The sequence below is a fragment of the Astatotilapia calliptera genome, chromosome 8, assembly GCF_964374335.1.
Source record: "Astatotilapia calliptera chromosome 8, fAstCal68.1, whole genome shotgun sequence".
NCBI classification, from domain to species: Eukaryota; Metazoa; Chordata; class Actinopteri; order Cichliformes; family Cichlidae; genus Astatotilapia; species Astatotilapia calliptera.
Window position 1 is genome coordinate 9424954 of NC_137429.1, and position 71642 is coordinate 9496595.

At 39.3% G+C, this 71642-nt stretch overlaps 3 protein-coding genes and 1 long non-coding RNA gene across 8 annotated transcripts in view; all 4 read left to right on the forward strand.

The window, feature by feature from the left end:
- The first annotated feature begins 4133 nt into the window (after nucleotides 1–4133).
- Nucleotides 4134–37647, forward strand: LOC113028238 (melanopsin-A-like). Of its 2 annotated transcripts, XM_026178350.2 has the most exons (11): nucleotides 4137–4523; nucleotides 10915–11051; nucleotides 11189–11322; nucleotides 16786–16989; nucleotides 19022–19193; nucleotides 19427–19588; nucleotides 20335–20442; nucleotides 23208–23379; nucleotides 23475–23663; nucleotides 28624–28695; nucleotides 34698–37647. In XM_026178350.2, exons 1-11 carry the CDS (start codon nucleotides 4401–4403, stop codon nucleotides 34896–34898), a joined length of 1674 nt encoding a protein of 557 aa, XP_026034135.1. In that variant the 5' UTR covers nucleotides 4137–4400; the 3' UTR covers nucleotides 34899–37647. The 2 variants fall into 2 exon arrangements, with proteins under 2 accessions (XP_080161546.1, XP_026034135.1); XM_080305420.1 differs by lacking the exon at nucleotides 28624–28695 and having other exon boundaries at nucleotides 4134–4523.
- A 2457-nt stretch (nucleotides 37648–40104) lies between these two features.
- On the forward strand, nucleotides 40105–55556 carry ldb3b (LIM domain binding 3b). 3 transcript variants are annotated; one of them, XM_080305421.1, is made up of 10 exons: nucleotides 40105–40201; nucleotides 40422–40744; nucleotides 43942–44093; nucleotides 44562–44637; nucleotides 48261–48283; nucleotides 50240–50437; nucleotides 51080–51103; nucleotides 53129–53295; nucleotides 53457–53493; nucleotides 54931–55556. In XM_080305421.1, the coding sequence occupies exons 2-10, from the start codon at nucleotides 40649–40651 to the stop codon at nucleotides 55025–55027; spliced, it is 870 nt and encodes a 289-aa protein (XP_080161547.1). In that variant the 5' UTR covers nucleotides 40105–40201; nucleotides 40422–40648; the 3' UTR covers nucleotides 55028–55556. The 3 variants fall into 3 exon arrangements, with proteins under 3 accessions (XP_080161547.1, XP_080161548.1, XP_026034136.2); XM_026178351.2 differs by having other exon boundaries at nucleotides 40173–40291; XM_080305422.1 differs by lacking the exon at nucleotides 51080–51103.
- Nucleotides 55557–58541: 2985 nt separating this feature from the next.
- Nucleotides 58542–68406, forward strand: sncgb (synuclein, gamma b (breast cancer-specific protein 1)). 2 transcript variants are annotated; one of them, XM_026178353.2, is made up of 6 exons: nucleotides 58542–58908; nucleotides 62534–62575; nucleotides 64453–64580; nucleotides 65425–65442; nucleotides 66232–66273; nucleotides 67514–68406. In XM_026178353.2, the coding sequence occupies exons 1-6, from the start codon at nucleotides 58788–58790 to the stop codon at nucleotides 67520–67522; spliced, it is 360 nt and encodes a 119-aa protein (XP_026034138.1). In that variant the 5' UTR covers nucleotides 58542–58787; the 3' UTR covers nucleotides 67523–68406. The 2 variants fall into 2 exon arrangements, with proteins under 2 accessions (XP_026034138.1, XP_026034139.1); XM_026178354.2 differs by lacking the exon at nucleotides 65425–65442 and having other exon boundaries at nucleotides 58575–58908.
- Nucleotides 68407–71489: 3083 nt separating this feature from the next.
- LOC113027801 (uncharacterized) overlaps nucleotides 71490–71642 on the forward strand; it is a 1674-nt gene continuing 1521 nt past the window's right edge. The window contains exon 1 of the long non-coding RNA XR_003273137.2: nucleotides 71490–71642. This exon is cut by the window's right edge and continues 125 nt beyond it. This is a non-coding gene — a long non-coding RNA (uncharacterized LOC113027801).

A 71642-nucleotide genomic window follows, 5' to 3' on the forward strand; every position in this document is an offset into this window, starting at 1 on the left:
ACACCTGTGTTTTTGCATCAGCCACTGCCAGACTTGCACTCTACTGGGAGCACCTGTCAGCAGCCACTGGAGTCTCACGGGCTAACCAACCCTAACAAGTCTCATTTTTTACCTCCAGTGTCTACTATCTGGTTCTAAGATTACCGCCACAAAAGGCACCACCAACCTTGAAGCCACAACTCTTGCAGCCATCTCAGCAATGGAGGTGGGGAACATGGCACACTCAGACTTAGTGTCCCCAGTCTCCATGGCGGTATCTGCCAGTGGTTCCCAGTGCACCATCACTATATGTGTGGGTACGCCAATGCTGTCCAGCAAATTGCTTTGATTTAGCATCACTCTTTGTCTTGCCCCCCACTCAGGACCAGTTTGCCTTGAAAGACCCTATAAAGGCCAAATAACAGCAGAGCTCCTTGGATTACTGGAATGCACAAACCCCTCTATCACGATAAGGTTGTAATTCATTGAGGGAGCTTATGTTTATACTTTAGCTTATTGTTGCACTAGCAGTTAAATTATTTGTGTTTGCTTATTTGCAATGTACTGAGTTAGGTTTACTTTCACTGGATGCTGCCTAATAGGATTTTGTGGTTGTCGAAACTGATATATTGTTTATTTACATGTAAAACAACAAGCAAATATGTAATATATGCAATATCCTGGATACAATGGGTTGCCTGATCTAAAACCAGGTCATTTTAATGTACCGGTAACCTAATTATTTTTGCATGTGAGGAGCCTAATGGATGACGTGGAGAAAGAATAACCTGTATAACCTGAGCAGGACTGAGCAAGAGAGGGAGGAAGGGCAAGGATCATGCCACACAGAGCGGTACTGTTTAGTCCTGTGTATTAAATGTGTTATTTGTATAATGCTACTGTTGTGTGAGTCCAGACCCACATTCTGATCCTCTTAATATCAGCCAGTACTCTGAATCATGGGACCAACGATTCTGTGGGTGTTACAGCAGCCAGAGGGCCTCAAATACACTCTCATAAATACACACGGTACACATAAAATCAAAATAAACAGCAAGTATGCAGGAAGGATGAGTTTATTTGTTAGAAAGTTCAGTGCAAAGTCTAGAAGACAGAAGTAAAATGTTTAAACATCTTGAAACCCTAAACTTGTATGTTGTATGAATGTGTGTGGACACTTGGTTGCAAAGAAAGATACAGAAATGTATAAAGCATGATGCCCTCAAGCCACAGACGTCCGACCCGAGAGAGGTGGTAGATACTCTTCACATACAAGATTGTGGTATAACAGAGGGGAGTTAACGTAAGTAGGGTTAAGACAGTTAAAAGGGCACTTATGGTGTATTATAGAGCATTAAAGGGCTTTAGTAAGTATTTTCAACATGTTATTGTTGAGAAGTAAAGACCGCAGCAAAGACAGTTATATAAATGTTAAAATGGGTTACAGGGGAAGGATTTAGTCTGCCTTAATGTGCTAAAAAAAAATTAAAAACAAGTCCAAAGGCAAAAAGGGCAGTTGAGGTAAAGAGAACAAAGGGAGGAAGGGTTTCACATGAAGAATCTCTTGACAAATTCAAAGAAACACTCGAGAGTTTCTACGAATTTGTCAACATTTTTCTTTTGCTGTATCAATGAGTGCCTCTTCCCTTTCCCTGTCCTGAGACTGTTTTCCCCTAAATGTCATCTTGGATCAGCAGAGATGCAATGAATGCTTTATTGTTCACCCCGGAGCTGGTGCAGACGAGACCAAACATGCTCCTGCATGGTAAATGTATCGGTCTTTACCACTGTAGTATCACTGCTAACCAACATTACCTTCCCAGGAGTCATAAGACAGACAAATCAGTGCACCCCTGACCTTTCTCAGAGCTTCATCTGTCTTCCCATTAGTACCACAACTGTTACATTTTGTTGTTGAGCAATCTAAATTTTGGCTTCCAGATTTATCAGCTATTATGAATATCTAAAAAGTGATCTTACAGATACGTTGGTTTATACAGTTTTTGTTCACTCTGTCCAGTGTGATAGCGCTCTGCCTTCACTGAGCCTGATCTATGCTTCCCCCGTTTGTCCTTAAATGCTGTCTTGCAGGTTCCTGATATGAAGAGTTAATTAGTGCAGCTAGTAATACTTCACAACACATGCTGAACATTCAAACACTCACTTAACTCATTTAGCACACTGCAACCCCAAAAAACACACTGCATGAAGTCATTGTGGCTTCTGCTTTTTTGCTGTTTTGGGTAATAAATTGGTAAATTTTGGTGATAGCTACATCTTTCCTACTATTTGTCATGACTCATAAGGCAGACACTGACACCACCAACAAATGGAAGACAAACCAAACATTGCAACAGTGGGAGAACACCAGATATCATAAAAACAGTTAGCATCACTTGTTGATTTCTAGATGCCGCATTTTAAAGCCTCAAAAGTGGCATTTGTCCACCACCATGTTGGTTCATACTGTGCATCTGAGGTGTGACTAGCATTACTGACCATGGTGGGAGTTGCACCAATCAGACATGGCTGGAGTCATCCCCACTCCATCATCAAAGCTTTCTTTCTTAACCTGGTAAAGGATTTATTAAAGCCTTTTTCATACTTTAATTCCTCTGCATGACACATGTTAGTAATAAGAAACGTATTTGTTAAGGTGATAAATTACAAAGCGCCTGTTTACTTGCAGAGTGAATATTCATCTTTGGTCACAATAATTTAATAGATGCCACAAACAGGCAATGAGAGAAGCATGTGGGAAAGAATGCTGTTTGACATGGAAGGACAGAGGTTGCTTTCACTTTGTTTTTAACTTCTTTTGATCTACTACTAGATGTCACTGGACAAGCACTGCTTGCTTTGCATGCCAAGTCAATAAATAAACTATATGGGTGCAGTGCACACACCAAAAATCACATATTGTCTCTATAATGTATAATAATTCCAGTAAAATGATCCCAAAAGCACAAGTAACTGCAGCTGAGTGGCACAGTTCATTGACTTGAATTAGCAGAAGCCAATAGTAGACAGCTAGGTGTTGCCACAGTGGCAGCCATGCACATGGCCACAATCCAAAGCTTAACAATTACACTCAGAGAGAAACTATTTACAGAGATCAAGACTGGTTTAAATGGTATTTAGGCATTTTAATGTTATACTTTGTGTGAATGCACCTACTTTTGGAGCTACCCTCAAATGGCCAATGGATAAACTTCAGCTTTTGGGGCTTCCGCACTGGCTTCATCTTTCAGCTCAAGACTTGAACAACAACTCTTTTAGTAACATTAGTAAAATAAAACAAAAAAATATAGCTTTATAGCAAAATAAAGCTAAAAGGCTTCAATGAAGAGACTTTGAAGCAACTGCAGAGCAAGCCTCCAATCGCTTTCTTTATAAAATTGCAATTTACAAATATTTCTTGAAACAATGATCTGTAAGTCATAGCTAAGTAGGCTAATGATAGCAATACACCTCCTTAGTTCACTATTTCCCAAGTGCACAGGAATGTGCTTACAGGAAACCAACCAGCCAGTAAATCCAAACAATTCCAAGTGTGATTCACAGTAGGATTGGACACAAAAATGAGAAGATTAAGAGGCAGTCCCAAAATCTCTTTAAGTCATCATATTTCTTTAATACTTCATTTTTGTGTGTTTTTTTTACTTCACTTCCTTTACAAGTACAACATTAGAATGAAAATCTAACAAGATCAACTCAAATACATTTTTCTTTTCCTCATCGATTAATGTATCCCTTCATTCTTTAGTGTTTGCAATTGGGTCATTCACAATGAATCATTTCTCAGCAACGCAATAAATACAGATTTTTACTTAATGTTACCTAAATGCATGTATTTTGCGAGCTGTAGCTAGCCAACATAAAACTTGGTTCTCCCCAACAAGAAAAGCAATAAATGACCATTCAACGCCATATGTGGAGGAGGCAGCTAACAATCTAGTGAATAATTCTTCTTTTTGTTTTTTCTTACTTTAACTCTTACCAGTAGGAACGACATATAATAATTCCAACCCAGGAGGGAGTAGGAAGAGAAGCTGTGCAAACAGGCAAATCTGGAGAAACACTACTTCACTCATTCCTCGAAGTTAAATAAACAAACAAAAACTAAAGCCCGCTTGTGTTCCTGTACATATGCAGACCCACTGACACACTCCGAGGCAATCCCGGGAAGGGATTGGGCGAGACACACGCACAGATAGAGAGAGAGCAGGTCTTTCCCACCCTATCAACAGCTGCTGTACTAACAGCACATTTCTGTTAGAGTGGGATATGAAAGCAGGGTAGGAATAATGACTGGCCACTTAGACTCTTAGACCACCTCATATATAGAATCAGCAGTTGACAATTCCACTTTATCACACACACACATCTTTATTTTTTCCATTAACCACCTTGGATCTTTAATGGATTCTAAGCTCCTAATTGGACCGGTGTTCCCGACACCGGACCCGACTTCCCGTACACCCTGGAATATCACCTCCATCAGCCCTCGCCGGCCCATGGAGCTTTCATCGATGGCTACAACTGTAAGTATCGCGCTACAACTCTTGATTTCTCCTTTCTTGTTTAAATGACTATCCCTCGACTGTACTGGAGAGCCCCTGCGCGTTGCATCGATGCGTAAAGGAGGCGAAAATGTGAACCAACCCACCCAAATGGGGGAAAAAACGGGCAAAGGAACTCGCTATTTTTTTCATTCAGAAAACGTGAGATGTTTGAGAGTGAGAGTGCGCGAGGTGTCACCTCTCTGTGAATGAATGAATCGCGGGATCCTCCCCATGCATGCGTATCTGCGCTCTGTTCATTCAGCGCGGGACCTGAATGAAAGCAGGAGCGCAGCGCAAATCCCGTCATCACCGGTGGTTCTCTGGCTTGCTCCGCTGAGGCTGTAAAGAGATGCTGTGGGTGTATTTAGGGTTTAACTTCTGTGGTGAGAGCGCGAATCAATTTTAACCTGCTCCTCGTGTAGTTTTCTTATAATAGTCCTCATATACCAGTTTGCAGGGACATCATCCACTTAATAATTAATAACAGTTCTTTAATATTCCAGGTGACTTAACGTAACTTTACTGGGGTTTTTTTGTTTTTTTTGTAAATTCTGTCCGCACAGAGGCACATGGAAACAAACCGATAAGTGATTTTAATTGTTTTCTTGTAATTGCTTTAGAAATTTGTTTTAAAGTCGTCCACACCTCTGTTACCTTATTTACAGTTATTTTCAAGCTGGAAAGCATTACCCAGCCTCAAGTATATATCAGATTCTATTTCTCTTTGTCTCCCTCTCTGATTCAGAGTAGGATTAGTTTACCCACCGCATCCAAAAAATCCCTTTAAACAGATCTGTAGCATCGTGATCGTCTAGACGATCTGTGTGTACTGAATATAGAACACAAGATACTGTTTAACTTTGCCCCACATGAGCCCATTTTGACCTTGACTAAGAATGATTTATAAAAGGAGATTTAAAGATGTACTGAGAAACACATGGGTGAAGTGATACACTGGATGTAGTTCAACAAGTGGGAATGGTATAGTTTGGATTCTGAATTTGAAGCTCAGACTTGCAGCCTTTAACCACTGTATTTATGTGGTCTGGTGTTCACGGGAGTGCTGGGAAAAGCTGATAACAGAGCCGTGCCTGGGGGTAGCTTCTGGAGAAACAGATGGGATCTTCTACTCCGGATAAAAACGTGGTTTTCATTTTGATCTTCCTCTCTAGGATTCTCTTTTCGTCTTTCCACTGTTTGTGGCATTTTGTTAATTATCTATCTAATCCGCAATCTCTACAAGGACATAAGCCAGTTTAAAATGTCCATGTGTGTTAGTGCGCATGGATGCACATACATTTGAGCACAGCTCGTGTGAGTGCTGATATGATACGTGCATGTGGCTTTGTGTCTTAAAAAGGAGACTATGATAGAGCATGAGTGAGTGGGTGGCCTTTTGTAATCGTGTTTTGATACCTGGTAAACACAAGAGTTTGCCTCTGAAGACAACCTTTTCTCTGCCAACATGCTGATAGGCTGATTAACAACTTGCTCTTGAGGTGTGGCAGATTCAGTGAGCAGATAATCAGCTGAGCAGTTACTGCAGCATTTATCAATCCCGTTAAGCCTCAGAACAACTGAAGGAAAAAAGGCTATTACCACTTAAAAGAGATAGAATAGGCTGCTGGATTGCTGTTACTGATTATTTGTTTATGTTTGCATTCAGTAGATATGGGAGTGACAGGACATGATTAAAGTTAAGTCAACTAAGCCCTAGAATAAATCCAGAATATGAGGTTTTAATTGTGCAAATATACAACCTTAACATATTTTTTAAAAACTGGATGGACGTTCCTTGCAGCAGCCTGTTGGTCAGTTGTGGTTGTGAATGTCCAACACACATCAGTGCACTAACATCAACACAAAACAAAATCCAATAACTAATTTTCTTAGATGATCTTTTATTAATTCCTGACAACCAGATTTCACCCAGATATTTTACTCACAGAAAAAATCTTTTAAGGGATTATGCCAATATTGTTTTTCTGAACTGCTAAACAAAAGCATCAAAGGCGCTTGATTAAAGATGAACTTATAGTATTGAACTGACTATAAGATCCTCTTTAAATATAAGAGATGGTTCCTATTTCCTAATATGTGTAGAAGTCTATAGCTCACTGATATCTGAGTGGCTACAGAATTGTTTTTAATAAAAACATAGAATCTCCTGCAGTTATGTTTATCATATATGGCTGCATCAGAAGGATGTTGATTTAATAATTTTTGCACACAGATTCATCAGTGCCTGTGCATGTGTGTGGGGAAGATACTGAGCTTGAAAACTCTTTATGTTTACAGATATTTAAGAGGGACCTACAGTGCTTTTTCTTATTTTCGTCAGTACTGACTGTTACAACTTCACATTTTCAAATTAAACAAATCTTCAAAATTGAGGTTAGCATTTGTAAGTAATCGGTGTGAGCCAAAAGCTCATGCTTCAGAGCTCAGTTTTTTCTACTCTTCGCTCATTGTCAAAGAGAGGGGATATCCCTAATATGGTCATCTGGAGCACACAGCTCTGTCTGTGAGCACAGCAGCTCCACCCACCTGCTGTTCAAACATTTTGTTTGTATGGAGCGCCCAATCAGAATAAAACAAATACTGATATAAATATGAGCATCTATGTTCTTCTTATTTTTATTATTATTAAAAACAAAAGAAATGTCTTAATTTCATTCAGATTCAACTCCTATAATTTTTCTTCTTCGTGTTCCTCTTCTTCGATGTCTCTCACAATCTCATATATCCCTTATCTTAATTTTATGCTTCACTTCATTTATTTTTCTTTGCCTGTCTTATCTCACTGTTCATTAAACAGTCACTAGACCACTACATTTGTATTAGCTGTTTTTCAGCGATGAGGAAAAACTCAGCGATGCTGGTGCGTCTGGCTTTAGTATGCGTTCACAGACATATTAACTATCAAGAGTATAAAGATAACATTTTAGTCTGTAAGTCTCGTAGGAAAATGCATAGAGGACGAGGAACCTTCCGTGCTATGCAGCTCGCTGTTTCCTTCCTTCCTCCTCGTCATGTGATCGGCATTAATCTGGTCCTAAGCTGCTCAAACTGGGAGAATGGTGACATCAGAGGACATCAGAGGGAAAGAAAGGAGTGATTGAGAGATTTGTAGGAAAAGTCAGGAAGGTGAGAAATTATGCAAATTGGGAATCATCAGTGGCCATGGAGGAGAAGCAGATCCAGCAGAGAAAAACTGAACTGTGTTATCCAACGCATCCCTCATGACAGCATCATGCATGCATGCAAACTTCATTTTCCACCACATTTTCACTCATTAGCCTCCATAACTGTGCCTCAATTTTCTCACTCTACTGTTCCTCCATTTAAAAACAAGAGCTTGTGACTCTGCAAAAAACCAAACAAAAAACAGCTGAAACAGATGTCAAATAAGCAGAAAAAAACAGATGCACACTTAAATGTGGCATCCAGGATTAATGAAAAAGATATGCGTGTTCCAGTTGACCGGTAGGGCAGCTGAGGAAGATTTAGTTCAGCAGAGCTAGTTCTGGGGACCGTGTGCATATGTGTGTGGGTGGGTGTGCATCTGTCTAAAAGAAACACAGGGAGAGTCAAAAGGGAAGTGTTCATGCAGGCGGGTGTGTAAGGATTTCTGATATGAATTCTGAAGTGGAGCTGTGTGCTCTCAGGTGAAACAGCGTCTCAGAAAAAATAAGGTGCTGTCAAATGAAAACCTTTCATTAACACGCAACTTCTTCTTCTGAGGTAAAAAAAACCAACAACAAAAACCCCCCAAAACCCAACCTTGGTTTATTTCAGTTCATTTAAAATGCCAAGTGGTTGAATATAACTAAGTGCATCTTTTAGGGATAAATTTGTGGCACTTTCTTTAAATTGATTCTTTGTATTTGACTTTAAACCTTAGGACTCAATGTAATGTATTTTAAAATAGATAAAAGGGCATCCAGTTTTGAAGATGCACTGACAAATTTTCCTGCTAATAAGTGCAAATGCAATGTTATCAGTTAAGGTACTTAGTACTGACCAAATCATAGCCAACCGTGGCATGAACTGAATCATGGATTTGACCAAAACCCCATAATTCTGCATGCACAGCACTGTGCAAAAGTCTTTAGTCTCTTTCATTTCTTTATATTTAGCTTCCAAAGAGCCCAAATTTTGGGTCATTTTATTTTTAAAGTGGTCTTGAGAAATAGTGTCAAGGCTTTCTGATGCTACGCTAAGTTTTTCTTTAGACACTGGCTGCTTTTCCACCCATTTTTAGTCTAGTCCACGTAGCTGACCATTTTCAGAGGAATACATTTTATTTTTTTAAAGTCATTTAGCACTGACCTATGGATTATTTAAGAAAGAAAGAAAGGCACTTAACTCACGTTTTGTACACACACACACACACACACACACACACACACACACAAAATCAGGTTGAATCTGTCATAAATAGCAAAGATATAGTAATTTGTGTCATGGCCTGTGATTCAGCCATTTTAGGTTCTTAGTTTCAGTTCTTGATTATATTAAAGTTCAATAAGGAGCGATCAATAGAAGAAACTGAACATGATTTATTGATATACAGAATTCAATTAAGGTATTTGTTGATTAAACTCTGATGGCCCATCATAGCAAAACAGAATCCCAACAGTCATATCAATTAGGGCAGGACCCCCGTGTCAAGTTTACCTTTGTGTCCAAGTTTTTTGATTTAATTGTTGTTACTCACTTCCTGTTTCACGTTGCTGTCTAGTTTTCTTGTGTATTGTATTCAGTCTCACATTTTCCCCTGAGACTGTGCTGATTGTGTGCACCTGTGTCTTCCCCTCAGCTGTGGTTCATTCCCTTGATTGGCTCTTTGTGTGTGACAACTACATCATCCTTTAGTCCTTTATTTAGTCCTTTGTTAAGTCATCTGTTTAGTCTCCCAGTGTGCTACTTTGGGTCACTTTTCTTGCTGGATTTATAGGAGTTTATGTGTTTATGGACTTCATTATTGAACTTTTATCCACCAATGAAGGTGTGCTTTTTGTTTATTCCACCTGTCTCCTATGTCTGCATTTGGTTCCTTAACCTGCAAACGGTAACAGTTCAACGGGCATAAAATTTTATTTTTGCACAAGAAAAGTAATTCCCTTTTGGTGCATATGTCAGCATGGTGTGCAGTGTGTCTTTAAAGAATGAAGGCAGCTAGAGAAGTGGAGTACAAAAGAACAAGAAGAAGAAGAAAAAACTATCTACAGCAGGTGAACAGCATCTAAAAGTCACGTTCTTAAGAAATAGGAAAAACATCTAGCAAGGACTTAACAGCGGATATCTGGCCCCTCAGCTGATCCATCTACTGTTCACTGAAGCCTCACCAGAAATGGTTTCAGTAAAAGAGACACTGTCAAGCAGTCCGTCTTTAAAAGAGATAAAGGGAGAAAAGATGGAGATATGCCAAACTACATAAGAACTGGACTGAAAAATAGTGGCAACACTGACTTTTTATCAATAAAAATCAACAATTTGAACAATGTTTAGTCCAAATTGTTGCCAATATGTACACTGAGTGTCTGCAGCCATATGTAAAACACGCTGGAAGCTCTGTCATGGTGAGTGGCTGCATTTCAATCAGTGGTGTTGGGGATCTTTGTCAAAATCTATGTAATTGTGAACAAAAAAAGGGTGCAGCAACATTTTGATCAACCATGCAATACGATTTGGAAAGACGTGTCGTGGCTTCATTTTTTTAACATGACAATGACTTTCTACCAATGCAGTAAAAGCATACCTGGATAAAGAAAAAGAAACACACATACACACACACACACAATAGAACACTATCAGTCAAGCATGGCCACCTCAGAGCCCGGACCTAAACATTTTTGAAGCATTGTGGGATCGTCTTGACAGAGAATGGAACAAAAGGCAGCCAACATCCAAAGAAGAGCTTTGTCCTTCAAGTAACCTTGGCAACTGTTCGTGAAGACTTCTTAAAGAAATGAAAAGAAAACTTTAAAGATTTCAGCCTGTGTTTAAAAATGTAGGTGGTCGTACCAAAAATGTATTTCGCACATTTTGTGCCCATTTCCTCCTTTCTAGCAATTTTTTTTTTTTTAAATGAGGGGTGGCTCAAGACCTACTGTATACATAGTTGTCTATATTAATTACAGCTGAATAACAGCTTAAGCCCATTTTTTACATGAGTATTTGTTTTGTTTTCCTTTCCACTGCAAGCTTCTATTCCTCTCCATTTAAGATTTAATGAGATTTAAATCATCCCAATTACTACAATAATTATTATTTTCCTTTTCTTTTTCAGTTTTTCTTTAGATTTTGAATTCTTCACTGTCCTTTCATGAATTAAAAGCAATTGCTTCCTGTTGTCCTGTTGCAGGGTTCCATGGTCAGAGACTACCCATTTCCAACCGTAGATGTTCCAGACCACGCTCACTACACTATTGGTGTTGTCATCCTTGCTGTAGGCATCACAGGCTTGCTGGGAAACTTCCTGGTCATATATGCTTTTTGCAGGTATTTCTTTTCTGCTTATGTGACTGATTTAAATGAATGTCCCACAGTTACTTTTACATATCTCTCTGATAATAGAATATGTTGTGACTTATTTATTCCCAGTTCATTAAGCATGACAGCTTTATGTTTGTATGCAGGAGCCGAAGCCTGAGGACACCATCCAACATTTTCATTATTAATCTGGCAGTCACAGACTTCCTCATGTGTCTCACGCAGACGCCCATCTTCTTCATCAACAGCATGCACAAACACTGGATCTTTGGGAAGAAAGGTGCAACACTGTGCACATACAAAGCTTAACATTTTTAACTCAATTACGTAACATGTTGCACTTACAGACTTTACAGACTTTAAACAGTCTTTTATATGTGCAGGCACGCACACTTTGAATTCCACCTGTAACTTTAACCTTTTCATTGTGACATACAGTTCAGTGAATGTTCTCACACAGATACACACACAGAAACACAGCTGTCACCCCGTATGATTGCTTTTCTGTCACAGTTTAAAATAAAAAACACTGTGCAGTAGGGTTACTCATAATCAGATGTGCAGGATGATAGCGTGTTTTACATGAATGCATTCGGAGGGAGGTATCATTCATTAGCAGATGTCGTATTGAGAGGTTTTTAAAGAGGCAACACACTCCACTGATCAAACACTGGTAGTCGAGGCGCCTTCAGGAGGTGTCCTGACCTTGATGAAGACAGCCAATGGCTGTCAGAGCTGGAGCTCAAGTCTCAGCGGTGGTTACTGCAGGGGGGCGTTTGCTTCCTTTTTTTTTAATTCTAGCCTTGGCCATCCTCCTACCCAGTTATCCTTTGTAAAAGACAGAACAAGATTCAGATTATGAAATGAAAAAATAAAGCAAGTAAACCGGGTGAGTCTTGCAATTTATGTGTGTTTTTTTTAAGGTGCAGTAAGTCATTTTTTAAGATAATTTCACGTGAATAGAATATCCATGTAAAATTAAACCTAATGTGTTCTAAAATAAAATAAAATGAATCCATTAAAAATACATATGAGTGAGCACCTGTTTGTTGAAGCCAAATCATTGCCCCATCATCTTAAATATAGTGAGGTGGACATTTTTTGGTAATAATGTTTTATGTATGTGGCTAGAGAATCGAGCACATACATTGAACACTTAATACGTTTATTTTATTTTAAAGATTACAGATAGCTCTGTTAAACTGTATATGAGTTTTTGACATTTTTACATGTATAGTTTCATCATCGCTTTCTCATCACGGTTATTTCCTCCCCCACCATTGCACTCTCTTCTTCCTCATCCTCTTTCTCGTCAGCTTAAGCCTCATCTCTTGAATTTAAATCAGGGTTTTAAGACATGACAATGTGCATGAACATGCTTATTTGTTCTCAATATTTTTGCAATTACATATTGTCAGCAGAAAGCTAACAACAAGCCAGCTAAACAACAACAGCTGGTTATAAGCTAAAGAAAATATAAAAGCTAATGTTAGGCTTGAGTGTCCCAAAGATTACATTTTCCATCTGATAAACACATAAATAATTTTATTACATTCTCACATCATTGAGAGTTTATTTGCTGCAAGCCAGAGTCCATCAATGTTAGATCCACTTCAAAGAAAGCTGGCTAACAGTGTCAAATATACTCAACAACTCATCTCAGGATTGGTGTCACTGGTCAGAAGTGAGCTTCACTGATACATCAGCTCATATCAGATTGCTTTCAAAAGGTTTTATAGTCTCCTCTGAAGTAAATATACCGGAACACATATTGATAGCTGAAGTAAACAGTGGCCCAAAAACCTACACTCACTGCAGATGAACAATGGCTAGAGGTGTTTGTCCCACAGCAGACACAGTAGCTAAGATTATGCATTTGACCTGGGAGAGGTAAGAAAGCTGTTTTTATTTTGGGTGCAATCTGTAATGTACTGACATCTAGTGGCAAGATGTTACACACTGTACCTTTAAACAAAATCTCAATACATTAATTAATAATGGGATTTTTCTGTTGTGCCTTAGGGCAGATGCATGACAGATGTAATTGGGAGAGGTTAAATTAATACATGGAGTACATTTATTAATAGCGTTAGGGTTAGCCCGAATTGTAATCTGTTTAGCTGTTAAAGAGCCATGGGTTGCCAACCTCTGCTCTAGGGATTCTGTGAGTGGCAGTTTTAGGAGGTTAGGTGGATGATCTGTCAGTCTGTCTATTGCAGGGACATTGATTTTCCTCAAAGAATAAACTTTAGTGACCATCTGGTTTCTTCAGTTCAGGCAACAATTATACACAATGAAATGATGCCATCTATTAATTCATTTTCTTAATCGCTTGTCAGGGTAGCAATGTGGTACCCTGCCCATCCTGGGCTGAGAGGCAGGGTACTCCCTGGACAGCTCACTAGTCTATCACTAAGAAAGATCTAAGATAGAGACACAGACACTGAGTAACCAATGTGTCTAACAAGCAGGAGGAACCCACACAGGCCCATGGATAATGTGACCCCAGCCAGCTGCTGGATTTAAATCCAGGACCTGCTTGCTGTGAGGCAAACACTGCCCCACTGATGAAATGATGTCACATAGATTTGATTTGATTTACTAGAAGACCACAGAGGTTGAAGTTACCCATATTATTCCAGTATGTTTATATTTGACACACATTTATTGACAAGCTTTCAAATGCAACATTCAAAATGTTAGAAACAATAGCACATTTAATTTCTTGCACACGATAACATGCTGAGTGTTTGCCACTAAGCAAACCACAAGTCTTCAATGTTGTTTGGACAGATGATACCAAAGTAATGATGTTTGGTCATAACAGTTAACAGTCAGCACCAGTAACCAGAGTGAAGTGTTGTGGCAGAACCTTAAGAGAGCAGTGAATAGACAAATGCAAACCCCATGAAAACAAACGGGCTAAAATTCCTTACCAGCGATGTGAGAGATTAATAAAGTTATACAGAAAACAATCACTTCAAGTTATTGCTGTTAAAGGTGTTTCAGCTAATTCATGGGGTGTTCTTGGTTTTTCACAAGATTGTAGGAGACCACCTACTTGTGTCAGTCAATAGATCGATAACATTCAAACTGGGTGGTATTTTTAACACATTTACCCACAAGTGTGGGTGTAGAGTCGCTATAGTTTAGGGCTATGTAGCTATCACCTGAAGTTTAAAACTGCTTCACAAAGACTGATCCTATACAGCTATCAAGGCTTTTCAGTTTCTTGTTATCAATTTAATAGCTTTTACTGGTGTTTGTGACATGTTTTTATACATGAATGAATGAATGAATCCAGGGGCTTAAATATGAGAAATATGAAAAATGTGACTGATGGTATATTTTGATTTGAGTATCCTGTGATATAAATAAGCTGCTAGGGGAAAAAAATCAAATGAAAACAAGAAGAGCAAATGAAGTGAAACTCAAAGCAAGCAGGTTTTACATTTGATGGACTGTTGGCTGGTTGTTAGAGTGAATTGTTGTCTGTCTCTCTGTGTGGAAACCTTATGATTGACTGATGGGTGTTCCTTGGCTATCGCCCAGTATCAGCAGGGATTGGCTACTGTACACCTGCAACATTATTTGGTGAAGCGACAAAGAAAATGGATAAAGATAAAGTGTCACAAGATGCCATAATTAAATGAGCTCCAGCCAAATTCCAAACACTGCAAAACATTTTAGATATCATAGATTATTCAGCATTTAAAATTGTTGAATGTATTTATTTGTCCACCTTGGTTCTAATGAATCTGATGCTTTCACATGCCATACTTTTTCTTCTTCTGGATATTCACTGGACGTTGTAGTTTAACTTATCTACCATATGCAAATGACAATTTTTATTATTTTGTTTTTAGATTTAAATGTCGGTTTTTATTGCATATTTCCACATTTTGCATAAAAACAATCTCGTAAATTTTTTCCCCTCTTATAAAGCATTTGGACTTCACTATGCTCTCAGCATTGTTGTTACAGCAAATGCCTCAGGACTTAAAAATATTGTTCTTCTTCAGAAAACATCTGCTGTTTATTGTGAACCAGTCTGGAATTTATTAGCTTCAGCATTTGGCTTTTGAACACACGCACACACACAGATGTGTTGATGTACACTATATTAAACTGCCTTAATCGCCTGCATTTGTTTGAGTTTCATCACAAAGCCAGCACAGAGTTTGTCATATGCTTGGACTTGATGTTGTGATTATATGACGTGTTGACAGGTCAATGGTAATTACAAAACTACAGCCTGGAGGAAAAACAGCTGATGAAATGATGAGTGAATGCTTGTCGTTTGTCATGCGTGTCATCTGCATGAATATATTTCCACAAGTGTATCTATTAGATTTCCTCATGGATACATTAAGTGTAAATATGCCAACAATGTGTCTCTCTAAAAAAAGACAGCATGTTAAAATATTCTGACACATTTTTCATTATATAAACATTAGGTTTCACACTCCCTGCTTTCTATTTCCCTCACATTTTCTCTCATTTCTAATTCACCACATGCACTTGTCTGCAAATGATGTTAAGTGTAATCGCTAACCTAGAGCTCTTTTCCAGCATTTCATATCTCATTTATCTCATTATACTTCGAAATGTAGCATGAAATTAAGTGCCAATCAAATTATTTAAATAAACTGTTTTGGGTCTTTTTTTACCGTGATAATTGAAAAAAAAAAGGATCGAAAAACTATGAATTTCATGCTAACGCTGCATGTGACAACAAACTGTACATAATAGATGGAAATAGCCATCATGATGTCAACCACCTGTTTGTGAGGTTCCCTTACTACCTACTGCTGCTTGTGTTGGTATCCACTTGTTAGTCATAGCGACCCTTAAGACATTCCTTATCTTTCACCTGCTCCATCACCAATCAATCACCTGCCTCCATCTCACCCTATTCCTTCATACGCTCTGTACGTCCTCCTTCACAACATCCAAAAACCTTCCCTGTGCTCTTCATTTTTTCCTCCAGCCTGCCTTCAAACACGCTGTCTCCTCTTTCTCTTTACTCAGCAGTATCCTAGTTACAACAAGCACCTTGCCGGTCAACAGCACTCGTGTCTGTCATTGCTAACACAACAATGCCTGCATGATAATGGCTATTTTTGATTTGGCAATTATTTTATACCAAATGTTCTTCCTGATGCAACTCTCTCCATTTATTCTGCCTCGAGACCGTCACGAGGAGTACATCTGTTTGCAGTCCTCATGGCTAGGTTGTGATGTGGAAGTTCCTTCCCACTGTTGCAAAGTTCTTCTTCATAGGGTTCACTATAGGGCCTATATAAGATAAAGCACTGTAAAGGAACTTTTGTTGCAAATTGGTGCTATACATTTATAAAAAGGGAACTGAACACTTTACATGTTATGAAGCTGCAGAGCTTTTAGCTCTTTTCCTACTTGTACCATGCTTTTTGGATTATTAATAGCTGGGAATTTCAACAGGGAGCAAGCCTCATGTGGTAATTGAAGAATGCAGTTTTTGTCACTTGACTCTAAGAAATTCTTACAGTCCAATTGTATAGACTATGAAGCATAGATCTCAAATGGTCAACCAGCAAAAATGTTCCCCTTAGGAATAGAAAGCTAAACCTAACTAAACATTGCAGTTAGAGAGTTAACCACTTTGTCTGCTATCACTGTAGTTTTTACTACAATTATTTGTGATTATACAATCAGATGTGGTCAGTATTAACATGAGCACATGTTGACATTTCCTACCGAGGTTGTGAGCTGTACGCCTTCTGTGGAGCTCTCTTCGGTATCTGCAGTATGATGACACTGATGGTGATTGCAGTGGACCGGTACGTGGTGATCACCAGGCCTCTGGCTTCCCTCGGGGTGATGTCTCGTAAGAAAGCATTCACCACTGTGGCTGTTGCCTGGCTCTATTCAGTGGGCTGGAGTCTGCCGCCCTTCTTTGGCTGGAGTGAGTACAATTTTATTCAGTGACCTGGATGTTTAATAATGATTATCAGTGTGATATAGCGATATAGTTTTTGAATCTCTGTCTAGCTACTTATTTCCAACTGATCTAACTAATGGCAGCATTTGTATTTCCTGATGAAAAGTGTGGCATTATTTCAAAGAGATCTTGGTTTGCCTTTTCAGCATGGAAAAAAATGAACATTTCACGTGAATCATTAAAACACTTGATGGATATGATAGTGGAACAGTTTTACTGAGGCTCTGCAGCCTCACACGTTTTATGGTACCACATTTGCATCTGTTTGTGAAGGTACTCGCATTTGCAGAGTACACACAAAGGGGGATGCTACCAATGCAAATATGCTTGTGTGCAGTCCTCCAAGGACCTGACACCTTAACATTGATTAAGCTATGCGAAGGTTAAACGCTGACTGGTTGAAAAGTGGACCATAACAAGAAAAAGGAGCGACAGCCGAGTTCAATACAAACAAGAGAAGAATGGGGGAAAAAATTTAAGACAAAAAGTTCAACGTGAGAGGCACAGATGGTGGACACTTTCCACTGTTTTTAGCTGTTTCACTATTTTAACTCTTTGCATGTAACTTCTCTGGCTAGGCCCAACAACATCCCAAGCAGAAGTATGGTTGCTTGTGACATTGCCACCTGGTGAGAGTAAACAGCTACAACATGTAGACAATGGTCTGCAAAGCTGTGCGTACCACCACAGAGCTGTGTTTGAGCCATCGCTCTCATATTAGCTTTTGGCTTTTCCTGTACTGTGTTTGATTTAGGGGAGGGGTATTTCTGTCCACATCTTGTTCAAGTATCACAAAGTACAACTCCAGCTGTGAAAGCAACTGCTGCAACCCATGAAGAACAAGTCTACATTATTAAAATCATAGACACTTAAGCTTAGGCCTGTCCAGAAAGTGTGGGAGGACTGATTAAGACAACAAAATACAGCTAGCAATTATGATTGATAGAGGTGTAGGGTAAGAAAAAAAACAAACAAATAAATGCATACAATAGTAAGATTTAGACACTTACATAGCCTGTCACAGCATGATGTCGCCTCCACAAAGGACTCCATGGTGGTAGTACATAATGGGTTACATGGCAGCACCATTGAAAGCCTCCCTTTTCTTAATCTCAATAAATCCAAGCTTTTTCTGAAAAGGTTGAAGGTTTTAACTTAAAATCTACAACATGGCTTCTTATTAAGCCTAACCATAACATAACCATGGCTGGAAATAAAAGTAAACTCGAACGTGTCACTAATACTGATTGATTAAAAATAAAGGTGCTTTTGGACAATGTGCCAGAAACAGTGGAACCACAGGGGAGATGTGTTTGACTTGAATGTGCATTGACTCATTCTTTATCCAGTGCCACCACCACCAGGGAGTGTGTATACCATGGCAAGGCTCTTAATTGATTTTCCATTGGTATGTTATGCATTCTTAAGAAGCTGTGGTCATTTTACAAATTCAAGTCTAGTCTCAGGGAGTGACAATCAATGGAAAGCCCCACAAACAATGGCAAAAAAAACCTCTTCAGGATTTCAAAGAAATATCTCAGTGACTCCAATAAAATACAGTGAGAGAGGATAAATTACATAAACAGTACAAACCAGTAATGCAGCTTAATTCTGTATTCCCTATTTATGCTTTGTTACCTGTATTTCCAAAGGCTATTGGCTCTTTCATTCATTGTCTTCAAGGTTGTTTAGGTGTTTAGCAGTTATAGGATGGATTTCCTTCCATACATCTTATATAAAACAGTGTTTTCTTCCATTTTTCTGTCCACTGAATAGACAAAATAAATCAATGTGGTAAAAGGTTGGCCATATAGTAAACTCCATTCATACAAGACTCACATACTCTACCGGCAGCCCTTTATTGAAGTAGTAGGCACAAACATGTTCAAAATGCAGAAGTATGAAGTCAAAGACTTTTCAGGAGCAAAGAGGCAGGAGAGAAATGTCAGATTTAATGATGTGGAAAATGACCAAAAGAGTTTATGTCCTCCCAAAGGTGCCTACGTCCCGGAGGGTCTGATGACGTCTTGTTCCTGGGACTACATGACGTTCACCCCTTCCGTCCGCTCCTACACCATGCTGCTCTTCACCTTTGTCTTCTTCATCCCTCTCTTTGTCATCATTTTCTGCTATTGCTGTATCTTCAGAGCCATTCGACACACAACGCGGTTGGTACTGTTCATGCACACACGAACATCAACACCATTTATGGCTATTATTCTCGAAGGTCTCCTCCTGTGACACACTCCCACAGCTGTGTGAATATCAACAAGTTAGCCATAAAAATGAATTACAAACGAGGGTCTGTTATCACAGTAAAATTACAATTTATATTATTTATTATAGACGACGGCTTTCGATAACTATTTTTACTGGTGGTGGGCATGTCTGTGCATCACAGGGCAATAACAAAGATCAACTGCGAGGGGACCAGAGACTCTGCAAAGAGGTTCCATAAAATGAGGAGCGAATGGAAGATGGCTAAAATTGCACTCATCGTCATCCTCCTGTTTGTCATCTCCTGGGCCCCTTATTCCTGCACAGCCCTCACTGCATTTGCTGGGTACGTGCACAAGTGTGTGTGTCAGTGTCTGCTAAAGAGACATCTTTTTTCACAGTCCAGTGACGTCTAAAATTCTCCATTAGGACGAAAAAACCCCAAAGTTGAACACTTTACTCACAATAAAGTACTGAGTTTATGATTGAAGATGCCATTAAAGCTGTTTCAGCCAAAAGCTATTTATCTATGGCTGCGTGGTTTTAGTCGTAACAAGACTGTCAATATTCCTGTAGGAAGTGAACTCCCGTGATGGATTACCTAGAACAGAGTATTCATCAATACACATGCATGACAGAACCAAACCTTTGGTTTTTTAAGTAGATTTGTTCCAAACCACCATATTTCTCTCAATACTTGGTAGACCAATAAGAAACTAGGAAAGGCTGCATACTGGATTGATCAGGTGGACAGTGACACAACTACCTGCTGCCTGTTCTTTTGCGATGGACTGTGCTGCCTGTCCAAGAAGTACCCCATCATTGTCCCAGTGTCACCTGAAGTATAGCCTCCAGCCCACCGTGACCCTGGCTGAACAAGCAGTTAAGAAAATGTTGGGGTGAAGTGAGGGATGAATTGAGCACTAAATGCAAGCCCAACTGTGTGTCCCAGTCCTGTGTCTCTGCACTAATTCTGCACAAGACAACACACGCCCACCCATGCCCTTGTCACACAAATGTGTCTCATTTCCTTGTCTCATTTTTCTTCCTGCCACCATCTGTCTCATCTCTCTCTCCCTCTCTCTCTCTCAGGTATGCAGACTTGTTAACTCCTTATATGAACTCTGTTCCTGCTGTGATTGCCAAAGCATCAGCTATCCACAACCCCATCATATACGCCATAACACATCCTAAATACAGGTAGGATGTAGCTGCAGTAACAGTTAAAAAATAATGGTGTTCTTTCTCAATCTCCTCGCACACAACAGCGGTGAAGAAGCAGACGTTACACAAGGTGTCAGAGTAATAATTAAGGACATAAAAGTAAAAAACTTTTTGCAGCTTCAGTATGTACACAATGGCACACCACAGTAAGAATGTAAGAAAAGAAAGAAAACATCAAGCTACAAAAAGGAATAATAAAGCAGTGTGACAGAGAAGTATAATTGGTATACAGAGAAAGTAAAGAAAAGATACAAAATAATCATTTTGAAGTATTTTAGTAAAGGTTCATGTTGTCTCTGTGTCCCCCCCCCCCCCCGGCTCAGACTTTTTTAAAGAACAAATTTAGCTGCTTCCATGCTCATGTTAGTTATCTCTCCAAGTAAATATTTCATCTTATTTGGTTTGAGAGTGTGTCAAATTTGGTATTGCTCTCTCTGCATGTGTGCATAATTGATACTATGTTGCCAGGTTTGTCATCGTCACCCATATAAATGGCTGGGATGTGTTTCCTTGGTCTATAGTCAGTTACATCTGATCAGCTCTGATTAGAAAGGGAGATTATTTTTGGAGTTTTAGCAAAGATGTTGCTCAGTAGTTGATACTTTAACCGATGGCACAACCACAGAATGATTAACATGTGTGGTTTACATTATATCAGAATAAGGTTTCATTGTTCTTTAATTATTTTAAAAGGGTATAATTTTAGCTTGGGGTGTGAGAGGTCAGCCCCCAAAAATCTACAAATCTCTCAGGAGCCCAGCATATACGATGTCACAAAGTTTCTACAGTTCAAAGAATTTTGAAGAATACAAAAAACAAACATTAAAAAAGACAAATAAAGGAGATTGGAGCGCCAGAAACAAACAAACAAAAGAAGGTTGAAGGCCACCCACCCAGTGTGTGATTCGATTAAATCGCCTTATCTAAACTTGTGTTAATAAACCAAACTAATGAAATTAAAACGGAAAACAAGACAACCCACAACATTCAACTCAGTAGAATATTGAACGTTTACTAAGCAGCTGAAGTCAAAGGAGGCCAATGTCAGACCAGAGAGAGAGGCACTCCAACCATCCTGACTTCATATGCAAGCAGATGAGTCTTCATAGCTAATCACTACTCTGCATGAAACAGAGAGTGCTAGAAAGCAGGTTAATAAAGATGATCAAATACAATAACCAGAGGGTAAATGTGCCATCGCACAGAGCCGCATGACACTCCCAGTGACTCCTTTGCACTTCTTTAATCACATTCTAATATAAAAAAAATTGCGAACAAGCTACAAGTCTGGCCATGAACACTGGCCATGTGTTCGGCACCTCCTGCAACCTCCTGCAACACATGACACTCACACACACACACACACACATACACACCGATCCCACAAGAAAGTCCGATGCAATAACAATTTGGAGGGATTTAGATATATGTTACTCTGTAGAACATTTCAGTTCCAATCCTATTTTTCAGACTTTTGACCATATTTTCTGATTTGTGGGATGGTAAAAGCAGAAATTCAAAATCTGTACAAGAAATGAACAATGAAAAAGAATGCAAATGACTTCACTTTTTTAAAAATGTATTTAAATATTCAACTGGGGAAAAATTCTGATAATATTCATTAGCAGGCTATACTTTCATGTACACAATGCGCTTACTTTTGTTTTTGGCAGTAGTACGAGGACATTTGGCAGCAAATATCCTTGTATTTTGGAACTTTTGGAATTACTAACTTTCCAATTAGTAGATGACCTGCACTACCTCCTGATTTACAGCTGCCCCTAAAATTGTTGCCATGCTTACCATGAACATGCCTATGCACTAGTGAGTGTAAGTTCAAGCAAACTTGATCTGAGCAGACACTATGATCCCGTCTCCCCTTAAAGTACTCATCATGTCCATTTTATCATAACTTTGCTCCTTATCAAATTATTATTTTAAAGCTAATCCTTACATGGGGATTCATTCTGCACCTTAGCAACGGAGCCAATTCGTGTTGATTTTAAAGACACTACAAAGTGCTGGGTGAACATCAGCCTCAACCTACTTTATAATTTATTATCATTATTTTATTACTACTGTTTATTATTTGATCCTGCTTTTGTGTGGTAGTTGGCACATTCGCTTAACAATCAAAAGGTTCCAGCAGGAGACAAAAATCCCTTTCAGGTTTTATCAGGGAGAGAATTCCAGGTGAAACCACATCAAACATGCCAAGCTACCTGCTAACAACCCTACCCCACCCCTCACCCCCAAGTGAATAAGGCTGAAAATAGCTTATTTGGTTTTGTTTTGTGTTGTTACATGAATCACCGAAGCAACTAGAAACTGAATAGTAGTAAATGCATTAGTAAGGCAATAATTAAATAGTAGTAAAAGAGCAGTACACTGAAATAAAGGAAAAAACTGACTACAGTGACAACATGGGCAGTCTTGGTAGTTGTACCACAACCCCTTAAATGCACAGCATTAATCAAACTTGTATAGTGTAGAAAAGCACTATACTGTATATATATCTAGTTCATTTACCATTTACCAAACTTTAAGGAGCCAAGCCTCATGACTACTTTATTTTTTGTGGTATTCTCATCTTGATAACTTTTTAACATCCTAATTAAAAGCTGACATTTGTCTAATTCAGCTCCAGCTTGTAAGGATGTCATGCAGCCCCACACTTCACTATCATGTAATTAAAAAAAAAAAAGCAATTATGGATTGGAAAATTTCTCTGTCTCGTTCAGGTCAGCAATCAGCAGGTACGTTCCTTACCTCGGGGTATTGCTGTGTATGAAGAGCAGAGACCGTTTCAGCAGCAGCAGCTTCCAGTCCATCCGCCGATCAACCCTCACCAGCCAGTCAGAGTTCAAAGGCCCCAGCAGGACTCACAACTCTTCCCAGTCTGAGAGTGAATCAGTGAGTGTGGCTCATATTTAATATGTTTTGTATTTTATGTCCTTGTACAAAGGTTTAAAATATGGATTGCTGATTTCAGTCCTTTTCCATCTCAGGCCCAGTTCTCAGACACGGAGGAAGACTACTCTTCACGAACTCCTGTTAGTCGTCACTTGTCCGGTGATGCCAAACAGGTGCGTCACGCTAGCCAGAGGTCAAAGGTGAGAGGGTATAACACAGAGTACGAGAGAACCTCTGCTCACAACGCCACTGATCCAGCAATATGTCACCTGTCACCAATCACTGTGAGTATAAAAGCCTCACTTGTGTAAAGGTATTGCTGCTAACACGACAAAAAGTTCCATGATTCCAGTCTACTTGATTTTAATTAGCTTTGTCTCCCCTTCATTCTCATCTCCTTGTTCACTTTGAAAAAACCTTTCAGTGCTCAATAAGTGGAAGTCTCTTTCTGATCACCTGCACAGTGTCCTTCATTGTATTAAAAGCCTTCAGCCTGTGTTTATTTTGGGGAAGAGAGTTGCACAAGGTAAAATCTGTAGAGTAAGGTAGGGAGTCATTGCAAATTATGTTTGGCTCCTGAAAGAAGTAGAAAGAAGTTTTGATGCATTTTGAATGGGTGTACAATGGCCGGCTGACACAACACCACTGTTGAGGTACTTTGTATTGAATATTCCCTCTAAGTAAAACTGCACTGAAAGTCTTTCCCTTGCAGATGAATTCATAGCACACAACCCGTCGAATGACAGTTTAACTGCTTCTGTGCTTGCTTGTGACCAGATGTCCCTGTTATTGGTTCAGACGTAACAAACTCGTTCACTGACACAACTGTTTGGACACAGCTCTAATCACCAGAACTCTGATGTAAAAGTTGTTTCTCGAGGACAGAGTTTACTTTCTGTGCAAATTTGAGGTCTGCTGTGAAACTGCGGTTTCTAAATCCTCTTAAATTGTTGTTTGGGAGCTCGAGACATCGTCGATGTCATCATTGTTTAATTGCATATAACTTAAAGAGGACATATTGATGGGAGTCCACTTAAAATCCAGGCTAACTCAATGTTATGACCAGGGACTGTGTAATTGTGTTTCTGTGGTGCCAGAAAATAACGCTGATCTTGCTGGTTTGACTTTGCATTTCAGTATCACTCATATTGTCTGGTTACCAATGGGAACAGCTTTGAAAACAAATTCAAACCACAGAAAGAATTTCATAAAGAACAAGTACCTCACGGACTGCTATTGCTTTTAAATGACTCTCTGAAGCTGACATTTGCGAACTGTCTCAGTCTGAAATCTTCATGTCTGGAACTTTATTGTGATCACAGCTACTTTAAAATCAACCTGCATATAAACTCTGCCATCAGAAATACAGTAAAATGAAGAAAAGAGTGTCATGTTGGAATCAGCATGTATTGATGTCTACAACTCTGCATTATTACTCTATCACTAGTGACAAAAATGTAACTCACAGTTTCTCCACTGAGGGACATATGGTGTAAACAGCCAAGTGAAAGTGAATGTAAACCCACATAAAGTTTGTTTTTTAGACAGTGAGGGAGAAGCCAGCGACATTGAGGATAGAGAACAGGGGAAGATAAACAGTGGGTGTCATTGGAGCGGATTCAAACCTGGGCATATGGGTCGCTTGTTCAAGCCAGTGAGCTAAATTAGCACCCCACAAAGTGCCACTTTTAATTGCAAAACTCAGTAAATGAACAGCTGTAAGAGTTCACAGTGCAGGCAAATTTCTAACAAATAGGCTGTTAAATGGACTATAAACTCTCACAGTTTACAGCACATAAAGAACTCAAAGGAAAGTTTTATCCAAAAGTTTAACCTCCATCAATGTATTTATTGATTCAAAGGCTGGAAGTCACCTGTGGGTCAATCCATGTGGTTGTCATAGTTACATACTGTAAGTCGATCTGTTTGAGAGTAATAAACTGTCAAGGAGCATAAACAACCACCAGGTCACGACTCAGTTATACCACCATGGTTTAAAGAAGTGGAACATGCCTAGCATCCTCTTCTTCTTCTTCGCCTTTTTATTTATTGGCTGCTTCCTTTAGGGGTCACCACAGCGGACCGTCTGCTTCCATCCTGTCATATCCCTGTTAACCCTACCTTCACTGCATCCATGAATCTTCTCTGTGGTCTTCCTCTTCCTCTGCTGCTGGAGAGCTCCATCTTCAACATTCTTTGCCCAATATATCCACGATCCCTCCTCTGCACATGTCCAAACCATCTCTAACTCTAACTTCCTCTGACATACCCATTTCTAATCCTTTCCCTTCTGGTCATATCACCTTTATTTTGGAAGATTGTCACTAGTACATTATTAATCCTCTGCATCTTTCCTCCATCCTCGAAGCACCCCTACTATCTTCTCAACACACCCTTCATTTGTTAGATGTCCATCTCTCTTGTACATGGGGGAATACTTGTATTGTCATCATATTGGTTTTATACTCTAATTCAAACTAGGGAACAACATAACTGTGGGAAGGCATGAAAGGAGTCAAATGTTGATGCCTTTGTCACGTGAACGATTGCAGAACTGGGAATGGACCATTTTCAAAAACTATTGCATCTCCTCCTCTCTATAAAACCCTGCTTTTCTCTGTGCCTTTGAACATGTCAGCCTAGAACGTCTATAAACACTTTGGATTTCTGATGTGGACAGACAGCATAAAGCGGCCCTCACAATGCCATTCACACATCCTTTGACAGACAGCTCAAAATCCACAGTTTATGAGTAATTTGTGCTAACCCACATGTGACCTCAAATACTAAATGCCTGAGCCTCCCCACCAGACAATCACAGTTCTGTAAGCCTTTCTCTCCCCCCCCCCCCCTCTCTCTCTCTCTGTCTTTTATTAGTGAAGATCAGCTTGCAATGGCATTTTGTCATTTTTAGCTGGCTGTGACCTAACTAAAAATGACAGAAGTTGCTGGCAGCAAGTGAAATTGGCTGTCGAGTATCTTAAAAATAAACCCAGCATTAGTTTTCATTCATATCACATCTATAATTTAAGCTTTATCGACTTAGTCACTTTATCAGCCCCTTCAAGCGTCACACATGTGTTTAATTTGCATTTATGTTGTTTAGGATGTTAGAGTAATGTCATAAAATTTGTCCAATAAAATTTGAACACGAGTAGATAATTTTGCATGGTAGTGTTCACAAACTAAGAAACCCAGCGTACACAGAAGTTACCAGGTGTGTAATAGTTTCTGGTACTGGAGGCCATCCACACCAGCTGTCAGCGATTGCTCTAGCTTTTGGCAACTAAGTGGCAGAAGCCAACTGATCTTTTTATGATTGATCACTCTTAATGCACTCACCACCTTAAACTGAGAGCTTCCATTGTCCTGTGTTACCCAGTGTTGCAACTGAAACCACCATGTAATTGAATCATCATGAAAATCTATATTTTAACTCATAAACCATTTTAAACCATTTTTAATTAAAATAAATTAATGTTTAGTGTTTAGAAATTAATGGCTCATTGGCTGGTGTAGGAAAAAAATTATAAACCTCTCAATTCTGACATGTTCAGAAGCTAATTAACAACAATTTATTATTTAACAGCTTGTTCTGAATAATTCCTCAGTATCATCTCACATTCTTGTGTCAAGTGTCGCCCAGACATTTTATTTGTTTCATAAAAACCTGAAAAAAACCCTCTTGCTGTTGACAGGCCAGTGATAGCAACAGGTCTTTTTATGTGGGACATGCAGTATATGGAGCATTTCCGTCTCCCTCTAATCATCTTAGTTCACAGCAATAAAAATAATACAAGCAATCCACATGTATGCATGATGCAAACACACACATGCAGGCAAACCGCCACGCAGGTCAGGTTCACTGAGGACTCTGATACAGAGGGTGCAAACACTAATCCAGTAATCTGGGACTTTCAGACTTAATCCACAGTTTGCATGATGCGGCCCCGTGTTTAAAAGTACTGCACTTGTTGGCAGTGGAAGAAAGCCCCTGACTGCTACCTCCATCTTTAGTCAGTAGTTTGTATACATGTTTACATGACATATACACTCACACACTGTTACCTATACACAGTCATCATGACTGTCAATTTCAATTTATGAGAGTGTTTAAGAGGGCTGGCATTTTAACTGTACGATTATTTTTGTTGATATAGTTTGTTGTGCTGTTAAACTGCACTGAATTAAACAAGGTCCTGTTATTTAGCCTAGCATCAGTCAACATAATAAAATTTAAGTAAAAGACTACTTTGAACAGATAAGTATAAAGACTGAATTGTTTCTTCCATTTTCCTATTGAGCTAGCCAACCTGCTGTTTTACTGAGACATCATGAGCATCCAGCTCAAATTAAAGATGTGGATTAATTTTGATGGTGAGAAAGAGCATTGAAAATTACAGGGTTTTTAATAATTTTTGAGACATTCTGATGACACACTGATTCAGATTTCAAAGGGCAATAAAAAAAATAAATAAATATATAGATAGATATATATATATAGATATCTATATATATAGATATATATTTAGATATTTATATATATATAGATATAGACATATATTTATAGATATATAAAATGTATTAAAATTTCATAGCAATCATTATATATATATCCAAACTTTAAAAAAAAAAAAGAAATTATGAGTTTCTTTTATGCATTGTTGTGAAATATAACGTTTTCGCATGTTATAAAGACGAATATTCAGAAATTCTAAATAACAATAATAGTTTAGTGTGTGTGCACAAATATGTTAAATTGTAGGAGTGATGGCCTTTTTGTTCATATTTTAATGAGCTAATACTTGTAGATTATTTTATGTATCTGTCTCAAATTACAGATCCTGATTCAATATTCATGGCAAGAAAGACCAGTGAAAATTTTAGGAATTTATCTGTGATCGTTTTTGTGTTATTCATTTTCTGAGTGCAAAAAAATGGTCTGAAAGTGGGTTGTCTGACCATTTTTAAAATATATTTTTACCAGTGGTTTGAATATTTGCAATTCTGGTTTTATATACCCATATTTAGACCGACTTTAAAACTTTTTTTATGCAATTGGGGCTGCTTAATTAGAAGACGTTCTAATAATTTGCTGATTTGAGAGGGACCGATCCTCATGTTTTCCTGCTTTTTTGGGGCGGGTCTGCATTCAGTAAAAGTTACCTGAAGGCCCAAATAGCACAAAAGCTGTTGTGAGTATAACTGATAATAAATGGCTGTGTTTATGTGCACACTCTTCAGGCTCTGACAGAACCTGAAGGCATCTCCATGTCGGACATCAGTCTGCAGCCAACCAGCAATCTGCCAGCTTCTGTAAGAATCCACCGATCACCCTTTTTCTTTTTGCCACACATGTAGTAAATAGTTTTTTTCTACTAATAAATAGTATCTGTGTACATTAAACATACTTAAACAACCTCCATGATCCAAAAACTTCTAGAAATGTTCTTTATCCATCCTCTCAGAATAACTGTAAGAACATCATATAGTACAAATCATTAGTTCACCTTTATTTTTTAATGTTGTTTTTTCTAGCATGTGTACTTCCGTCCATTATGGTTTGGTCCAGCTATTAATTTGGTTTATCACAAACTTCAAACTAAAGTACTACAGTATGAAGCACATTCTCAGGGCAGTGGATTCCTGCCAACATAACAAAAAAAGCAATCTTCATGTTTTTTATTAAACATGTTCCACATTATATTGAAAAATCTTGATACATACTCTGCTAAATTATTTCACTTTACCAAGATTCCTTTCCTCTTACATCACATTAGCTTTTCATGTTGCTGCAACAAGGACAAGACACAGTCAGGATGTTTTTGTGTATCATGGCTTTGGACTGCTTTCATACTCTTTTGTGCTCCTGGAAATCATTATTGTGTTTGTATTTGATGTCAGATTAGATCAGTGGCTATCAATGGGAAAAGGATCCAGTCAACACATCAGTTGCTTTCATCAGATTAAGTCTGTATGTTGTTACAAGCACAAGTACTTATAAGCTGAAAATGCATAACAGTGCTGCATGTTTCCCTGTGCCTGGATTGTTTTTTCCCATGTTAGGTTAATTGAGGTTCTAGGCTGTAGGTATGGATTTGAATGTGAATTAACAGTCTCTGTGTTGTTGCTGTGATGGTCTGGTGATCTGTCAGACTGGCATTCAGCAGTTCAGTACGGTGATTAGTAAATGTACAGTTTTCTTTTGTCTGCTTGTAAACTTTTCACTACATGATTCAGTAGCCGGTGCAATCACCATTAGCAGCAATAACTTGAAGTAATCATTATTTTGTATTAGTAATTCGGTTTTTCACATTGTTGTGGAGGAATTTTGGCCCCCTCTTCTTTCCAGCATTGCTTTAGTTCATTGAGGTTTGTGGGCATTCATCCACAGATCTCTTAATGTCCTGCCACAACATTTCAATCGTTTTAAGTTCTGGACTTTGATTGGGCTGTGCTGCCTTCTTTCTAGAGAAAATATATTACTTTTGGCAGTTCTTCCAAACAAGACATACTTTTTCAGTCTTTCTAATTGTACTGTTATGAACTTGAACATTTTACATGCTAACTGAGTCTGAGTCTGAGTCTGAGATGATCTTTCTCTGAGCATTGAATTGCGTATCCACTGGTCTGAATGTTCCAGACATGCAAACTGCTAAAACTTCAGCTGCTATAGAGGTGTTCACACTGATGATCAATTAGTTGTGTACAACTGATTAACAGCGCCTGACTGACACTTACTTTCCTAATTCCTACAGAAGAAGTAATGGTTTTAAATTTTCTTTTTCATCGTGGGGCTGACTAGATTTGTTGCAGCAGATGTATTTTTCTGTTCATATTAAGTTACTTCAGCATAACAGTATTTCACTTAACATTGTTTGAATGTATGAATATACACAGATTAAACCATAAAATGACATTCCTGCCAGTGCCAGTGTTTATGCACAACTTAACCTTGTTCAAGGAGTTTTCAGTATTTGTTGCTGTTGAATGAGAAGCCACTTCTTGCTCAATAACTTTGATTTAATTTTTTTTTTAAGTTTTAAGAAAATCAAGAACGCTTTGTGTTTTAGCCTGACCTCTCAACAAGTAACCTTCACCATTTAAGCCAACTCTGCAGTAATGAGGGTGGAGGACAAGAGACGCATTATGCACAACATCAGTGTGCATGCTTAAGTATGCTTGGGCAAGATCTGAACTCTGAACAAGATCAGCAACTGTGTGTGAAAGTGGCCGATAGAAACAATTATGAGGCATTTTGTCTAAAGTGCTTTGATTTTTTTCAAGCCGAGTAGCAAAGCACTTTATAAGAACCAGTTCATTTACTGTTTACAACAAAGGTTATTAAGGTTCCTTAAAGTGAAAAGCTCACTGCCTAATTAGGAGGTATCGCTCTGCCTCTAATTTCAGCTTCTCTCTTGGGCTGTGTCTTTGCATCAAAAAGGTTCTAGTAATTTCCTGGCTGGCTGGGGCTTTTTTGTGCTTTGGTCAGTTGGGTTAATTGGTGATTCTAAATTGGCTATGGATGTAAAGTAGATCAAGTGGGTAGACCAAAGTCCTGTCTGTGTGGGTAAATGTGCATTGCACTCCAAAGACCTCTGGCAGGTCAGTAAGACTAAATGTCAGTCTATTTCCATTAACCTCTGCTCATTTTGTAATGAGAATGAATGCTCTATTCACAGAAATCCAGGAATCGGAATACTTTGAATCAGGCTTTGAAAAAGTAAATCGTGGCCAGTGTTTCAGTTAACAATGCAGAGGGGCAGTTGTGTCCTAATTTCACTGTAGTTACAGTGTAGACTAGCTGAAAGCAAATGGCATATATTGGTACAAAGATTGTGGATGACTGTGTTATGTTAAGCTCATGGTCATGTGATCACCAAAATAACTCTAATGGTCCATCCATCGATCTCTTATCCAGCTTGTGTCAAACTGAGGCTGGAGCTGAGGCTGAAGCTGAGGCTGGTAAAGAGGAGGAAAACAGTACGTCACTCTATCAGAGAGACATCAACAAGTTACCTAACATCCACGTCTTTGGTTTGTGGGGGAAAACCCACTCAGGCACTGGTGGATGTGCAACCTCCTGCTTGGCAGATAACACAGGAAATCTTTAACCCAGCTGGACGTTCAAATCCCACTGGGATGAAAAGGAAACATTGCTAAATTCTGCATAACTGTGCATCAATGTAATAATTAGTTTTTGGTTACTTAAAAGGAATGATATTTGGTGTACATAAAACAGAGCTACTTTTCTTTCCAATAAATGCAAATCATTGTATTTGCTGTGTTTATGGATTTTTTAAGATATTTACATATTTTAACATTTATGATCTATGCATTGGAAAATTGCTGGTTTACACAGGTATGATATAGACTAGGGTATTTTTTCACAGCACGTTTGTAAATTATATGGAAAAGGAGGAAAACTGTAAGGATAATCAATGCCGTTAATGATAGCTGTATTCCATTTAGATGAGCTAAATAAGGGGATGGTAATGGTACATAGTGGTTCACTGATGAGAGTCTGACTTAATAGAACAGTGTTATCGTTAACATAGCACCACTTGTGTTTTTCCTGCTATAATGAGTCAAAATATGTGCAGAGAAGAAGGTTTGTTGGCAATAGTTTGATTTTTTGTCACCACTTTAACATTTAAATAATATTTTCTATCAGTCTTTCCCAATTGTCTGCACTAATTTTTTTTTAGGTTTAGTTTTAGGCTGACTGTGTAGCTGAATAGGCCAATAACTTAAAATAAGAGGACAGTAATTTAAAATGATTGGCAAATATCTTTAGAAATGTTTTCTTTTGCCGAGTCTAGGAGATCTAATTAGCCGTGCTTTCTGTCCATTCATGGTTAATTCATTTCCTGCTGCTATGACGCTGCTTTATTAATCGAACCTTGTAGAATATCAAAGGCATGAAGGGTGCTTCTTGTCAACCTTTCTCTCACTATACACACCCAAACCTATAATTAGAATATAACATAAAAATAAGTCATATTTTCATATTATTAGCACTTGTGGTTCATAAAGATGAAGATGAAAAAATATTGCCAAGAACAACCTGAGTTTGAACAAGTTACTGAATTACATTCACAGAGAAATTTTTAATGGCAACTTTACAACATAAAGTATATAAAATGTCTAAAATGATTTACTTGTTACATGTGGTGTAATTTGAGTGTATTTAGCTCTTTCTCATGTTGTAGGTGTCCAATACAGCTATTTGGTCAAAAGTAAGGTACCCTTTGGCATTTATACTGCATTTGGACAATGTAACAACTTTTTTTCCCCTGAATCATATCTATCCTATCAAAGTGAAAGTAAAAATAGACTGACTTGTTCCTCCAAAATCCTGCTAATTTTGTATCCATTTAACCATTACCAAATTTTATGGATACAGTAGAGAAAGTGAAAAAAGAAAAAAATACTACTACTATGAGGAATATAAATGCTCGATTCAATTCATTTACTTCAAGGCACTTTACATTGTCAGGCAAAGACCCTACAGTAATACTGAGAAACTCCTAAGAATCAAACAAACCCTTATGCTAAAGCACTTGGTGACAGTGGGAAAGAAATACTCACTTTTAAAAGAAATAAACCTCCAGCAGACTCAAGGGTGGACAACAATCTGCCACGACCCTTTTAGGGGTGAGGAGAGGAAGACAGAACAAAAGATATGCTGTGAAAATGCACAGAGGGGTATAAACACATAGAAAACAAAAAAATTGGAGGAAGAAGAAACACTCTGGAAAGTTCCCAGCAGCCAAAGCCTAATGCAGCATAACTGAGTGAAGATTAAGGGTTACCTGATCCAGTTCTAACTATAAGCTATATCAAAAATCAAAGTTTTAAAACTAATCTTAAAAGTAGAGAGGCTTTTTGTCTCCTGAATCCAAAGAGTGAACTGAAAGCTGAAGGCTATGCCTCATATTCTACTTTTAAATGCCCTAGGAATCACAAAAAAAGCCAGTAGTCTGGGAGCAAAGTGCTCTATTGGGGTGATGTGATACAATGAGGTCTTTAAGATAAGATGGAGCCTGATTATTCAAGACCTTTTATACGAGGAGAAGGACTTTAAAATACATTCTGGATGCAATAGGGAGTCAGTGAAGACAAGACAATGTGGGTGAAATGACCTCTCTCTTTCCTGTCCCTGCAGCAGTTTTGATCAACTGAAGGCTTTTCAGGGAGTTTTCAGGGAGTTTTTCAGCACAGCCGGATAATAACGGATTACAGTAGTCCAGCCTAGCAGCAACAAATTCATGAACTAGTTTTTCCTTACTATGTTACTGGAGCCCAAGGTAATGCCAGAACAAGTATCTGGTTAGACATGATATCTCCAAGTTTTTTAGGGCCAAGTGCAATAACCTTTGTTTCATCTGAATTTAAAAGCAGGAAATTTGAGGCCATTAGAGGTCTCTGAAACAGTTTAACTAATTAGTGTGTGTTTTCTGAGTTCATGGATAGATAAAGCTGGGTTACATCTGCATTGTAATTCCTTTGAATGACACTGCAGATAATCATTTAGAATGCAAACAGAACTGATCCTCACATAGAACCCTGTGGGACTCCATAATTACCTTTTGTGTGTGAATATACCCCTGTGGGTAAACTGCCCTATTTTCTGAAAACACTTTCCCGATGAGTTTATGAGCCCCGTCGCGCTCTTCAGATAATACTGAATAAAAAAACAAGTCCATACAGGTCTACTCAATTGTCAATTCTGCAGTACACACACAGGATTGAAACATTGTTTCCCCCACTTATGGTGTGCAACTACAAATTAAAAGATCTAATCAAGTCAAGAGCTATAACTGCTCTGAACCTCTATTGTGCTCCTGGTCGGGCTATTGCTTGGAACAGGAACAAGACAACTGCTATCTTTAGTATTACAAAATTCTCCCATTGATTTCTTTTTAGTAATAGTGTGCACTTCCTATACAAAAGCACAATTATACTTAAATATACTCAGCTACACTACTTTGTACCTCTAGAGAAGAACTATTGATTTCGTGAGGTTGACCAAGTTAAACTATCAAACTTCATTAAGGGCTCTGTCAGAAAGCCATTCATCAATCTATCCAATCAATACCTTTGATCAGCCGTGTTGCTCTAGCAGATTAAGTGGAAAAGAGCTGTGTTAATGTAAACTGGACAAACATCTGATAACATTTTATTCAGTGCTTTCTTAACTAGCAACTCTCTGTTTCATTCCGTTTTTCAAATTTCCAACCACTGACTGACAATGGGAATGATAATACGTGAACACCTGAACACCTCTTCTTGTCTCTCGCTCTCTGTTTGCACAGCTGGACAATGTCATGAGGGAGTCAGGGCCAAGGACTGTGTGCAAGACCACATCGTCTGTCATCGTCACCTCCATATCCAGCCCGTCAATATTGCACAGTCCCCCAGGTTACCATGGCAACTTCAAATTGACCAAAAGTCACAGCCCAGTTGCCAAGGAGACCCTTGACATAGCCATGCTGGAGACAACAGCTTTACCATGAACAGCCAGAAAGGAGTGAAAGCGTGTGAAAGTGTGCGTATGTATGCTTCAGTATTTCTCCCCAATTGGGAACTTTTCTTACTAGCATGCTGTTTGCGGGTTATGATAACTGTGGACCCTAGCATTGTTTTTATGCATGCAGTGTACAAGTATGTGTGCGTGTGTGCCCAGTAAATTTATGCATGTGTTTGCACTCATTTGGATTTTTGTCATTTCTGACATATCATGGTGGCTGGAGATTGTTTACCTCAACTGTAAGTAAACTAGCCTTAAACACAAAATGTGAAAGGTGGAGTCGCACTCGGATCACACCTGACCTTTCTAGACATGCTTTCCGGTCATACTTTGTGAGATTTGCCATAAACGGAGATGTTCTTTCTGAATTATTTCAATTTCAAAGTGAAATGTGAATATTCTTTATCTTTACATACAGAAGTCGAATGGCTACTGATGTCATCAGTTTATTCTGCGGTGTTACAACTGAAAGTTTTAAAAAATGTTGAGATTTTATTTTGTGCATAGCGTTTATGTTAATGCGTAGCTACGGAAAAGTGTCAGAATCCTACTTTTGAATTAAGAACCTATTCATGCAAATGAAAAGCATGTTTTCAAACCAATTCTACAATAAAATAGAATCAGAGTTCTTGTTTTTCTTTTACAGTGTTTGCCGATTAAAGAATGTACTCTAAATGATGTATCTAGTATAAATAATGGACCAGACATTTTGTATATTAAAACTGATTAAAATGACTGCTGATAATGTGGAAAAACTGGGCGCACTACTGATCTCAAACGTTACCTATTTAAGTCACGTTAAAATTGTAGTGTTCAGCTCCTGCTCCATCTGTACCCACACAGTGTTTGCTGAAAAGCTCTACGTGTTGAAACCTGCTGAAATTTCAGAATGACAGAAACAAAGTACAAAACTTTAATGAAAAGTGTAAAAAAAGATATACAAAGGTCCTCCACAGTTAGGAATTCACCTATGAAGATTAAAGCATTTTTTGTGACTAATCAAAATCGAAAACCTCGCCCACACCCACCAATATTCCACTTCAAGGTTATCCCCCTTGAGCACCAATGGATGGCTTTGAGCACTTCTGCTATTTTTAGATTGCTCTATGCAATTTTTGTATGCCCACACTAACTAGTTAACCACTTCTATTGTTCAAATTAAATTTCACTTTGAACAACACAAGTTCACAAAAAGCCAAATCTGCTGAGTTAGGCCTCACGCCGAGAAACTGCTAACAACTGTTTGGCAACCAATGGAAGAGCAAAATAAGTAACCTGGCAAATACTTGCCAGGTTAGAGAATACCTACCTACTTTTCAACCAGTTAAGTGAAACTGGTTGAACAGAGATATATGGTACTGCAAGAAAACCTCCTAGGAACTGCTAGCAGTTTTAAGTCAAAGATGTAACTTTTGAAACGTGTTGATTTCAACAGTAAGGCACAGCTTTAACTTTGAAGATGAACATTCTTTGTTTCTCATTTGCATTATAAGGTTCACTGCCACATGGTTGTTAGTTAGCAAGTGTTTGCAGGCAAATCAGCGCAAAGCAGCAACAAGGAGGTTTTTTTCAATCAAAACCCTCTTAACAATTTATTTCACCTAACAATTGCTAGCAATCACAAAGTCATTGGGGTAGTACAACCAAGTCTGAAAAGTTGAATGTGGCTTGTAGTGTAAAGTGCTTTGAGTGGTTAGTGAAACTTAAAAAGCACTATTTAAATGCCAACCTTCTCCACATGATAGCTAGTTTAGTTTTGCACAGAATTTGAGGTCTGCTGTCTCGAGGCCGTCAAAATTTGATTTCTGGGGACAGAATGTAGCAGGAGTGCTGGAACCCATCTGATTGCACACAAGGACATGGCCTTAGAAGGATTAAATTAGAAACCGATTAATTAAAAAACAAATTAAAATGCACCTGCTGGATTTGTACCACTGATTACATCTTTATCTGACTTAACATTAAAAAACAAGTAACAAAACTTTTATTTGACATGTTTCTAGACTTGGCAATCAGACACACATATACACACATGTAACAGGACAGAAGAGAAGAGTAACTTTGTCATTGATTTTTCCATTCATGGTGACATCAAGCAATACAGATCATACTCAGCAGGTCACAAATGGGTTACAACAGAACAGCAGGTCACCCAACAACACAGTATGAGCGTGTTTGCACGTGTACTGGATGTCCTAGTGTATTTTGCATCACCCCAGATGCCATAATTTAACATATAGATGTATAGGTGACAGTTTGTGAAATCATTCTTTCCCCTAAACATGTTTAGTTCACTTTAGTTTAGTACCGTTATCTCACAAATACAACACTGTTTGTCCACCTCCATACGTGTCCAGTTCCTTTTGAGAGTCCTCAGGTTGCTGCATCATTGACTATGATTGTAAAAACCTTTTTCTTCATGCCTCAGCATAAAATCTAACTCTTGATGTCATTTCTGTCAAATAATGTATTGCGTATTCAAATCTTAGCTAAAAATGCAAGACTTTTTAAAATCTGTTTTCATTATTGCTCATTTGTCTTGTAGTATCTGTTAATGAATGTATTAAAAAAATACATATTTGAAATATTATGACATGAAAAATGTAAATATTATAAATATGTTGACTTTAAAATCTGCTTTGATGAAGTGAAGGTAAATTTGTTTTCTTTGTATAAAATGTTTTGTGTTGTTTTTATTTATTTTTCTAAATAAAAGATCTCGCTAAATTCTGGAAGGTTGGTTTTGTGATCTTTAAACTTAGTATGTCTTAACTCTTATAGTAAACCATATGCTCTTAAAAATTGCCATCACCAAGTGCTGAAGTGATTTTGTTCAGTTTGTTAAATCTCCAAGCGTCAGATGGTTTTATTCAGTTTTAAAAACTTGGTCTCAAAAGGCAAAACGTTTGTAAGATATTAAAGGTATTTCACATGCATTAATATGCCCATGTGCCCATGTTAGTCTTTTTTCAGTTTAATTTCAGTTGTCTTTAAACACATTACTTAAGTCAACATAAGATGACAATGATGATGATGGATACTTTATATATCATATATTTGTGAAATTCTTATGTTAAGTGAAATTAATGATTAAATGTGGGTTAAAAGAGTTCCGGAGATCTCCCTGTGGACAGTTACCAGAACAGGAAGTGGTGTAATAAAGGTGCTCTGTTGCCTGTCCACTAGGTGGTGCAGTGGGTGGTCAAGATTATGCATGATGGACAACAGTTTGTTCCGTGACCTCTTCTGCACCGCAGCTTCAAAAGTGTCCACTGTCCAGCCAATCACTGCTAATCCTGATCAGTTTATTAAGTCTGTTGGCATCATCAGCTCCAATGCTGTTCTCCCAGCAGATTGCAGCAAAGTAAACTGCACTCACCACAACAGACTGACAGAAAATCTCCATCATTTTCTGGACATATTGAAGGATCTCTGATTAGTAAACAGAGCCTGCTCATCCCGTCTGGTATACAGCCTCTGTGTTGTTCATTTTAACTCCACTTAAAGACTTAATTTTGTCCAGTTTGCCCAGAATTTCTTGTGTGTCGGATCTCTCAGGTGTCTCTTAATGGTGCCCTTCAATGTGTGTCTGTAAGCTGTTGTGCATAAGTGGTATGAGAAACAAACAGAACAAATGAGCTTCAATGACATCTTTGCTATGTGATCATGCTTGTTATTCATTGCAGGAAAGTAATTTCCGAAAAGTGTTCACACTCATGTGAGTGTGTGTTTCACACTCCTCTGAGACATTCTTAGTCAGTTTGTTTTTCATTGCTGACACATGCATAGGATTCATCACACTGTAGATAAGCCCTAATTATACAGTAACAAGTGTATTTACAGCTCATGCACATCAAGAAAATAATAGAATACATAAATGCGCACACATTTGCATGACAAACTAGCCAATCCCATTCACCCATTCCAAATACAAGAACGTTCTCCAGCGGCATTTAAGACACACTGCACAGCCAACAACACTTCACAACAGTATAAAAACACTTTTGGTGTAAAGTACTCTAAAAACACAATGAATAAAAATACATTTATAACAACAGCGGGCAGTGAGAACCCCTCCAGAAAAAAAGTGTGTGTTCAGGTCACTTTAATTTTTTTATATAAATGCTGCAAAAGCCAGTATATTGAGATTTATTCTGAGATAAGTATACTTAAACTCTAGTGTCTCTTCCATGCCCATTGAGGACATCCATCCATCCATGCATGCATACTCTTCTGCTTGTCCTTATCAGGGTTGTGGGTGGTCTGGTGCCTATACCAGGTATAGGCACCAGACCGCCCGCCAGAGTTAGGCCCTCTGACCACCGTATACTGGTGGCAGTATAGGAATAAAAGATCGCTGACTGAAAACTCTTCCCTGGAACTGAATGTGAGCCCAAAACTTTCAGCTGTTTTCAAATATCTTATTTCTCTTTTTTGGACAGGTGTCTGGGATAGATTAAAACCAGGCGTGATTGTGCTCTAATTCTATCAGAGAGGCCCAGTATGTGACCACGCCACATACATGACTAAGAAATATGATTTAATCAAGTGGTGTCAAAAATGTTTGACAGATTTGTGCGAGTATCATCAAGGTGAATCCATAATCACTGCTGAGCACTGCCTCGAGGAGTAGATTGGCCAGGCTGGCTCAACTTCACTTATTGCTGTTTTTCCACACCACATGCACATGAAACCAGGTGTTTAGTCTCACACCACTGCAAAAACCCTGCCAGTTTGAAGGTGTGTGACTCAGAACTGATTCACAAAAATAATGGGATGTGGTATGTGAAATTAGAAAAACATGCAGTCTGTCACGACCTATTTAACAATGCCTACGTCTGTTGTTTGTGTTTGGTTGTGAATTAAATTGCTTTGTATCACACACACACAAACACACACACACACACACACAGAGAGTGTCGGCAACTTAATCAACTGGGTTGGTGTGTTGCTAGAAAACTGGCCTTTGGTAATTTGTTGTTTCCTCTCTCAAACAAAATGAAAGACTGAGAGCCTGAAAGGCAAATGACATCAGCCCACAGACACTGATTACAGACAATAGAGTGCAAGCGGCATGTACTCATAGCACTGAGAGAGAGAGAGCCAAAGAGAGGCAGAAAGAGAGAGAGAATGTGTTGCAGTAAGAGGGGTCTATATTGGCGATATGAATCGGCAGTGAAGCATTCTGGGGCTTCGTGTTACAGGCCTTATACGGGCCAGGGCCCCTGTGTCTCTGGCTCTCTCAGCTATTCTTAGGCTGTCTGTCCCTCACCCTCAGCAACCCTACAGGCAAGAAACTCTTCTCCACATTAATACTAATTTAAATGTTCATTTTTGCCACTTTGCATTTGAGTGTTATTGATATTTTTTGATTTCGGGGTAAGAAGTCAGACTTTACTGTTTTCTGCAGTAGCTCAGCCCGACTCTTCTGTGTGTGTACCTATCTGCACGTGTGTGTCTGTGTGCACAAACATATGCGTGTGTGTGTGTCTCCATTTGTGTATCTCAGTGGTTCCATAGCACCTGACCCACCCACCCCAGGGTGTTTGTCCTGAGAGCTGGGAGCAGAAGGGTTGTGAAGCCAGGGCCAAGGGAGGTAAGAGCAACCACCGAGGCACCGAGCGGGACAAAAGGATAGCAGGGGTAGGACGGAGAACAAGGGCACAGCACACAGGAGGGGAAACCGCGCAGCCAGCAGGAGTTGTTTGCAGGAGGAGTGTTGACATTTAGCCGAAGATGAGTACATACACAGTGACTCTGAATGGCCCTGCTCCGTGGGGCTTCAGACTACAGGGAGGAAAAGACTTCAACATGCCCCTCACCATCTCCAGGGTAAGGACAGAGCGACCCTCACAGATTTGTTGTGCAACATAAAGAGAAAGTAATGAGAAATGTGACACTAACGAGACAGCCTGTAATTAGCTTGGAAAGGGAAACCAAAACTTCAGACATCTCAGACTGTGTGCACTGATTGGCTGGCTTAAAGCAAATTGAATAATTCAGTGGTGATAAAACACAAAATACACAGTTCACAATACTGTAAGCAAATGATTAACACCCTCAAACAAAACCTCTGTAACCTTTCCCTGCTTGGATAACTTAGTAAGCATCTTTTTATTTATTTGTTGTTGTGTCAGCAGAAAACCAATCACACAGCACATTCTTCAACTGTTTAATAAAGTGCCCTTAAACCCTTAAATGTAACCTAAAAAGCCTAAAAATCTTTTATTACGCAGCGCAGATTAGATTATTTTTTCCTGCTCTGACTATATTTGACATCTAGCTTGTGTTTGTGTACGCGCATACTGTATATCTGTGTGAGCAGGTGTGGTTTGTGTGTGTGCTTTGGTTATGTAATGTTGCTGTAAGCAGTGATGGTAGGGAGCCTCCGATGTAACCTCCATGGAGACTTCGAGAACAGCAGCAGTGGAAAGATGGGAATAGTTTCACTGCTGCCTGACTTAACGCTGAGTGCTGCTGGCACACTTCAGCTAATTTTCAAGAATACCTACATTTCATCTTGATTAATCACTTTTTTCCTCATCCAAGTCATTAGTTAAGCAAGTGACTATTGAAGTTATTTTAACTGTCAAAACTGTTACTAAATTATTTAAAATAAAAGTTAAAAAAGTTTTATAAGAACTTATAACAAGCATAATTTTCTTAAAAAAAACAAAGCAAAATCTAAAATTCAAGTTAAAAGGAAGGAAAGACTATAACCACTTAGTGTTCAGCAGAGAGACTTTCTCCCTTTCTGATTCTCTGGCAGGCACCACTGGGGGTGTATTTACAGCATTCCCTTTAAATAGCTTTAGGGGAGAGGTGGATGGATGGTTGGGAATGGGACAGGAAAGCAGCGAGCATTGCGAGGAAGCTAACGGCAGCTTGTGTTACCTTTAGTAAGCTTTCTCGTGGTCAGTTTCAGTTTCCTCGTTTGGAGCTGCTCCTGTGGAGAAACAGATGGGCAGGGGGTCGATTTAGGAAATAACAGAGAAAAGTAGGAATGAGGTGGATGCTTGCCTGAGAGTAATCTCTGCTCCCCTCCCACCTCGAGCCCTTCATTCCTCAGGCCTGATTGATGCTCAGCTGGTAATCAGGCTCTGTTATATTGATCCAGACATCTGTTACTTCATTGTCTTCTGATCCCCGTCTTAGGCAGGCGAGGGGAGCTTTGATCTGTGTCCAGGTAAGATTGTATCATTGGATTTGTTCAGGTTACCTGTGATTGGTCCTGACAAGTTAACATAAAACACTGCAGCTTGACATGTCAGCTCAGGGTGACATTACAGTTTGACGTAACACTGCAGAGGTTTGGATTTCGGACTTTTGCCAAGAACTAATAAAAGGAAAGAGGAATGAAGACATTGGATTTCCTTACTTCTTGTTATCCAAGCCAAAGCACTTGCCACTAAGAGTGATATTTATTTATATATCTATTGTTATTAATTAAATATATTGATGTTAAAATGTTCTCATTGTGCTTGCCATAGCTGAAATTGTTTTAAAAACTTGACTCTCTCAGAGTTTCACCCACACCACTCTGGTCTATGTGCATGCTCTCTTGAGACTGACATATTTCTAAAGGAGTGAAAACATCTCTCACCATGAAAGCATCTCTCGTTAGTGCATGTGGAAAAAATAACCTAACAATAGCAACATTATGCCTAATATTTGTCCAGCTAATTGATTCAGTGCAGTCTGGCATGCTGTATAAAACCTGCAAGTAACATTTTTTTCCACATGAATTATTCATCGTTCATTTTAAAGACTCTTATTTTGAAGGATGAACGTGTTATATCTAAGGAAAACATGCGTGATGAATTGTTTGGGTGGTGTCGTGCGCTTCGCTGAACTGAGGCAGCAGAAATATTACTTCTCCTTCACCTTGCTTTTCTGGCCTCTTGCACACACGCACACACAAAGACTGAAATGGAAACACTAAAGCAGACAAAGCAGACGTAAAGAGGAAATAAAGACATGACAACAGTGTGAAAAGACACAGCAGACCAATGATAATGCGATCAAATCTTGGGGGAAAAAAATGCTTTGTAGTGAGTTTGTAGAGGCTATGATTAAAATAAACAGAAAAAAAGAACAATCAAAGAAGTTTTGCATGAATGTCAGTAGTAGGTGTGTGTGTGTGTGTGTGTGTGTGTGTTTGAGAGATAGAGAGGGGGCTCACAGGGGTCAATCACTGGCATCAGGAGCATCGCTTATTTTCAACTCTTTAACGAGTTGCCTGTAAGCCTAGACCCAATACTGTATAACCCAGACCGCTGAGCTCACTTAAACCTCCTCTCTGTGTAGTTTAACAGCTAAAACGAGGCTTTGTTGCACAGCTAGAAGTAGGAATACTGCGTTGAAGGTCATACATGAAGGATAACTGAAAGTGACAAAGAAAAGTGATGTAATGCTTTACATAATCTGAAGAATAAAATCTTTTTTCTTGTCATTCAAATTCAAGAAAATCTTCCCATCCCTCTGTTAAGGACCTTCTTCTCTTTCTCTCTTGTTCTGTGTTCTCTAACCGACATGAGACATGTCAATGAAATAAGTTCAGTGTCAGGAATAAAAGTATTCTGCACGCTTTGTGGCTCTGAAATGTTGCTGCTTTTATTTCACTGTTTTTTCTCTGCTGTTGACACTCATTAGACTCGTAGATAACAGTTGGTTACGCTCTGTCAGTTAACATAACTCATCTCCAGAGCTGAAGGATTACTTTAGTTTGCTTCATCGGCTTTTCTCTCCACTAACTTTAAGGCTTATTTACTGTGCCGCTACACACACACAGCATTAATAACTGAGTGAAAAGAGCAGCTACAGTGGAAGTGGAAGTAACACGTCGGCTGGGCGGTTTAAGGCCAACATTAGCAGGCAGATGAACAAACTGTTTGAATCGTATCTTGTGTTTGTAACTTTCTTAAATGCAGGTCAATTTGTACTAAGTGTAACTGCATATGTTTGTCAGTTTTCTGAGGAAGGTGTATCAGTGGCTCTAGCGTGACCTGCTCTGCTGACCCTTTCCTTAGATAACTCCGGGCAGCAAGGCAGCGGGAGGCAGCTTGACCCAGGGTGACATCATCTCAGCTATTGATGGGGTCAGCACCGAGGGGATGACGCACCTGGAGGCCCAGAACAAGATCAAGTCTGCCACCATCAAACTCACCCTCTCAATGCAGAAGTAAACAAGCAGCACACTTATATCTTAACACCCACCCCCACAAACTAAAGTAGGTGATGAAGAAGAAACTTTTAAGGTACTTGAGTTGGATTTGCCTTGTCAATTTGGGCGTTTAAGGAGGAGGACAAAGTGATGAAAGTGATACTTCAGAAAATTAAGGTTCCACTTCACACTTGAGTAAACTAACAGATCCGGGATTGGCTCTGTAACTAGCTGTGATTCCGCGAAATCCCTCTATGTACACACTCAGTTCAAATCAGTTTAATTTTATGAGAGTCTCTTCAATCCGCCTACACAGTTTCCATTTAGACTAAAGGTGAGCACATGAGATTTTTCCAACTTCTAGTTATGCATATGAAAAACTGGCTGATTCTGCAGCTCTAACACCAAAAAAGTGACATGAGGAAAACACATCTGACGTTTTCTCCCTGAACAGAATTTTTTATTTTTTTGCTGTATAATCTACAGATCAAGACGCCCGGCCCCAGTTCCCACGGCAACTCCAAGGATGGACTCACCTATGCCAGTCATCCCTCACCAGAAGGTATAAACACAGCCGCTCTATCATAAAAAAACATACCTAAATGACACACGCAGACCTACTGAATATCATATATGTTGTCTGTTAAATCCTGTGTGTTGGTAAATGTGTTCCGTATCCTCGTCTTATACGTGTTTGTAAGAATATGATTAACTATTTTATAATGGTGCCATCAGGCAGTGACCTGCTGCCCTCTAGTGTAAAATATTCACAGTGCAACTGAAGGGGAATCACTACAGGGAGGTCAGAGGTCAGCAAAAGAAAAGCAAAACTCCAACAGAACAACTGCTAAACAAGCTGCTAGCTTTGGTTTAATTTAAAAGATTCATTTTTCATCTCTATATATCCATCTATCTTGACATTCTCCCATTTTTAAGGCATTACAAGAGGAACATTTTGCAGGAGAAGTTCAAAAGAAGGATCAAGAGTCTTGTGGAATCCTCCTGGACAAAAAACCCTGCAAAAGAAATCTCTTCCCAGCTTCAAGATCTCCACCAAGCCAACGGGGGCAGTACAATTCCCCAATAGGCCTTTACTCCCCCGAAACTCTCAGAGATATGATTGATATGCAGGGCAAAATAGGCGAGGGATCAGCATCGGCCAGAAGAGTTTCATCGCTGGGGTAGGTTAGCACACTTTAACCACCGGTTAAATAATACGGAGAGAAGAAGATAACTAATCTGGGGGGGGGGGAGCCAAACAGAGCTCACCCAAGGAATGAAGCCACACCTCCCTCATTTAACCAAAGATTAACAGAAAATATACTCAGAACTGTCCACTGCTATTCCAGTACGCATAACCTCTCACACGTGGCACTATTTTAGGAGCGTGCATACAAATGCACCTGGCCTGCATCCAGGTAACAGAACGGGAGGAGCGCAGGATCATTTGAGGATATTTGGAGCCTCTTTACTAAAGGTCACATTCCCTCAGTACTACATTTAAATATCTCAGAACAAAAACTGACTCTTCAAGATGAAAACATAAAGCCAGTGAAATGATGCTGCCATCAGCAACATCGTCACCAAAGAAGTCTTTTTGCTGTTTCGGCTCCCCAAGTTGGTTTTTTGAAGATTTTATCATCTGGGGAATGCATCCCTCTTACTGCACACATGGGAATGAAAGCCCACAACAAAGGTTTTATTCTTGTTTGAAGCAGAGACATGCTGTTTTTGTGAGTGTCGCTGATGCGAAGGTAAAAGCTCTGCAGGTATAGCAAAAACAAACCCGCTGTACAGGTGCTGACTTACGGTTCTCTGAGCTCATTCAAAAAACCAAAAAACAAAAGGTGTCAGATTCTGTTTGTTTTTTTATTCAATAGATCTAAATAATTAGGTATTAATTTTGTTGTTTTTTGTTGCTTTTTTATCTTTGTTTTCGCCTTCTGGCTATCTGTGTGTTTAGATTCAGAAAACAAACCAATAACATTTATTTTGATTAAACAATTCTAAGGGAAAAATGCAGAAACATTCATTAAAAATTAAAGTCAGAATTTGTAAAACTGTTTTGGTTTTTCACCCCTAAAATAGCAACAATGTTTTTCAGTGGATCACATATTTAATAACCTGTAACTGACTAATCTTTTCTGCTGTATTGTGCTGTTATCACTGAATTATTCAGCGTAATAGTGGCCATTTATTTCAGCATTGTGCTTTTCTCTTTCTAAATTTATCAGTTTTGAGAATATAACTGTAGGGCCCCACTATAGTAAATTTTAGAGTTGATATTCATGTAATGAAAGACGTCCTTATAGAGGGTGATTTTCAGCTCCACAGAAAACCAAGGGATTGACTCAAAATTAGTTCCAACGTCGAGGGAAAATGCCACTATAATAATAATTTTTCTTCTGTGTTCACAGTGCATTATTGGGCTACATAATATATTTTTTGGACAAAACATAATATAACACATTCTGCACATTCTTATATATACTTTCTAAACAGATACCAGAAAAACAGCACTTTCTTCAACTCATATTTCCACCTAACAAAGCTCAGGTTGGCTCCATTTCTTTCTTATTCTTCTTTTTTGGTGTCCGTAAAGTCATATTCATGTTGCATATTTGATCTGGAAGTTCCCATACCTGGAGTCTGGTGGGAGTTGAATTATGGCCGCTGTTGAGCGGTCTCTTCTCAGAAGGATGGCATGTGTTTGCGTGAAGTCTCAGTCATGGAATACATGTAGAGTTTAATTAAGGGTGTAACGTGTTTGGCCTCTGACATATCACAGCCACGTATCAGTCTCCCCCTAATCTGTTTCCCCTCTGCTGAGCCCTTACAGTAACAGCCAATGGGAAGTCAGGTGTCAGAAAAACGTGCTCCATGCAGAGCACAGGATGATGACGGCAGCGTCATGCCAGCAGCCCCACCTCACTGAGTACATGCGGACACACACACACACACTCGGAGAGGACGAGCAGCTGTTGTACGCAGTTATGGAATGTTCCGCTCTGGTTACACACCATCATCCTGAATCCCCTGAAGGCCAAACCTGAGAAAGGACACCCCGTCTATAAGGAGATGCCCCATACGTGATATGTTTCACTTTACTGTACCCTGAACACATCCATGTACTGTAGAGACAAACATTTATGTGTCTCACCACTGTGGAATTGAACACATTTACACTGACAATATGAAGTTGGCAATGATTCCTCGCATAAGAGGAAGTCAGTCTCTCTGAAGATTGAAATCATTCAGGCTTAAAATCTCACACGATATTGGTTATGCTGCACTATGTGTAGCTCATTAAAACTATCAGGCACTCTGTTTGTCCTCTCAGTTTATTTTGAAAACAGCAACAGAACTCACAAATACTCACAAACTCAAAGCACATTCAAACTGACCTCTGCAGTAGGTGAAAATTTAATAAAACTATATAACTGTGTCTGGGATAGGCCCCAGTCTCCTCTGCTACTCTGAGTTTATTAGCGGTTAATAAGCTAGATGCATGGATGGATGGACAGACTGAACTATTGCCATATCATTAGCCTTGTCTTGTGCCCATATTAAAAATGAAACAACACTGAAAACCACCATTTGTTCCAAGTAACCCTGAGAATAAGAGTGAAATGGATGCAGATTTATGAAGGTGAATTTGTGTGAAACTTTACAAACTCCTGTTTTAGCAGGTTTTAAGAGCCCAGGGTGTAACCTTTTATACATGAGACAGATTCTTGGCAAAAGCTAAAGTGAAACCAACATAAATATTTCCATATGCAGGGTTAGAAATCTGCAGTAACTTGTCTGTGCCAGCCTGTGTTCATCTATCTGTATAAGTTGAGCGGGTGGTTTGCGTTCTGTTTTGTGTGGTTGTGTATATTTTTGTCTGTTCTGCGCTAAATGTGTCTACATCCCTGTCGTCCTATGTCATGTGACTGAAACACTTCTGCTCCTGTCAGTCACTCCTGAGGTTTCAGGGGTAGCAGGGAAATATCCCAGTGATGAGAAAAAGGCTGCTATTTTGACCAGTACATGGGATTACACATGAGCACTGTAGCCGGATGGTTTCCTGCAACGCACATAGAGCTATTGTTATCCACAAAAAATACCTGTAGTGATTCACCACATTCCCTCCTTTTGTCTATTTGTCTCTCTTTGTGTGTCGGTTCCTCTGGTGTGTTTCAGGTTATTGCAAACACAGCTGCAAAGTCAGTACCTTAATTTATTTTTACAGCATTTCATGTGCATGAAGTGAAGCGCAGCAGTATTAGCAATTTTCGATCATCCACTTGTAACTTTGGTGTGAGGTTGTGGGATTTGTGTGTTTGTGGTTGAACTAAAGCTTCCTTGTAGCTGTTGGGCTGCACTGAGCGTGGCGTTCACAAGCTAAAAATTTAAGTCATGTTAAAATCATCTGGTCCCCAGAAGTGGAAAATGGCAGACTACCACATTACTTTGGTGACTTTGGCCAGAATCTCTACTTTTCTCCATGTCACAAGAAATGACTGTGCATCGTTCTTCACTTTGTTTATCTGACAGCTCTGTTGCCATTTACTTTATCATAAAAATGTAACATGCCTGCCAAGATTACATTGTAGCCAAGAGACGAGTTCCAACGTTACTTACATTTTGAGACAAAGAAACCAAAACAGACTGTAAATTTTAGCGCTGACACAATTTTATTTCTCCCTTAAATAATTATTTCATTTTCATTTCATTTCATTAAGTTTATTGATCCCAAAGGAAATTGTTTAAGGCTGCCGGCATTCCAGCATCAGCACTGAACTCATAATGTACTGAGACATTTACCTGCATTTCCACTTCTGCTGGTCCTTTTAATCAGTTTTACTGTGTGTGAAATTCATAACAGATATGTTATGTATTTGCAGTACTATGCCTATATCAGTATAACTGAGTGCATCATTTTAAACATGCCAGTGATGACCTGTCAGTTTGGCCTGCTGGGTGCCTGAAACATTAGCATGTTTGGTTTTCTTTGGACTTGTTTGTTTGTCAAGTAAAAGCTAAGAGTTTAGAAATGTTCAAGAGATGATGTCAAAGACCTTTTAGTTTCTGTTGACATGCTGTGTCCCAATTCCACAAATATTAGAAATATTAATTCACTGGTATTAAATATTTATCCAGTAGGATCTGAACATTTGCCGCACATAGTACACGAATAATGCTGTGTTTAGTTCCCCTCTAAAGTTGGGTGTTGTAGCTTGGAACAACGTGATTCCCGATTTGAGCATTTTCAACTTGGAAAATCAAGAAACACTATTTTATTTATTTATTTATTTTTTTGCTCCTTAGGTAAAGCCTGTCATGTGTGACAAGCACTTAAAAGCCACCGCAGCCCATAATCGATAGAGCCCGGTCAGTGATCTGTCTGTGGCTTATTTATTAGCAAGTCACAAATATGCAACAATACAGATGAAAAGTTTTACTGTTTACATTCGCTGCTGCCATCTAGAATAGTTTCAGTCGAGATGGTGGGGTTGCTCCAACTTTCCAAGTTTGAAATCCGATTTTAAGGCAGAGTTCCAGGTGAAAGTTCCATTTCTGAACTTGGAAATTCTGACTTCAGCTGGATTGCACTGTAAGAAGTTAGCATATGACATATGCAGCAGCTAATGTCCCTTCCAAACAGTGACAGCAGGATGCAATGCTCCCTGTGTCAACTAGATTATTTTAAAATATACTTCATTGTGGCTTCAGCATTAAAAGTGAAAGAGCTGTTAGGTTGTCTCTATGTCTATGGGCACTTAAATACTGTTAATAAATTGTGAACTTTTAAGTGATGTTTGTAGACAATCCCAAACTTTGATGGTGTAAGTCAACATATGTGGCATGGTGGTGCAGTGGTTAGCACTGCTTCCCCACAGCAAGAAGATCTGGGGCTCGAATCCAGTCTGGAATCACACATTTTTCCATGTTTTGGATCTGGGACACAGCTACAGTACAGAGTGGTGAATATTTGCTAACCACTACAGCGGTACAACAGCCCCGCCTTTCTGCCGATTGCATGACTACACCTTGACCTTGCCTTTTCGTTCCCCTCATATCCCCGTCTGTTAACGCCTCATGTTTAAACCCTTCACCCCACACCTGAAACCTTCTTCTTTTACCCACTGACCTTTCACCCTTTCCACCTGCTCTGACAGTGTGGAGTACACCCCCAGCTTCAACCCCATTGCTTTGAAAGACTCAGCCCTGTCCACCCACAAGCCCATTGAAGTGAAGGGTCCAGGAGGAAAAGCCACTATCGTTCACGCTCAGTACAACACACCAATCAGCATGTACTCACAGGACGCCATCATGGACGCTATCGCAGGGCAGTCACAGGCAAAGGGACACGACAGGTGAGGACACACAACTAAACCAATCCCGCCCCCAGGTGTTTTATACCTCTTTTGCACTCACCATTTGATGACATCACACTGACTGAACAAAGCCACGTGTTTAGAAATTAAAGGGTCAGTTACTCAAATGACAAAAATCCCCATATTCATTCACTCAATCTTCACTTGCTGGTTATATTAAGGCACTAAAATCTACTTTGATTGTCAGATTGGTTTAAAATATGCCTCTGTGTGTAAATGACACACCAAAAAGTAGTTTGCAAGTCAACTTGTGAGTTATGAATGAGAATCCCATTTTACTGTTGCCATAACGCAGTAGGTCACAGCATCACTGCCACTATGAGATGCCAATGTGTCTGATAAAACAGCAGTGGTTGATGAAACTGACCTTTTAACTTTTGCCTGAAAAGCTCCAAATAAGGTGGAGCTTCTGAGCATACGTTAAGCCTACGCTGCTACAAATAGGGTGTCTATAGTGGTGTAGTGTATGCCCGGGCTTTTCCTTGTTGTCTATGTCCATGCCGAGTACTCCTCCGTGCCTTCACCCACTTTCCTCTGCTCATTCCATCCAACCAACCAACCACACCCGCGCTGTCCTCCACCCATCCCTCCCCATCCTTCCTTCCTGGTTGTGACATGAAGTGAAGAGGCAGGCTCCCCCTTGGCGTAAGTACAGCAGAGCTGCTTTTCCGTCTCGCCTCTCCTCATCCGTGCGTCTCCTCTCGTCTCACGACTTCATAATAGCTTGCGCATTGTGCCATGTGTCTCATAAACTAATGCCCGACTGAAAAATGTCTGAAAATCCTCCAGCCTCCTGTATACAGAATTTATGTTTTTATGTGTTTGTCTGAAACATCACATCAAAGTGTTTGATGCACACTAACCATGAGGTTGTCATGGTTATGTGTGAGGAAGTACCGTGGGTACTTTGGCCTTAGTGTGAGAGTGCAAGTCGAGTTTAGAGTCATACTCTGAAAAAAGGAGCCAGTATCATCACAGCTTCGGGAACCTGATGGGATTTCATCTGATGCAGTTTTATGGCATGGGAATGTTCTGAGTATCACAGGTTTTTAAAACATCTACTGCCCGGACCCGCACTGAATCACTTACTAACTGCTGTGTACATGCTCCTGAGTATTTACTGTCATGAAGACTACAAGACAGTAAATACAGGCACTTAAGGTAAAACTATAGATCAACAGAACAGAATTGAATATGATGGATTAACACATAAACTATAAAAATGTAATAATTAACCTTAATGTAAAAAATGCCCATGATTGTATAAAATTCAATATTTAGTGGGTTTTCAGTGGGTGTTAATACTGCAGATTTCAGCAGGTCTTTCCAGTTTCAGGTCTGTTACACACTGAGATTAGAGACTTTCAAGAACTCCTAAAAAGCAAAGAATTATAGACACATACAAATATGCATACAGTGCTGTGAAAACCTCTTTGCCCCCTTCCAGATATCTTCATCTTTTTCATATTTGTCAGACTAAAATGTTTTAGATAATCACAGAAATTTTAATGCTAGACAAAGATAACATGAAATGATGCAAAACCCTTGGCAGAAAGAACTGCAATCAAGTTTTTTTTGATAACTTTGAAGGTTTTTTTTGTATTATTATTAGCATGAATAGCCTGTTTAAGATCATGCCAAAGTTTTTCAGGTCACTGCAACCTTGATTTGGGTTTTTTGTGCCATTCAGAGATGGACTTGCTGGTGTTTTTCGGATCATTGTTCTGCTGCAGCCCAAGTCCGTTTGAGCTTAAGGGTCCAAATTGACGGCCAGATATTCTCCTTTAGGATTTTTCATAGAGAACAGAGTTCATGGTTCCATCAGTTGCAGCAAGTCGTCCAGGTCCTGAAGCAGCAAATCAGCCCCAGACTATCACACTACCACCACTGTGCTTGACTGTTGACATGATTTTCTTTTTATGAAATGCTGTAATGGAACTTAAATCTTGCAAAAACTTTACGTTTTGGCTCATCAGACCATATATTGTTTTCCCAAATGTCTTGGGCATCATTAAGATGTTTTTTTTAACAAATGTGCAGAAAGCTTTTGTGTTCTTTTTTTGTCACCTGTTATTTTCTCCTTGGAAGTCTCCCATGGATGCCATTTTTTTTCCAGTCTCTTTTTTGTTGTTGTTGAACCATGAACACTGACCTGAACTGTGACACGTGAGGCTTGCAGTTCTTTAGATGTTGTTCTGGGTTCTTCTATGACCCCTTGGATGAGTCATCATTCACTCTTGTTGTATGTTTGGCAGGCAAAAGTTTCACAACTTTACCACTAATTGATGATTTAACAAAGGGCAATTAGTTTTTCACACAGGGCCTGGTAGGTTTGGATATATAACTGTATTTTGTATTTATTTGGGTTTTGTCTAGTATTAAAATTTGTTTAATAATTTGAAATATGTCAAAACTAAATGTAAAAACTAAGAAATTAGGAAGGATGCAAATAATTCTTCACAACACTGAATTAAAAGAGTGATGCTTTAGGCAATTTTACTTTTTGTTCCAATATTTGTTTTTGGTGTACAAATATTCTACTACTCTAATATCGTTAGGTGGTAGTGTATCATGGGCACTTAATACATGATCTAGTTTCAGCTTTTAAAGGTTGGGCCTTAACATCCATCATTGTTCCGATGACGTCTAACTGAACTCTTTGTCCTGCAGTGGTGTTCTGCCCATCAAGGAGCCTGTGGTAGATTGTGCATCTCCAGTGTACCAGGCAGTGATCAGGCCAGGAGAGCCCCTGGACATGACTGACTGGGCTCGCCGCGCTGCCAACCTGCAGTCTAAAAGCTTCAGGATTCTGGCCCACATCACTGGCACCGAATTCCGTCAGTACACTGACTCCACCTTATCTTCTTGTCCTTTCATCCTTTATGATTTCATACCCTCTCCCTGAATGTGCCCGATACTTCTCCTTCCAAATCCTCAATTAGTTATCATCTCATTGAGAGATCTTACTAAATGCTCTTGTTTATGTCTGTCAATGCAGTGCAAGACCCAGATGAGGAAGCCCTGCAGAAGTCAAGGTAAGAGTGGTCTTTTAATGGTGCGTGACCAGTCTACTGACAGTTGGAGACATTAGAGAGGTTCAGATACTTTAGCAAAATTGAAAAATTACATCAACTGGCATCAGCTACCTTGTCTTAAAGAAAAATGCATAGAAAGCTAAGCTGAACTGAAGTGGATACTTCAACTTAAAAGGGTTTAAGAAAGGTATTGCATTAACTGTTTATTGCAGCCATTTTTATACATAGCAATCCACTTTCATATGCTCAAAAGTAACTGGACAAACCAACATAACTTTTAATGGAAGGATTGTTTCTAATGCTTGGATCCCTGCTTGAAACCCTGCTCTGCCAGGCCTTTACTGCAGCCAGCTTTCCTTCTGCTTTAAGGGTCTCTTTGACTTAACTTTTATATCTAATAACCTATTTTGACACTAGAACATCATCTTTTGAATTTTGCCTCAGCTAATTATTCATTTGCACTGTCAGATTAGTTTTGCAGCACTTGGTTGAATCTGAGCAGAGAGCTCAGCTGCTTCTATTAGGAACGTATCAGCAATAAATACTAGTAAACCAGCTCCACTGGCGTACTATATACGCCCATGCTTCAGTACGCTGGCATGCTTTAGATCATGACTTGCTCTTTTCCTTCTTCATACTCTTCTCCTTCCATCATTTTTGTGCAAGTTAATCTTGTACGTCTTGAGAGTTGTTTTTTGACAACCTCTAAAGAAACACTTTACTATCATCAGTTTATTTCAGAAAGGAGAGACACCAAGATACAGAATACAATTAATCTATTTGACGATTAGACTCTGATGACTCCCAGTGATAGGAATTAGGATAGGACCCCCTGGAGTCTAAGCCTCCATCTTCATCTTCATCGTCACCGGTGTTTAAATGAAGCTCTGAGTGACAAGAGTGGGACAGAGTGCAGGCTGATTGGCTCAGAGAAAGTGGGCAAGAAGATGATTGGACTAGAGCAAGGATGTTGCCATTGAGTTTGATAGCATGGAAACCTGACAGTGATCGAAACAATATCCTCCTGAGACCCAGCCTATTCATTTTTGTCCTCTGTAATGGACATTTGTTTTTAATCTGTATCCTTTGACTTATTTGAGCGACCCTACTAAGTCTCAATGTGCTCAATAGAGGACATTCTGGCATTTCCAGTGATATCTCATGTTTGGGTGGTCTCTTTTACCTCCAAGGAGGAAGGAAATCACGAAAACAGAAAAATACTTTTTTCCTCAGTTCTCTGGAATCCACTTGGAAAAGTGGTGCACTATGTTTAAAACTGGCTTTTTCTTCTGTAATACACTTTGATGATGTACAGATGAAAAATTATAAAGAAGTGTGTCACTCTCCAAATATGCATGCACCTAACCGTAAACTAAAAAGTGTTATTTATTTAATTTCTTTCCCCACGCACACACATATTGTTTTCCCTACCATCAGAGAGAAGTTTGAGTCGGAGGTCAAAGGGCCCCGCTTTGCCAAGCTGAAGAACTGGCATCATGGACTGTCTGCACAGATCCTTAATGTCCAGGAATAAAGAGGAGAAGGTGAAAACAAAGGGAAAGAGAAAGAGAGAGAGGGGGGAGGAGGAGAACATGTAAAGGACGACATGGACAAAAGGAGGAAAAAGAGATAAATTATGGAGAGAGATAAGGAGCAAGAGGAGGAGCAAAGTGCTCGGGAATGTGACATAGTATTGTAGCCCAGATTAGTTTGATGAAAGATACTAAATGTTAGTGTAAGAATGCTAAATGTTAAATGTCAAATATATCTGTCAGCTGCTAAAACCTGATCTAGCATTTGGGTTTTTCTTTCCTTGTTTCCTTTTTGTTTGGGTTCTGTCTCTCTTATGTGAAAGGGAAATTGTACAAAAAATGAAGTATTCAAGTGAAAATGCAGAAATTATGTTTCTTTTATGCACCAGTACGTAAACAAACATATGAATTTTAACACTATGTGCATGTTTGTGAGGCAGCACACATAGAGATGTATCTAAATGCACCAATACAGTATGTAAAAAAACAAATGCACTGATATGAATGTGAATAAATGTTTTCTTAAAACAATACGGCTGAATGAACTGCTGTAAACCGCTGGAAACATGGTGTGGTGCTATGATTGAGACGTTCATCAATCGTGTTTCCTGTCATTTCTGTTCCTGATGGAAAAGCAGAAGCAGTCTTTGACTTTGCAAACCAGGATAAAAACTAAACCAAAAACAAAAGAGCATCTAACAGCTTTTGACAGGATAATAAGATGATTGTTTATTTGCTTGTGGCACCGCTGGCACTGGCACAGCTGTGATAACAGGGCTGACAAAGCCTTAGATATGAACACAGCATGTGGAGCCACAATCTTCAGCTTTTATTTTAAGGCAACGCCATTAAACTTTTTCTTATTTTCTAACATTCACTTCTCAAAACAAATTAATAAAACACTGAAAACATATCAGATCTGAATGGAAAAATGGAAAAAATGGTGCTGAGTAGTTTGTATGGCCCCCATGTGCTTATATGCATGCATAACAGTGACAGCTCCTAATGGGATGACAGGTTTCCTGGGGTTTCTCCTTCCAGAGCCTGGGCATTGTCGTGCACCAGGAGGAACCCAGGACCCACTGCACCAGCGTAGTGTCTGATATTGGGTCCAGAGAGTTCATCTTGATACCCACAACAAACCTTTTGGCAATTGCATCTCCTGGAGGAGTTGGAGTAGTTGTGCAACCTCTGTAGGGTCCAGCTATTGCCTTATACTTCCAGTAGTGACACCGAGAACAGCCAAATGCAAAGCTAATGAAAAAACGGGAAACATGAGGTGGGAAAAAATATCAGTGACCTCCATCTGTAAAATCATTTCTGTCTTCGGGGGTTGTGTCATTGTTGCCTCTCTTGTGCACCTGTTTTTAATTTCATTGATACCAAAGCAGCAAAAACAACTCCCTCTGCTACTTAACTGACCAGATTGATTGGCTGGATGCTGTACTCTAAAATCCCCCTTTCAAATTTTTTAGCAGTGTATACTGTGGCAGTGAGTTAGCATCCAGGGGTTAACAATATTAACTCTTTGTTTAGTTCTGTTTCTTCACCAACACATGACAAAGATATTTGGCTGTGTTTTTCTGCTATTCGCTCCCCAACCAGCTACCTAATGTTTCTGCACTTTCTGGTGAAAACTGACACACCAAACATGGACTTGACCAGTGAGGCCACAACAAAAAATATTAAAATACAGAACCAAAAATTCAATTTCTAGAAAGAAAACTTCTGCAGAGCAGAGGGGAACTGCATGAAGGGGGGCTACCAGCAAGGCTCTTTTCAGGTAAACAGTTTATCGTTCATATCGTGCACGTTGACTTGGACTTGGCTACAAAAGATTTGCAAACAGCATCAGTGACTGATGATCATACATCTTATGACTTAACAGCTGAAGTCTAAATAACCCCCCATCACTGCCATAATGCTGCGTCATGATGCGATGAGTCCTGTGAACACCAGAGGGCAGTCAAAGACCTGAAGGAGGGACCCTCCGCCTCTGCAACAGCAAAACAGCGCTTCATGGATCACGGTGTTCTAGCTTCATCCCTTCCTTTATCTAGTATTATACAGTGAATATAATTATTTTCCTACTTGCCAACATTTTAATATCAAACAACTGTTTTGTTTTGTTTTTTGAAAAAAAAATGGAGCTTGTGTAAAGTGGGATTTAGCTGGTGAGGAATAACCTGTAGATAAGTCACATGACTCTGATATTGATTACTTTTCGTTGATTTGCAGATGTTTTACAAGCTGATATCCAACAAATGCACAATATAAAGTAGAATTCAGTGATTGAATAGTGTGCATCATCACCTTTATTAGAAATCGATGTCTGCTACCCTTCCTACAGCCTTACATGAATACCACAGCCTCTTCTGCACTAGTCCAATACAGTGAATCAGTGTATTCTTTATTACACTACCGCAAACCAACCAATGTAGCCTAGTATCTTCATTAAACCTTTGACTAACACAAAATTATTATTCAAGTACAGTTTATTTTGCAGGATATTTCACAAAAACAGCAAAATACCAAGTACGGATCCAATGTGTGATTTAAAAGCTAAACTTTTGAAAATAATCTCACATTTCTTCTCCTGTGCGTTTCACTGCATGTCACTCCAACTTTACATGTGCACCGCGAACGCATCACAGGGACGAGAAGAAAAAAGGATGTGTTGAGGGTGTAGCGGGTCGTGGGACGTTTTTGTTTTTATTACTGAGCAAGTATATCTCCATGTTTTCACTGGAAGCAACACCAGGCAGCAGCACACGGAAAATTACCTTAACCTGCCTCAGATTTAATGACTGAAGGTGCTGAAGGTTCCGGATCATTTCAAACCCTGGTTGTGATATCAATGTCACTCAGAATCACTGCACTGCTGAATCGGCATGTCTGAGTGAAACAGAAAGAGGAGGAGGAGGAGGAAGAGGAAGAGCGGGGCTGTTGTGACTCATTCAGGTGAAGATGACAAAGCAATTTCTCTCCAATCACAACCACAGAAATAGCTGTAGATGCTCTCTTTGTCTTTCTTAATGCATTCTGATTCAGCTCAAGTGGTAAAAATAAAAAAATCTGAGCTGATGGCAAAGCATTAATATAAACAGCAATACTATAAGTAAAAAGAATAGAAAAACATATAAATAAAGTATCAACTGAGAACATTTTGCTAAGAAATTAAAAACAAAGGAAGCAAATGTTTGGGACAAGCTCTGTGATGCAACTGCAGATTACATTGCAAAATTTAAGGATGCATATGATCTGACAAGAGGATCTGTCGGTTATGTAACCAGCGCATGGAGCCTCAGCATCTACAAAGGTGTGCCCAGAGCAAAGCGTGCCAATCAAAATATGCAAACAGATAGCCAGAGGCTGAGCTGAGCATGAGAGAGAGTCACCAGAAGAAAAGATGGACGAGAGTGGAGGGATGACTAAAGGGGCGGGGTTGCAGCATGACTTGAAAATGCTGCAGCATCCGGCTGCCTCTCCTCCTCCTCTCCCCATCTTTTTACATATTGGCTGTATCCGCCCTCCTGTTTCTCTCAGTCTGAGTGCTGTAGCCCTGCTGTGTGTTCCTCTCAGCCCTCTGTTGGAGCACCAAAGGGAGGAGGAGCCACCAGGAAACAGGCACTTACACATACTCACCCAGCCACACACTCTGACATCTCACAGCATCACTTCTGCACGCTCACTGTAAGCACCAGCCAGCCAACCAGCCAGGCCCATTTGGAGCAGGGGAGCCCAACTGTTTCATCGCCCAACATGGATGTACTGATGAAGGGGTTCTCCATGGCCAAGGAGGGGGTGGTGGCCGCCGCAGAGAAGACCAAAGCTGGCATGGAGGAAGCAGCAGCTAAGACCAAGGAGGGGGTAATGTATGTAGGTATGTAATATATCATGCAGCAAAAAGAGTTTGGAGGGTTGTGGGGGGGAGGTGCACTCATTTTTTGGTCTATATGTGGAATTACTTCGTGTACTTTTTGCATCATATGATTTGGGATCCATGTCTGAGACTTGTGAGAGGAACAGATAGAGGAGGAGGAGGAAAAAGAGAAGAGAAGGCAGGAAGGAGGGGATGGAGTGAGTGCTGGTGGGATACTGCTGCAGGACTGGTGCAGGGTCCAGAGGGTGGACAGTGAGAAACAGCGAGGAAAAGACAGTGAGGGTTACAGCTTTGCAGCAGGACAGTGATCAGTGGATGTTTGGGGGGAAAGCAAAAGAAAAGCAAAAGAGAAGAGCAAAAGGAGGGAAAGGAGGTCACTGCAGAGCTCTGTGACGCCGCTTCCTCGGGCTTTCATCACCTGACCAGCGTGACTATATTAAATCACTGGTCTGTGAAGCAGTTTGGATGGGGATGTCCAGTGATGGACTGGTTTCCAGAGTGTCAATTTATCTGATTTTTTTTAAATTAAATTTACAGAATAGAGCTGACTTACATTCATAATTAAAAGAAAAAAATATATTTAGAAAAGTGTTATAAAAAGCATTTAAACACTTAAAAAGAATCATTTCACAGCAAGACGCAAGATGATGTAAGTGTAAGAGGAAATACAATTTTAAATGCCCAAGAAAAATGATTCATTTATATTTTACCTCGGGTGCTTTGCACAGATGCTGTTGTTTCCTGCACTTTAATTATAGCTCAAGCTGCCACTGCGTCACGTTTCAAGGTTATCCCAAGCAGCAGGCTTTCACACCACCTGGGACAGGCCAGAGGGGGTGCAAAAGTAAGGAGGGTGGGTGAGGAACGATCAGAGTGGAGGGCTCCATCGTTGTCTGCTGTCTATCCTGTCAGTGCTCTGTCTGACCGTCATGCAGCAACTACAAAATTTTAATCATAATGATGAAAAAAAGGGGGAGGTCAACAGCACAAGCTGGAGAGGGAGGGGTGAGTTAGGGCAAGGATCATTTGAGCACTGCAGCAATTTGCTCTCTCTCTCTATCACAACCCCTCCACCCCCACCCTCCTTCTCCCGCACGCTCTACCCTCATCGGTTTGTGCTGGACGCAAAAACATTTGTGTGCTTGTGTTAGTTTGTGGTGTCACAGCAGCAGGATTGGCCTCCCAGTGAGTGCTCCTTCCTTCCACCCCCCACAGCTCACAAAACACCCACCCCAGGGAGACATGGAAGAACGGAGGGATGCAGGAAAGAGAGACAGAGAGAGAAAAGAGGGGGTAAAAAAATGAAGGGAGGGGTGTTATGTCACCAAAAGCTTTGAGCTTGTAGTCTCGTGGCTCGTGGAGGAGAAAGACAGGTGACACATTGGGACAGAGGGCTGAGACTTGCTGGGTAAAGAAACCCTGGATCTTCCAGGAAGTAGACAGTGGTCACAAGCTCAAGGAAGCAAGAGAAAGGGGGTAAAGGTGAAGCAAGAGACAGAGAGGGAACAACGCAGATCACAGGGGGAGGATCAGAAGGGGGAGAGGGGATGTGATCAGTGAAGAGTGTCAATGGTTTCACTGTATCCACCTGCAGCAGAGTGCCTACGTCAGCATGTGGCTGTCAGTACACAGTATCAAGGTTTGCACGCCTGCTTTCCACCACATGGGCCAGACCTGGACAAACACAGCAACATGCTCAGTGATTTATTAATTTATTTTTAAAAGCTTCTGCCGCAAAACAGCTCCAAAACTTAAGTTTTAACTTTTAATTAAGAGATTTAACTTCATGTGATTTTATCAATCCCTTTATTTTTGCTTTTAAGATTTAATTCGGTGTTTTGGTAATCACTGATGGTTTCATTACAATCTTTTGTTTAAAGAGATTCATGAAAAATCCAAAATACACAATCTAAAAATTCTAGGTGTTTATTTTTGCAATAATATGAAAATATACCAACATATATAGCAATTATTTTAGAAAGAAATCAATTAGCATGATTTTTTTTTTCTGCCCTGTAAATTTAACACGATGTATTTGCAATACGGAATATGAATTTCCTTTTTCATTTGTATGTATATGGTAATACAGCGTGTTGTTGATTATATATAGGTGTGTAAAATTGCATCTTTCTTTAGCTGAGAGCACATAAGGATTCACAGTTAACAGGATTTTTCACCACATCAGGATTGCTGAAGCGCAAATCCTCCTCTGGAAAAAAAGCTGTATTTCTCTGTGTTTAACGCATCATTTCATAATGGGTAAAAATGCATTCAAACGCTCTAATCCATGCCGTCTTTGTGTACTCAGGCATGCCTCCAATCAGGATTATAATTTATTACAAGGATTATTTCAACAATTGCGTTTTTGTTCTTATTCTTGTCATTTGATCAGCTGTGTCCTGTGCATCACCTTCAGCTGGAATCGGCGTTATTACAAAAAGATGTTTATGAGTTACTCGATAAATCATAAAGCAAAGTTTCCTCAGAAGTCATGTATTCTTTCACAGGCATGGCTTGTTTGGTGACAGGCAGATCAGCTCTTCAGCTGAAATAGTCACGGCGTGCAGTGACACTCGGGAGGGGGGCTCCCCCTGTTGACTGAGAAAGAAGCTGTGTCACTGCAGCCTGCGATGAGCTGTACTGCAGTACTGCTCAGTACCCCGCACGTGGCTCATGTACCACGGGGAACGTGCTGAAAGATGGAGGGAAGCAGAAGGTAGCAAGGCTGACTGGATGTGGGACACTGTAAATGGCAGCAGCTGCATCTATGTGACTACAAAAAAGAGTGCAGTCAGTTTACTCATCTGCAGATGTAGCCTTCCTTTCCTCCATTAGTTCCTTTTTACCTTCCTCTCACTCTTTCTACTGTTCTTATCTTTTAGCTCGGATACTTCCCTCCTGTCATCCCTAACGTTGGCAGATTACATAACCACAATTTAATCTGCTGGGATCATACTGTAATGAGCACAGGGCTGGAAAGCAGGAAGGCACACACAGAGACGTGCGGCTGTTGCAGCCCATTCACAGGATGACTTCCAATTAAATAAAATGTTTCCAAGTGAAAGGAGCTTTTTTAGAGCTAGTGGTAAAGATAACAGGATCTTTAAACAGTCCAGACTTTATTAAAAAAATTTAAAAAGGCAAAACCCTTTGAGGACGCAGGAAAGCGCACAACATACCAGTCAGACTGACAAAACTGTGAGCAAAAGTAGGTCTGTGAATGTATTTTTAGAAACAGTAATGGATCACGCTGAGCTGAGACTCTTGGGAATGTTATGTCAGAGTTTAAAGGGGCAACAGCAGCTGAGAAATGTCCAAAAATACATAAGCAATATCTGCCGTCAACATTTTATGATATTTCTCTGACAACATTTAATGCACTGGTGTATTAAATGTGCTACTATTAGGCTATTAATAATGTAACTCTCATTGCTCTTATTCCTACATTATTCATTAATAACAAATCTATTATATAGTTTATGTTTCATTTGACTGTTTTACTTACTGAGGAAAGAAACCATAGACAGGACAAACAGGGCGTGTGAAATGTGTCTCTTTATTTTACAGGAAACATGCATGAGTCATGTACATGAATATGAGTCTGTTTTTCCTTTTTGGTCTGCAGGGAGTAAGACAAAGGAGGGAGTGGTGTCATCAGTAAACACAGGTAAGAAAAGCTGCATGTTTGAGCCACTATTAAGATCATATAAATATAGAAACAGAAACCTCTGAGGGGAGAATGCAGAGGTTTGTTGTCTGAATATGAAGTGATTGCTGTCCCGAAGAGTTCGTTATGATCCCTTCTCTTATTACAAAAACAACATCCGAATATATTCATACTTCAGCACTGAATTCATGGCTACACCTTTAAGCACTGTGCTGAAACACTCTGGTTCTTAGAACAAGGAGCTCTTAGTCACACTTGAATGGTATAAAGTCCCAGATGGCTACAAGGGTATGTTTTGTAACATAGGTAGGTGGGATGGTTAACCGTCAGTTAATCTTCATTGTTGAAGTTTTTTTCTCTAGTAAAATCGAAAAAAATAAAAAATACATAAATAAAGTTTGAAAATATTTCTGATAAAGCACAGATGCCACCTACTGTATGTGTCACTCAATTTGATTTTGCAACTAGCAGGTGCAGATGTTGATGATGATGATGATGATGATAACCTTTTATTTTGAACAGATAAAGGCTTAAATGCAGATGCTGATCTGATTTCTCAAATTACTTCTTTTTTGTATCTAGAAATTTAAGATATGAAAAGCATAAATATTGAATTTTGGTATAAATCAAATAAGAGCAGTATGTACAAATAAACTGTTCATTGGATACACGTTTAGAGGTACAATCATCAGAAATGTGTTTAAATACCAGGTGTCCTCTTCCAGGTGACCCAAATGTGGTTCATTGCTTATTACTAAAATAATACTATGGCCAAGTAGAAATAAGAAAAATCCTGATTTTATTCGAATCCATACAGATAATAACAGAGCTGCATAAAGCTTTAACTGTCATATAGAAAAAGTAAATAAGATGTTTACCGAAGGATTTTAATGTTTAGTGCTGTTACTTTTAATATTACTTTAAATAATGACATTACAGTTGTGCTAAAGGATCTGGAGACTTCACTTTGTCCTCCACTGAGCAGGCTGATGTTGTTTGCTCTGGACCCTCTTATACAGCGTCATTTGTGTGTGAAAGACAAACTTCAGGTTTCAAGATGTTTTTAAACTTTGCTTTTTATAAAGAAAATAAAAGTGAATAACACTATCTTTCTGGTTTAGCAAATTATATATGTGAAAAGGCTCTTCTGTGATGAGGCCAATGTATCAACTTAGTTTCAGGGGTGTCTCCATAGGGGGGGCCATGAGGTGGCACTGCCCAAGCCTACTCCACACTAAAGTTAGGGTCACTGTGGTAGACTACTGTTCATGCCCAACACTCTTAGATGAAAGCATCAATAGGATTATAGCATAAATAGTACTGGAAAATACATTCACATCACTCAAGTGACGTACAAGCTTATCCTTTAAGTACTTCTTTGTTATGATACCATCTACTTCTACTCTGCAGTACTTGAAATAAAAAGCTACGTTATGTGATATAATGTATTTTATTGTATAGCTTACAACACACATTAATGAATCATTAGAGAATAATGAACTATTTTCAAGCAACACTGTAGAATGAGTACTTTTACTTTAGGTACTTTAATTGCTAAAACCTTTGTACTCTTAGGTTACTTTAGCAGGGTTATGAATTTTACTTGAGAAAAAAGGTGTAAATATTTATTTACAGTTCTACTTGGCAGGTAATACACCTGTATGAGGGCAGATGGTTACACACCAATCTGAATATGTTGTCTACACTGCATACCACTTTTCCTGATCAAATGTTCTGATTTCCTGTCCCATCCCCATCTGATCTTTTCAAAGTCCTGGAAAGAGCTTTGCACAGATTTTCACATTGAGGTGAAAATCAGGACTGTTTTCTCACAGTGCAGTTTACACACTAACCCTCTTTCGCTCTCCACGTCTCAGTGGCCAACAGGACCGTGGATCAGGCCAACATTGTCGGAGAAACAGCGGTTGCAGGAGCCAACGAGGTGGCGCAGGCGGGTGTGGAGGGAGTCGAGAACGTTGCTGCATCAACCGGGCTGGTCAACCAGGTTAGTTACCATGGTTACTGTGGGTCGCACCAACACTCTTCATAGGTTTACCTCATTAGCATCTTTGCAGCTCTAGAAGGGAACCAGAGTTCTCATGCAGTAACAATGCTGAAAACTTCATTTTTAAAACGGGATCGGGGGTTGATTGAGCTGAACAAAGTGTCAGCTGCACATTTAAGTTAAATTGTGCCTGAAACTGATCTTTAATGCTAGTTTGAGGTTGAACACTAGATGGAGCCATTTCCCCTGAACTCACATCAAACAACTGCAGGACACCAAAGAAATCCAATTTCTTTACTGCAGCACTCTGTTGAGAAACTTTAATTACATTTATTTGCTCTGAGTAAATTAAGGTCATTGTGGCTCCATCTGCTTGTGAGAGGATTTTTCTGTCTGTCCAGTTTTCCACAGCCTGAAAAAATTGTACATTTTTAAACTTAATATTTACGGATTCAATTATTATTTATGTCATCACTGTGTTGTTTGCTTGTTTTTTAAGCAAAGAAATAATAAAATACATATAACTGTGACACATTTGCAAAAAACTTGTATTACAACTTGTATAAGAAAATTTTGAATTACCATTCTAATGTCATTTGGAGCTCTTGGAACTGATCGTCCTCCTTCTGCTCTTATACTTTGAACTCTCTGTCAGATGTTAGATGTTCTTGCATTTAACATTTGTGTCTTTTCTGCATGTCTTTATTGTCGTGTGTTTTGTGTGCTGTTCTTTTGTTATAATTTTGTGCCAGTGCTTTTTTTTCTTGTGCTTTGTTTTTGTGTGTTACTGTTCTCACATTTTGTTGTTTGTGCTGTTTGTGTCTCATTTTTGTTTCCCTGATAGGAGGAGCCTGTATACGAGGTGCCAGTTGGACAGAACATTTTGGGGTCATAGGTCATAAAGAAATCGGGAGGGTTAGGAAAGCGGGGGGGGGGGGGGGGGGGGGGGGGATACTGTGCATGTTGCTAACAGTCTTTTAGGTGTACACAATCTGTAGAAACCCTTTTGTATTGGATTGCGTGAACGTTAGTTAATAGTGTACAACAAACTCAGTGAGCTTCAGGAGGAAAGGGAAGGAACAGAAGCTTCTGTAAGGCTTCCTGAATTTATTCCTGCATCATTTGGGGCTTTGGATTAAACCCTTCATGCTTCCAGGAAAAATCCAAGTTGTAATACAACATAAAAAATAACTTTGTGACTTCTTCCTCTGAATATTTGAGACATTTTCCTCTCATGCTCACTAAGTTGCGTACTTTAGGCTCCAGTGATACTAAAATTCATTTCTAACCGTGTAGCTTGTCTATGCAACATTAAGCCACATCTATAGAACATCAGACAAGGCAGTGAATATTCTTATGGCATGCTCTGAACTGCTTCCCTGTAAGGCCTGTGCATCAGAAGCCTGTAGGCAAAAGTGTTCCTCTGACATCTTAGAAAGCTATAATTAATTAACTGACTCTCCCTTTCCTGAAAAATCTTGCGCATGATGATAAGAGCTCTTTCAATGGCACTGCATGCTTTTTGGAAATATTGTAACTGCTTTATTGAATTAGAGGTGCCATCAGTTCATTCTTTGATCCTTGCTGAAATATTCACGCCACCTCTCTCGTGTTTATAATCCATCCACATTAACGTCTTCTCCTCCCACAGGGAGAATATGGAGGAATGCAGCAGGGCGGGGAAGGAGGAGAGGTAAGATGAAACAATTTCTTTTATTTCATGTATTTTATTAAAAACACATACATTAAAAGCGGTCACATACACCTTTGTTATACAGAGGACTTTCTTTCCAGTTTCCAGTTTCCATGATCCCGGTGAGACTCAACATATCTTCGTTTTTTTCCAACATGATGTTAGTTTTATCCCAGTTAGAGTCAAACAGACAATAAAGCACTGTATGCTTGAAGGTGGGCATTCATTGTGATTTACAAGTTGCTAATAACTAACAGTGTCCCTGCATTTCTCAGCCTGATCATCTCCTCTCTTCTCACATTTACTTTCAAAACACAAAAAGAGTAATGGCCGAATTTGGATAATTTCATGTTGGTCACATTGATCTTTTATATACAGTCTATGATTCTTCTAGTGGTAACTAATGTGGAGCTGCTAGTGTTGAGAAGAGATGAGCTATAGAAGTTAGACAAAGCAGATTTCAGGCTTCTAGATTTCAAAACAAAACTGTACAACTTACAGATTAATTAGTTTATACAGGTTTTTACTGTACACATCTCCAGGCTTTAAGACACATACAATTATTTTAAAATGTATTTTCAGTTCTTAAAATGCATGGATAGGCAGATCAGTTGGAATCCATTCTCATTTTAAATACACTAGAGTAAGTTTCAGTATCACGTTGCATATCCTATACTATCAAGGATCAAGCTGCTACTGTGCGTCAGTTTAGTAATTTAGTAAAGATCAAACATCCAAGAAAAATGCATTTGTAAATTGAGTAAAACCATAATTTAGACAATAATAAAATCTAACCTAAAGAATCTGTGTACCAGTCTCCAGAATCCAAGGCCTAAATAAACACAAACCGGATTAGCAGAAAAAGAGAAGCACGCAAGTTTATAATGACAGAAAAACACTGAAACCAGGTGGGACATCTTAAAAGGAAGTTGTTTGGTGTTGCTGTGAACAAATCAGCGATTGCACAGATATGATGAGGATTTCTGGCTGCCTTTTTAAAGTAAGAGGTCACAAGCAGAAAAATGCTTGAAGCCGCTGGTTTCATGTTGAACTATGAATGCAAAACTCTAAATCGAATCATCTAAAATATGATTGTATGGAAATTTTAAGTAGCAAAAAGAGGAATACTGCTTTATGATCTTTAACATATGCTTGATGTTTTTTACTGTTATACATATAAAAAATGTCTTCCACTGTTGATATTTGTGTTTTTATGTTTTTCTTCTTTCCTCCCTTCCAGGGATACTAGTCATCTTCAGGCCCTCCCGTGCTCTCCACCTGCCCCTCGCCTCCCCCTTTGCCTCGCTGTACCAGACTCCAGATCTTCAACAATATTTTTTTGTGACTTTACGGAACCAAAATCAACTAATACAGACTCTTCCGGATGCTGCACAACCGCCCCTCTCTCCCCGCTCAGTCTCGTCACTCCCCGGTGCCTCCCCCTGTGGTCCTCACCGCCATCTTTCCTCCCCTCTAATTTAAAGCAGCCTGAAGCTTTCGTACCCCCGCCTCATCTGTGTGTTAGTGGTGTCCTGATATGATCCTGGTGTTGTTGCTCTGCCACATGAACCCATAGTAAAATCTCACACGCAAACACACAAAAAAGAAACACAGCAACATTCGGCACACACATGAAACACTCACATACAGTACATGCCGTTACGGCACTGACTCGCACTTTGGGCGAATGAGTCACAGTTGGGGGAAATACGATTCTGGGTGCGAACAATAACACAGTGTGCGACTGAGGCAAGACATGAGAGGGTGGATGAGCTGCAGTCAGTGCGTCTGTGTACCAGTGTTAGCTCGTGTATGTGTGTGCATGTGTAGCTGCTGCTGTATAGAACAAATCTCCAGAGGCTTGTGCAGGAAAATGTGCTTTGATGATGTTGAAGTTACATGTGAAGTAGTTAGAGTAGACTGCATGAACAGATGTGTAGAATGACTCGTAACGTGTTGTTAAATCTAGAGTAGCAGCTGTTCTGTGTTGCTTTGAATGGCTTAGTGTGTGTTTCTACTCAGTGTTTAGGGTTAATACAGTGGAAGCAATAGACAATATTCATCTGTCAGAGCAGCAGCTTGAAATGTGTTCATGTGATGCATGAGAAAGCAAAGGCAACATTTTAAAAGAAACTCCTATAACATTTAAATATTTGAGGTGTGAGAAAGCAGACTTAATGAGAAGAAAGCTCTTATTACTTTGAACTACTTAAGTTAAGGATTTAGGTTTAATCAGATTTGACTGAGAGGGAAGTTTCCCCGCAAAAATAAAAGTAATAATAATAATTTTAGTTTAAAATTCGAGAATGTCCTTTTTCCAAAGCAGTTCAGACCTCAGCAACATCCATTGTAACAATGACTTCATATGTGAACAACTTTTAGCACTAAAGAAGCTGACTGGCATTGTTTCAGAAACACAGAACTGTATTTAAAATTGATTGATCTGCAGAAAATTCAGCAACTTCGAAAGAAAGCTACATACAGAGAAAAAAATAACTAGAATTGTTACCTTGCGGTTATATTTATCCCTCACTTATAGTGTTTCACTACAACTAAAAAAGAGCTTTTGTCAAGTATCACACCTTCATTATTTAATTCTGCTTCACATTTGTGTAAAACTTTGATAGAAGTTATTTAATTAGTAGTTATTAAATGAGTTATTTAGTTAATGCCAGAAACAAGTTTTGTATGGTGATTGTGAATTTTACCTTTGACTCTTAAATGAGCTGCAGTTCTTCCTTGACTTAAAGTGAATGATTGTGCCAAATTAAAAGAAATTTCCTCCAGGTAGTCCCGAGTTGGAAGACATCACAAAAGCCTGACACGTGACTTCTTCAAGAGTAATTCTCATAAAGAAATCTGTGCTGGATCGTGTGAAAAATGTTCAAAATAACTATTCAAGGAGAAAATAAGATCACTTTCTGCTATTGTGTAGCTGCTTTTTAGTCTCTGTAACACTGTTTGGCAAACCATCGAGAGAAACAAGCAGATGGGACATTTGTCAGTTGTTTGTATTGCAGTTGAAAATATTCTTATTCTTATTAATTCATCTTTAAAAGAGCATAATGAAGGTTTGGGTTTAAAAATTAGACCAGCTTTATGTGTAGTTCTGTGCACAGCTTGAATTCTGGGATATGTAGTAGCTTTTAGGATGGTTTTTATTTCACACAATCTAAATCTGACTGTTGTGAAGCTCCCACCCCTCAACTGTCTCAACCAATCAGATCGTTTCTTTCTGCTGTCACTCAGTGTTCTGACACGTTTCACAGCTTGCTTGCCCTGCAAAACTGTGTGTCTACATGTACTGTATGTGAGAGTGGACGTGTGTGTTTGCTAACACAGAACGGATTCAGCCAGCAAAATGTGTGTGTGTGTGTTTGTGTCTGGACCTGGTTTGTGTGTTCTTACTTTGAGGCCAATGGAAACTGATGACTGCATGTTGCCTTATCAAGCAATTTCACATTCCCACACACACGTGTACATCACAGTACACACTAAAAAACACACACAACCACGAATCCCTCCACAAATACACAAACACGGTTCACACACCAAGTTTAAGTTGGCATCAAAGCAGACTCGCTGATTTTTTAAACAGTACCAATGAAATTAAAAAGGTTTTGTTGAAATCCAGCTACAGTGTCAAGTTTTGTTTGAAGAATTTAAAAAGTTTTATTAATTTTGATCTTGCAGTCGAGGCCACGGGAATTTTTCTGTTCAATTCAATTTTATTTACATAGCGTTGACTCATAATAACAGTTGCCTCAAGTTGCTTTATATTTGCCAGAATCCTTCAGTTAAACAGACAAAACAGAAAAAGCCCAACAGTCAGATGCTCTGCTATGAGCAACGGTTTGGCATAGAAAATCAAATTAAATTCAAATTCAAATTTTATTTGTCACATACACAGTCATACACCGTACGATATGCAGTGAAATGCTTAGACAACTGCTCTTCAGGAAGCGGAATCGAAGAAAAGAAAAACGCCCTTTTAAAAGAAAGAAACTTCTAGTAGAATCAGGCTGAGAGAGAGAGAGACAGCCATCTGCTGCTGGTTGAGGTTAGAGGAGGAAGACAGGATAAAAACATGCTGTGGAAGAGAAATGTGTAAAGGTGAGTGAAGAAGAAACACTCAGTGCATCATGGGAAGCCCCTGGGCCACCTGAGTGAGGATTTGGGGCCACCTGATCCAAACTAGAAGCTGCTCTGCTCCAAGAGTTGCTCTGCCTCCCATTTTACATTTAAATACTATAGGGACAAAACACACAGTCTGAGAGAGAAGTGGGATGATACAGTGCTATGAAGTCTTTAAAATAAGATGGGACCTAATTATACAAGACCTTGTGTGTGACAAGAAGGATTTTAAATCCAATTCTGTATTTAACAGGGACAATGAAGCCAGTGTGGGCAAAGTATGCTCTTTTTTTAGTCCTCATCAGAACCCTTGGATCAAATAAAGATTTTTTTATGGAGTTTTTAGGACATCCTGATAATAATGGAATACATAAGTCCAGCCCTAGAAGTGTTAAATGCATGAACTGACTCTTGTGTAGAGCTTTTCTCATCCTGGTAACCATCCAAAGCATTTTATCCTACAGCCACATTCACTTAATTCCACATTCCTGTGAAGGGACACTGCTAAGCACTGCACCAACATGCCACCCTTATTCACATCATTGAATAGAACCTAACAATGAGTGTGCACCTAATGAACACCATGGGCAAGCAATAAACTCCAAGTTGCTCTCTGATATATTGTAGAGAGAATGTGTGTGAATTTTAGATAGAAAGCGCTTATGCATTGAAAAAAAAGTGATTATGTGAATCAGGGTAGATGAGGCACGATGTACAAAGGGTTTTAAGTACTAAAGTACAGCAGAATAAGTCTATCTAGCAGCAGTGCTCACACTGCCTGGTTGCTTTTATTGATTCAAAACGACTCCATGTCTCTTCCTTTGCTCAGGAGACCCAAACGAAGAAAAGAGCACCACATCCCGGCAGTAAATACTTTGATGTGTCATAAAAACAGAATGCTAACATGATTGGTCCAAACAGTTGAGGATGGTGGTTTAAACTTCCTTTTTGGCTCTTCAGTCCATCCCTCAGGTCATCTTACACCCTGTACGGCGCAAACATCTCAATGTAATATGAAGAAAACTCCTCCCACTTCACCATGGCAACCTCCTCTAGTATTAAACATGCTACAGCTAGCAGGCAAAAAATACTCAATAAACTTTAATGTGTGTGTGTGTGTTTGGTTAAACTGTATGAAGGTGAAGATTAACTTGTTTTACAGAAACACATTTCTTTGTATTTATTTGCAGTCCCTGGTGAACACTGATTCTGCTCTATGATTGGCTGTTTGTAAA

Excerpts from the sequence above, each read along its gene's own strand:
- LOC113028238 (XM_026178350.2), top strand. The coding sequence starts at position 4,401 with ATGGATTCTAAGCTCCTAATTGGACCGGTGTTCCCGACACCGGACCCG. Across the intron at positions 4,524-10,914 it reads TTTCATCGATGGCTACAACT|GGTTCCATGGTCAGAGACTA; the intron begins GTAAGTATCGCG and ends GTCCTGTTGCAG. Across the intron at positions 23,380-23,474 it reads CCCAGTCTGAGAGTGAATCA|GCCCAGTTCTCAGACACGGA; the intron begins GTGAGTGTGGCT and ends TTTCCATCTCAG.
- ldb3b (XM_080305421.1), top strand. The coding sequence starts at position 40,649 with ATGAGTACATACACAGTGACTCTGAATGGCCCTGCTCCGTGGGGCTTC. Across the intron at positions 44,094-44,561 it reads CTCACCCTCTCAATGCAGAA|ATCAAGACGCCCGGCCCCAG; the intron begins GTAAACAAGCAG and ends TATAATCTACAG. Across the intron at positions 53,296-53,456 it reads CATCACTGGCACCGAATTCC|TGCAAGACCCAGATGAGGAA; the intron begins GTCAGTACACTG and ends CTGTCAATGCAG.
- sncgb (XM_026178353.2), top strand. The coding sequence starts at position 58,788 with ATGGATGTACTGATGAAGGGGTTCTCCATGGCCAAGGAGGGGGTGGTG. Across the intron at positions 58,909-62,533 it reads GGAGGGGGTAATGTATGTAG|GGAGTAAGACAAAGGAGGGA; the intron begins GTATGTAATATA and ends TTTGGTCTGCAG. Across the intron at positions 62,576-64,452 it reads GGTGTCATCAGTAAACACAG|TGGCCAACAGGACCGTGGAT; the intron begins GTAAGAAAAGCT and ends TCCACGTCTCAG.